General features: G+C 36.1%; 7 protein-coding genes across 7 annotated transcripts in view; 1 reads left to right on the forward strand and 6 right to left on the reverse strand.

Annotated features, from left to right (window-relative positions):
- Positions 1 to 8,658: 8,658 nt before the first annotated feature.
- Positions 8,659 to 9,594, reverse strand: LOC100761668 (olfactory receptor 5M8). Its single transcript, XM_027421213.2, has one exon. The coding sequence runs from the start codon at positions 9,592 to 9,594 to the stop codon at positions 8,659 to 8,661; it is 936 nt and encodes a 311-aa protein (XP_027277014.1).
- A 6,000-nt stretch (positions 9,595 to 15,594) lies between these two features.
- Positions 15,595 to 16,551, reverse strand: LOC100761375 (olfactory receptor 1030). Its single transcript, XM_027421214.1, has one exon. It carries the CDS (start codon positions 16,549 to 16,551, stop codon positions 15,595 to 15,597), a length of 957 nt encoding a protein of 318 aa, XP_027277015.1.
- A 7,486-nt stretch (positions 16,552 to 24,037) lies between these two features.
- LOC113836344 (olfactory receptor 5M11-like) lies at positions 24,038 to 25,529 on the reverse strand. The gene is made up of 2 exons (XM_027420940.1): positions 24,642 to 25,529; positions 24,038 to 24,337 (listed from the first exon to the last, which is right to left on the reverse strand). The coding sequence occupies exons 1-2, from the start codon at positions 25,527 to 25,529 to the stop codon at positions 24,038 to 24,040; spliced, it is 1,188 nt and encodes a 395-aa protein (XP_027276741.1).
- Positions 25,530 to 31,216: 5,687 nt separating this feature from the next.
- Positions 31,217 to 32,191, reverse strand: LOC100750785 (olfactory receptor 5M11). Its single transcript, XM_027420941.1, has one exon. It carries the CDS (start codon positions 32,189 to 32,191, stop codon positions 31,217 to 31,219), a length of 975 nt encoding a protein of 324 aa, XP_027276742.1.
- A 13,350-nt stretch (positions 32,192 to 45,541) lies between these two features.
- LOC100761084 (olfactory receptor 1030-like) lies at positions 45,542 to 46,466 on the reverse strand. The gene is given in 2 exon segments (XM_027421215.1): positions 45,542 to 45,637; positions 45,639 to 46,466. Coding segments are annotated over 2 exon segments (924 nt in total).
- Positions 46,467 to 51,778: 5,312 nt separating this feature from the next.
- Positions 51,779 to 52,717, reverse strand: LOC100760796 (olfactory receptor 1030). Its single transcript, XM_027421216.1, has one exon. The coding sequence runs from the start codon at positions 52,715 to 52,717 to the stop codon at positions 51,779 to 51,781; it is 939 nt and encodes a 312-aa protein (XP_027277017.1).
- Positions 52,718 to 71,287: 18,570 nt separating this feature from the next.
- The window catches only part of LOC100760501 (olfactory receptor 5M11-like), a 984-nt gene continuing 182 nt past the window's right edge, over positions 71,288 to 72,089 (forward strand). Inside the window, exon 1 of the mRNA XM_027420942.1 lies at positions 71,288 to 72,089. This exon is cut by the window's right edge and continues 182 nt beyond it. Within this exon, the coding sequence (XP_027276743.1) occupies positions 71,288 to 72,089 (802 nt within the window).

Raw genomic sequence — 72,089 nt, forward strand, 5'->3', positions numbered from 1 at the left:
GAAAGGATATGTGATAGATAGGGTTTTAGTTGGGGGTGGTGGTAGGGGGACCGGTGGGAGAAGGGAACTGGGATTGTCATGTAAAACAAAACAATCTTGTTTCTAATTCAAATAAAAAAAATAAAAAAGTTGTAAAAAACAGTAAAACTCTCTCTCTCTCTCTCTCTCTCTCTCTCTCTCTCTCTCTCTCTCTCTCTCTCTCTCCCTCCCCGTGTGTGTGTGTGTGTGTGTGTGTGTGTGTGTGTGTGTGGTGTGCTTTGTCTTTGTTATTTTCTTTGCTGTTTAATAATTCTGATTCACTTTATTTTTTTATTTTTATAATTGTAATTAGACCAATTTTAAATTAGAAACATGCTTGTTTTACTTGTCAATCACAGTTCCCTCTCCCTCCCCTCCTCCCCTTACACCCACCCCTGTATCCCAACCCCTTTCTGCTTTCCAGGGAGGGTTAGGTCTTCCATAGGGGAACTTCAAAGTCTGTCATCATTGGGAGCAGGCCCTAGACCCTCCTCTATGTGTCTAGATTAAGAGAGTATCCCTCCATATGGAATGGGCTCCAAAAATCCATTCATGTACTAGGGATAAATAGGGATCAAGACCAGGCTGGAGAAACCCACAGAAACAGCTGACCTGAATAAGGGGTTGTTCATGGATCCCAGACTGATAGCTGGGAAACCAGCATAGGACTATTCCAGACCCCTGAACAAGTATTTCAGTTTGGAGCTCTTGTCAAACTATGGAGCTTCTGGTAGTGGAAAAATTCTGATTTTCAAAAAAATAAATTTATTTATTTATTTTGGCTATTTGCTTAAGAGAGACAAATACAAGGTATAGAGTTAGATGCCTGGTGAAGTAGGGAGGATCTTGGAGGGGTTGGTTTAGAGAAAACTGTGACCAAAGTATGCTATGTAAAAGGAATTATTTTCAAAAACAAATTCAGTTCAAAGTAGGAGATGCCAGTATTCTACTACTAATACCTAATGGGTGTATCAGTATGGCAAGACAAATGAAGCGTCTTTGGCTCCAAATAGCCCTCAAATTTTAGTTTTGTTTAATGACCAATTTGAACAGGAAACAAGAGATCAAGTTACACCTTGGTGCAATCCACCTAAGTCTTCACCAGCTCTTGTCCTGTACCATGATATATGAAGAGGTTCCTAGCAGTTTGAGAATCTACTTGTTTGAGAATAAATGCATTGTATTCTGCCATACACCCTCACAAACCAGGCTGTCATTGTACAAGGTATTAGAGCTAATGATTTCCAGCTCTTAGAAGCTCCTAGAGAATTCTAGCTCTGACAGAGCAGAGATTTATACAAAATGGCCACACTACTGACCAGTGTCTCAGACTGTCTCCTGGCTAAATTTCAAATAAGTAAGATGAAGAGAAAACAATATTTTGTTGTTGACTTTTTAAGGATACATGGGTTTCTTGGCAAATTGATTATTTCTTAATGTAATATTAACAAAAAGTTCATTGAATTTTGAACATATCTGATACCCTTCAGATGTTACCATTGTATACAAGCCCAGTTCTGACTGTGTGCACATGTGAAAGAAAGACAGATGAATTAATATTGTCACAAGTTTTAAAAAATCACAATATAAATGAAACTTTCTTCTTTTAATGGTGATTTTTATTTAAATTAAAAACAAGCTTGTTTTACATGTCAATCTCAGTTCTCTCTCCCTTCCAGCCTGTCCTGCCCCACACTGACCCCCTATCACATCCCCTTTCTGCTCCTCAAGGATGGTGAGGCCTTCCACAGGAGATCTTCAACCTGTGTCACATCATTTGGAGCGGTGCCTACCCTCTGCCCCATGTGTCTAGGCTGAGAGAGTATCCTCTATATGGAATGGGCTCCCAAAGTCCATTTATATACTAGGGATGAATACTGATCCACTACCAGAGGCCCCATAAATTGCCCAGACCTCCTAACTACACCCACATTCAGGGGGTCTGGATCAGTCCTATGCTGTTTTCCCAGATATCAGTCTGGGGTCCATGAGGTTCCCCCTTGTTCAGGGCAACAATTTCTGTTGTTTTCTCCAGCGTGGTCTTGACCCTTTTGCTTATCACTCCCCCATCTCTGCAACTGAATTCCAGGAGTTCTACTCAGTGTTTAGCTGTGGATGTGTGCTCCTGCTTCCATTAGCTACTGGATGAAGGCTCTAGGATGGCATATAAAATAGTCATCAATATCATTATATTGGGGAAGGGCATTTAATGTAGCCTCTACACTATTGCTTAGATTGTAAGTTGGGGTCATCCTTGTAGATCTCTGGAAAATTCCCTAGTGTCAAATTTCTCTTTAAACTTACAATGGCTCCTTCTACTATGGTATCTCTTTTCTTGCTCTCTTCTATTCTTCACCCAGACTCAATCTTTCTGTTCCCTCATGTATGCCTCTCCCTTCTTCTTCTCCCTTCTCTTTCTCCTACCTCTCCTCTCCTGCCATGCTCCCAATTAGCTCAGGATGTCTTGTGGCTTTCCCCTTCTCTGTGGGACAATGTATGTCTCTCTTAGGGTCCTCCTTTTTTCCTAGCTTCTCTAGTGGTGTGGATTGTAGGCTGATAATCCTTTGCTCTATGTCTAAAATCCATATATGAGTGAGTAAATACCATATTTATCTTTTTGTGACTGGGTTACATCACTCGGGATGATTTCTTCTAGTTCCATCCATTTGCCTGGGAATTTAAAGATTCCATTTTTCCCCCGTGGAGTAGTACTCCATTGTGTAAATGTACTACATTTTCTTTATCCATTCATCAGTTGAGGGGCATCTGCGTCCAGGTTCTGGCTATTACAAATAATGCTGCTAAGAACATTGTTGAACAGATGTCCTTTTTGTATGAATGTGCATCTTTTGGTTGTATACCTAAGAGAGGAATTGCTGGATATTGAGGTAGACTGATTCCCATTTTCCTGAGAAACTGCCATACTGATTTCCAAAGTGGCTGTACAAGTTTGCACTCCCACCAGCAGTGGAGATGTGTTCCCCTTTCTCCATATCCTTTCCAGCATAAACTGTCATTGGTGTTTTTGGTTTTAGACATTCTGACAGGACCAAGATGGTATCTCAGAGTTGTTTTGATTTGAATTTACATGATGGCTAAGGATGTTGAACACTTTCTTATGTGTCCATCAGCCATTTTAGATTCCTCTATTGAGAATTCTCTATTTAGTTCCTTTAGTTCCACTTTTTAATTGGATCATTTGGTATTTTGTTGACTAGCTTTTTGAGTTCTTTGTGTATTTTGGAAATCAGCCTTCTGTTAGATGTGGGATTGGTGAATATCTTTTCCCATTTAGTGGGCAACCATTTTGTTTTGTTGATTGTGTCATTTGCCTTACAGAAACTTCTCAGTTTCAGCCGGCCAAATTTAATAATTGCTGGTCTCATTGTCCGAGTTACTTGTGTTATTATGTTCAGGAAGCTGTCTCCTGTACCAATTCATTCAAGGGAACCTCCTACTTTCTCTTCTAAGAGGTTCAGTGTGGTTGGATTTATGTTGAGGTCTTTGGTCCATTTGGACTTAAGTTTTGTGTATTGCAATAAATATGCATCTATCTGCAGTCTTCTACATGCTAGCATCCAGTTATGCTGGCACCATTTGTTGAAGATTCTTTTTTCCATTGTATAATTTTAGGTTCTTTGTCAAAAATCAGTTTTTCATAGGTGTGTGAGTCCATATCAGTGTTTTCAAATTGATTCCATTAGTCTACCTGTCTATTTTTGTGTCATTACCAAGCATTTTTCAGGACTATAGCTCTATAATAGAGCTTGAAGTCAGAGATGGTGAAGCCTCCAGAAGTTCTTTTACTGTACAGGGTTGTTTTGACTATGTTGGGTTTTTGTTTTTCCATATAAAGTTGAGTATTATTCTTTCAAGGTCTGTGAAGAATTGTCCTGGGATTTTGATGGGGATTGCATTGAATCTGTAGGTTGCTCTTGGCAACATTGCCATATTTACTATGTTGATCCTACCTATCCAAGAGCATGGGAGATCATTCCATTTTCTGGTATCTTCTTTAATTTCTTTCTTTAAAGATGCAAAGTTCTTGCTCTAGAAGCTTTTTACTTGTTTGGTTAGTTACCCCAGATATTTTATGTTCTTTTTGGCAATTGTAAAGTGTGATATTTTTCTGATTTTTTTCTTAGCCCATTTATCATCTGTGAATAGTAGGGTTACTGTTTTGTTTTTTGTTTTGAGTTAATATAGTATCCTCTCATTTTGGTGCAGGTGAAACATACTTCTTAATTGCTGCTTGATAACAATTTGACTGGTTTCATGGTTTTCTTAGTATATTTTTGTCACAAATTATCATCCTTAGATTGGTGCACTAGTCATAAGAACCATCCACAGCAGACACTCATTATGACTGTGCAGTTTATCCAACCATCTCTTTTAAAAATTTTGTTTGTCTTTTGGAAATTTGATACATGAATGCCATGCATTTAAATCATATCCATTCTCTGTCCCCCTCCAACTTCTCTCTGGACACATTCTCTAGAGAAGTTTCTTAGTAAAATATTCCCTTGGTCCTCAGAATTTTAATGGCAGTCCAGAGGGCTGACATGTTAGGATTTGCTGAAATGTAAGCAAGCACAGATGAGCATGCTGCCTCTGTGATGAACCTACCTATTAGTTAAGTAGGAGTTTTGTCAAGAATACTGCATTGGTCAGCATAAATGAGTAACTCAGGCACTTTTATAAGAAGCTAGCTTCCAGCCATGTATACCTTACTGGGAAGCATAGGAGGACCCTGAAGATTCAATTAAAATGTTATATATTACGTCATCTATCTGCATATCAGAAAAGTAACCTCAAGAGATATACAACTCTCAGTAGAATTAGAACTTTAAAGCAGATACAATGCTAATGATTCTGTTTACTTCCTATTTTAAAATGTTTTCAGTGAGTCTTGATGGATGTGTTGCATAACTGATTAAGATTGTAGTTTCCCTTGTGGTCATACCACAACTGAATGATTTGGCAGCATGCATATTTCAATAAACAATATTTCATAATAAGCAAATCAAGGACATTTATTATTGATGAATTCCATTTCCCTTTTTTTACAATAAGAAATAGATTATTTAAATGAGATAATGGGACTGAGGCAGAACCTCACTTATTAGGGGTTTCCTTGCATTTATGAGGACCTGAGATTGGTTCTTGAAAGTCACATTATTTAGCAATCAGTATTGCAAGAGATTTTATGCCCAGATCTGTAAAAGACAGAAGCAGGAGGATGTGTTAGGCCCACTGGGTAGCAAATCTAGCCCAGTGGGTCATATTCAGTCCAGTGGGAGATCCTAGTCCAGTGGAAAAATGATAGAACCTGAAAAATAATACCCAAGGCTGACTTCTATATTCCATGTGCAAATGCACACTTGCTGTGCACACCAGCATGCACAAATATATGTACATAGACATACTCACACGCATACATGGGATGAAAGACTAAAGTAGGATGCATTTTATACACCCATACAATTTTCGAATGTTAAATGAGTTTCTTTAGTTTTGAAAGATTTAGTTTACTTCTCTAAAATCCAGCTTAAATAGACATTGACAGTTAATAGAATAAAATATGATTTTTTATCAAGCAGCAATTTATGCCACCCTTACCTGGTGGAAAAAATAAAGCCCTTGCAAACTCTTTGAAAGCATTGCTTCAAGAATTCATTTGGCATTTTAACAGAGAAACATTTTCTAGGTTGTACATACTTTCTTTATTTTTAGTATGTTTTCAGTTAGAGTAGAATTGCATTGCTTCCCCTCCCTTTCCTCTGTCTTCCCCTACTCTCAAGTTTTTAACCTTTTTTATTATCATATTATTGTTGTACACACACACACACACACACACACACACACACACACACACACACACACATACATATATATATATATATATATATATATATATATATATATATATATCCAATATATTATATATATAAATTATTATGCTGTCTGTTTTTGTTGTTTGTTTATATAAGATTTTAGGCCTGACTACTCTGCATTGAACAATCAGTAAGGAGCTCATTCCAAGGAAAGGCTAATTAATTTTCCCTCCAGCAGTCAATAGTTGTCCTTAGTACTTTATATAGAGGTGGGACCCAAGTTTACCCTCTTTACTACTAACATGTCTACCAATACTGCCATTGGCCTGATGTTTTTAATGGTTCATTCCCCAGACCATGGCATCAAGGAATTTAAAAGAAAGAGCATAAAGCTAGCTCAATAAAGTTCCAGAAACTTGATCTTGAAAGAATGTTAAGATAAAGCTCTCACCTTTCAATTTCCTCTGAGACATGAGCAACATTGTCTCCTGATGTGTTGTCTTAGAGTCTTAAAAACAGCTGGGTCAATCACAGATTGCAACAACTAAATCTATAACCTAAATAAACTTTCTGACAGCATGAATTGATAACCTCAGATATATTATACAGACACAGAAACAAAACAACCACAGCCATACACCTCAGACATTTAGGTATTGGCTCACTGTCATCCTGGCCCAGAGCCCTTTTCTACCATGAGACTTTCAGGTCATTCTCTCTCATGCTGCCCTACCAACCTCTTTATTTTCTCTGTTGCCAATTAGTATCTGAGCTTCCTTTGTGTTGTTTTTTTGTCTTTTTAACCAGGTTTGTTTATGTGTCTACCTGTCAGATTTACACACTCAGCAAATGACTCTGTTCTGTTCATTGATTAATTTAAATTTGTTATATTTTACATTAATATCAATGTAAATTGAAGGATAAAATTCTTTTAAATTTCATTTTCATTTAGTTAAGATATAATTACATTATTTCCTCCCCTCCTCCCTCTAAATGCTCCCAGCCCTCTACCAGCTCATTCCCAAATTCATGGCCTCATTTTATTTAATTATTACTGTTACATATATATGTGTGTTATACATATGCATAAATATGAATAAATATATAAATACCACCTGCTGAGTTCATTTAGTGTTGTGTGTTCAGGCCTGATCACTTGTATTGGAAAATGATCCAGGAGAATGACTCCTCCTTTCTCATCATTCACTGAAGGAGATTTTTTAGACCAATGGTAGAAATAGTTTGTTCAGATTAACAGCTTGGCAAGAAGCATATCATTTTAGGTATTGGCTCACTGTCATCCTGGCCCAGAGCCCTTTTCTACCATGAGACTTTCAGGTCATTCTCTCTCATTCTCTCTCTGCCTTATCAACCTCTTTACTTTCTCTGTTGCCAATTAGTATCTGAGGTTCCTTTGTGTTGTTTTTTTTTTGTCTTTTTAACCAGGTTTGTTTATGTGAACCTGTAATAGACACTTTATAGTTCAGTGGGCACTTGGTGTAAAATAGTTACAAAGATAAACAATAAACCAACTAGAAACAATTATTATATTTGCAAGGATTTAATTATGCAAGAATTGCAATCATAGTATAAATTTAGTCCACAGTATTAAATGCTTACAATACATATAGGTGCTTCTTGTTTTCATAGTATTATTTCAAAGACATAACAATATATACCCAAATGAAATTAATTTTAACACAAAGAAATATTCAAATATTTATATTGCAAAATATAGGGAATAGATGTAGGGTAGGAATGAAGGAAATAGAAAAACAATGCTTACACTTATTTTAATAAAAAGATACTACAAGATCAAGTTCATATTAAAAATAAGTAGAAATAAATCATGATTAAAATGGGTTAATTCATAAAAAAATGAAGATAAGTTATTCTGTGTAAAGAACTATGGTGGAGTAGAAATAAAGCAGGCATATGTACTTACCTTACAAGAATATCTGACAATATAGTGGTTAGTCTTAGTACAACTTGATATGCTATGTTTTGTTGAAACTCATGTGAAACCTGTCCTTTACTAGACAGAAACAGGGAAGGAGTGGATTGGGGAGTGGGAACAGAGTGCTTGAGGAACTGGGAGGAGAGGTGTGAGTGGAAACTGAGGTCAGCATATAAAATAAATAAATAAAATGTAAAAACTGTATATATTCTTATTCAACAATAATTTTAAACTTAATGCATAGAAAAATTCTTCCATGACACAGTATGTTGGAATCTGTGGTGTGTGACATTCAGTCCATCAATAAAGATCATTGCATGCTGTAGAAACAAGCAGATTTAACAGACAATAGCTTTCCTAAGATCACAAGGTACCCACAGTAATTTTATACTACAAGTGATTGTTGTCTTACAATTATATACCATAATCTCATGACCAAACACCCAATAACTTTAATATTGATTTTCATCATGGCAAAGGAAAATATAATATACTAGTGAGAAACCAAATGAATAGTGCTAAAAGAAAAGTAACATTGGTGAGTTCTAACATAATTTATCTTCCAGAAGTAGCCACAAATCCAAAGGATTGAAAAATAAAGCTTCCAAAGGCAGAATATGCAAGGAACATCAACTAAGAGCAAAAAGAGAGATAAATGCAGTTATATAAAATATTTCGATCAAAATTTTATATGTTTGAATTTTAGAAAAAAATTAATCATATGCAATCTCTTGCTCCCTATTGTCTTGCCATGCTTTACTTTCCTGTAAGTATTGTTTGCTATGACTTAAAAAATAATAATACCTAGGCAAACTGCCAATAATGCCAAAGAAAACAAATGTTTCTTTTTTAGAAAAATGCTTTTTTCCGTGACAGCTCTTTGCTTATTGCTTCTTTCACATCTTTGTTTCTAAGGCTATAAATCATGGGGTTCAACATGGGAATGACTGTGGTATAGAACACAGCAACTGTCTTGCCTTGTTCCACAGATTCTTTGGATGTGGGTCTAAGATACATGAAAAAAAGAGTCGCATAGAATATGATAACAGCTGTCAGATGGGAGCCACAGGTAGAGAAAGCTTTGTGCTTGCCTTCATTGGAGCTGATCCTCAGGATAGCAGGAAAAATATAAAGATAAGAAGTGAGAATGATAAGCAGGGAGAGGGAGAGGTTGAAGCCAGCCACAACAAACATGGAGGTTTCTTTGTGGTAAGTGTCAGAACAAGCCAACTTAATCAATGGTGGGTCAGCACAATAGAAGTGATTGATTTCATTATGGCCACAAAAAGCAAGGTTGTAAGTCCACATGGTTTCCATGAGACCAGTGAGTGCCCCATACATGTAAGGTACTATGACAAGGGATATGCATACACTCCTGGACATCTTGCTACCATAAAGTAGGGGGTTGCAGATGGCCATGTACCGATCAAAGGCCATCAGAGCTAGGATGTAGATCTCAACATGGACCAGGGCAATGAAGAGGTAACACTGAACCAAACATGCAGGGTAGGAAATAGTTGTCTTTTCTGAAAGGAAAATCTGGAGCATTTTTGGAGTCACATTGGAGGAGAAGCACATATCCACAAAGGATAAGTGACTCAGGAAAAAGTACATGGGAGTGTGAAGTCTGGCATTGGAGTGGATGAGCAATATCATGCCCAGGTTGCCTGCCACTGTGATCACATATATGGCCAGAAACACCACAAAAAAGAGGATCTGAAGCTCTACACGACTGGTAAGTCCCAAGAGGATGAACTCTGTCACAGAGGTCAAGTTTCTCTTCATGATGGCTTGCAAGGAGAAATGGAAACTTTATGTCAGAATAGACATGCCATAAAGGGCCAAAATTGAATTAGTTTCTCCCTCTGTGCAGACCCACCACTGATTAAGTTGACTTACTCTGACACTTACCACAAAGAAGCCTCCATGTTTTGGCTGACTTCAGCCTCTCCCTGCTCATTATTCTCACTTCCCACCTGTATGTTTTCCTGATCTACTGAGAATCAGCTCCACAGAAATGTTTTCATTTTCATTTTGCATTTTCTTTTCTTTTTCTATCATCCTTTGCCCCTATCTCAGTGGACTCCAAAATATTTTTAAATACCCATTGGCTACCGAGTCCCAATCTGTTTGATAGCTTAGTGTTTTAATTTCTTTGGAAATTTTCTCTTGAACTATAAACATTCTTAATCTAAATTAGAACACTTACCTAACTCCATTTCTTATATTTTAGTTTTAAACTTATTTCAATTTCTAGTTCTAAGCTTTTCCCAATCTGTGTAAATAGAGACATGAATCTTGCCACTTAATTTTCCATTTTATTTAATTTTCCAGGTAATTTTACTCAAAGTATGAATGATGGTAAGACATTGCCTGATAGCACTGACTCTAGACCAAAACATGTAAAAATGTTATATTGTGTGTATAAATGTTCCAAGTATAAAAGGTCAGTATGTTATACTTTTGAATTAGAAAAAATACTTTAGTCAATGAATAAAACATAAAACAAGCAAAAAAAGATGGTAATTCTTTGTTTTTATTTATTCTCAATCTGGATTTACTACTGAGATTTGACTAAAATGATGAAATTTGGTGTGCAATTTTAATCCACTCTTCTGTAACATAGGCTAAGGTATTTTCCTGCCATTCTCTGGCTGTGATGGAGATATGGTCCTGATTAATTCTCTGCTACAAGGCCTAGGGAGACTCTTCAGAGAGCAGAGAGGACATGCACAAGTGAGTCAGACCATCTACATTCATGACAGAATGGAAATAGCTTAGAATTTTATATAAAGAAGAAAAAAATCTTCAAATTTTTCCTGGTGGTTGTTGTTTTGTTTTTGCTTTAACAGGAATTGATCTTATTATGTAACTAGTATAAGCAGTGTAGGACCAGAGCTCATGATGTCAGTAGAACTGACTGTGAATAAGATAAAGCAATAGAAAATTATTTTTTGTTATTATTTATTTAATCCCTCAGAGGTTGTACCTAAAAATTATGCTATAAAATAATGTAATGATAGTCCTTTTATTCCCGATGTCTACCTCCAGAGGCCTTTTTAAAGTGTCTGAAACCTACTTTGAATTATCACATTCAAAAATACAAAATGTTCCTAAATACAGATATGTATAATACTACAAAATAATGGAAATCAGGTGAAATGTGTGTGTGTGTGTGTGTGTGTGTGTGTGTGTGTGTGTGTGTGTGTGTTTGATGCAAGAAGAATTAATATTGAAACTGAAATTCTGGAGACATTATTATTGAAATCACCACCTAGAAATAAACTGTAGAGACTCTTCACTTGCTATTCTTCAACAATTAATACCCAGTTTCATCAATCTTCTTTGGTTTCTCTTACATCTCTTTCTTTCCTATTTCTTATCCTCACCTTATATTTTCATTGAATTGAACTTTAAAACCAGCTAGGTCCTAATGTTACCACAAGCCACATTTTTGTTTGTGTACACATTGAGGGCTTACTTAAAATTAAGAAATGTCTTCATAGTAAGAACCATTATCTTTATGATACTGAGTTTCTCCCCTCTTGCCAATTATTCTGAAAACTTACCTTGACAATAGAATAGATGTAGGGTAGGAATGAAGGAAATAGCAAAACAATGCTTACACTTAATTTTAATAAAAAGATACTACAAGATCAAGTTCATATTAAAAATAATATATCATAACATGTGTAAATATACGTTTCCACATGTGTGTATGTATGTTTATGAGATTTAGAAAGTCGAGTGATTTTACAAAGGATAGTCAGTGGGTTTTGAGACTGTCCAAAACTTTAAACATCATTCTGCTCTAAACATGTGCACCAGCCATTGTACTAAATCCATCTCACAAACTCAAATCATTTTAGCAACTACAAACATTTTACCAAATCACAAGTGTGCTAGGTAATATTGCTATAGTTACTGACAAATTTCTAAAAATCTAATTTCTTTGTCTTATAATGCTGTTGGGGGTTTTCAATAGTTTACAATGTATTTGAAGATATGACAGTATGTAAAGTACAAAACATCCTTGTAGGGATTTATAGCTATAGATATAAATTTCATTTCAGCTCTCATTTATTTAGAAATGGTCTCTATTTGATGCAGACAGGCCTTGAATTCAGAAACTTCTCCTTGGCTTGAGACTGTCTAATATTTAAAACACAAAATGTCAAATCTTGAGCCTCAGTACTGTACATACACACATAGATAAGTGGAAGTAAATGTAAGTATATAGAAGTTATCTAGCCATACATTACTTCTATGAATAAATGCTTGCATTCCAGGAAAAATAAAATAATAGCAACAACTCATAAAGGAGCACATTGGCTATTTCTAACAGGTTACCTGTAAATAATGGAAATAGGAAAAACAAATGGGCCTTCAAGACTAACATTAGGGGAAGATGTTTGTTTATATTTATAAGGTAAACCACTTTCTCTACAACATTAAAAATAGATAAAAAAAAAAAAACTGGAGTCATCAATTCCTCGAATTACAAGTCCCAGAAGACAGCTCAGGGAGTTTCAACCTGTGGGGAATAGGAAGACCTAAATCATCTCTTCAGTGATTTCATCTGCCTTGGTAAGGACATTATGATCATTGTGCTGCATGAGTTGGCATTGTATAATCAACCAGCACTGATACAGGGGACACATGTTTCTTAGGTTTCTTTTAAAATTACCGCTGTAACTCAATTTTAGCTTTTTGGTTTTGTTTGCTTATTTTATAGAAAAATGAAAGAACAAGTGAATGAAAATGGGAAATATGAAGCAAGTAGAATTAATTGAGGAGACTTATCTAATTCATTGTTTTTCTGCTACAAGCCACAAGATCACACAGTAATTATACAGCCTTCATATCGCAAAGTAACTCAGAAGAATTAAGGATACTTCTGATTGATAAAACCAGTACAAAGCTGTACCTGGTATTATAATCTAATGAATGAATTGGCTGTGTCTTGCTGTAGATTCTTCCTGTAGCTTATTCTTTTCTGTAACAAACTTGGGATTTACTTCCCACAGTTTAGCACTATCTAATCATTTACTGGGAACAAAATTTCTCCCATGCATTTAGAATTTTACTGATCACACTCCTTAACTATGCGTAAAATACGTGTTCTCCATTAACAGGTCCTAGTTTTCTGATTATATTCCTTAGCTATGTTTGAGACCTGTTTCCCTTGTTTCCCTCTCCATTGCAATTGCAAAGATCTGCCTTCCTGAAATTACATTTATTCACAGGCATTTGGTCAGTGTTTGGGCCCAGGCAAAAGCATCCCATCTAAGACATTCCCAAATATCCAAGGACTTAGAATACCTACACATCCAATGTCATTGATTCATAGCTGCCTAGATGGATAGAAAAAATAAGCATGCCCTTGTCTTTACCTCACTGGCATATAGAGAAATGATAACCTAAACTAACTCTGTACTAAAAGATTCTCAAAATTCTTGTTGTATTAACTCAAGATTTTACATCAGAGATTTACTGCTCCCTGCGGTTTCCCCTGAGAAGATAAAGACAAAGATAAGCATAGTTGCTCATTCTCAGGGAAAAGTAAACGTTGAAAGCTTGTGCTACCACTGAGTCTAGAGCACTGGAAAGCAAGGTGTGATTGTAGGGGAAGCTGTAGCCATGTTTGTTTCTTGTGCAAATTAAACTTAGATCCTCTCTTTGACCTACAGCCCTAAGAAATTGATGCTTAAATTTTCTTCTAATAATTTTAACTTACTGCTTTGTGTATAAATCTTATCTGCCTTGCTGATCCTGAGAGACTCAAGGCTCACATTGTATTGTAAAAAGAATTACTGTTGCAAATGTGTATATACCTGTACTTCCAAGAACTAGGTGAAGACATGGATTTGAGAGATAAAGAAATGGAGAGATAGACAAAAACATAGAAACAGAAAAGCAATAGAGAAAGAGAGCATAAGAAGAATAAAGAGCATGCAGAGGAGCAATTGTGTGAGTCAATTCCTTCTTCCTTCAGACTTTAGTCCCTTCACTTATTTGTAGCTCCTTTTTTTTTAAACCCTGAGCAAAAACCCTAGAAGCAGGACTTTAAAGTTTTTGATAATTTTCTAAGCTATGCTATACATTTTATAGTCATTGTATTTCTCGGAAGTTATGTGTTTTTAATATATATGTCTAAAAAGCAGCTTAATTTCATAACCAGCATACTTAACACATTTTCAAGACTAATATTAATGGAAACACATTAAAGATCTTATATCTATCCTCAAACAATTTACATCAATAAGCTAAGTTATAAAAATAATCTTTTTTTCTATTGCAAAAGCTGTTAGGTGCAGTGGCTGAAAATGGAAAGCATATAGGACTGTGTTAGTTCATTATATTTCATAAGGAAATATCCATTAAACTGAATCAAAAAATATTACACATTTACCTCTCGATAAAAGTAAACTAAAGAAGTATCTTTCGTCCACTGAGTATTTCTGCTTTTTTAAGCCAGTGGTTCTCAAGCTGTTGGGAGTCAAGAGACCCTTTCAAAGGATTACCTTCATGTGCACATGTATGGATATGTGCAAATAGTTTTGCAAGCATATTAGTTCCATAAAAATATCTGACATGAAAAGTATGTTAAGCTTTTAATTCCCTATATGCGATTATTAATGAACCTTAATTTGTGTCTTTACAATGTGAGTAGAGAACCATACATAGACCCTGAGATCCAGGTAATCCTTTGAAAGGGAGAAGAAACAGAGAAGAGAAAAGCAATTAAATTATACTTCCATAAATAATAAATCATTGGAACTAGAGAGATGGCTCAGTATTTAAGAACATTGGCTGGGTTCAATTCCCAGCACACACATGACAGTTCACATGTGTGAACTATCTGTAGTTCCTAGGAATTTAACACCCTCTTATGATCTCCAACAGCACCAGGCACACAAGTGGTACACACACACACACACACACACACTCATAGGAAAAACACCCACACATATAAAATAAACAGACAAATCTCTAGAGAATTAAGTTAATGTCTAAAGAGAGAACCACATAGAAGTTCTGGGATTCCACTTTGGCAGAGAAGTGTTCTTATGAAAGTGATTCCTTTGTTGGGGGTGTTTTATTTATTGATTTTTGCTTTGTTTTTTTGTTTTCTTTTTCATTTGTGTTGTGTTGGGGAGTTGTTTTCTTTTATTGGCTTTAAAAGTGATTCTTACAAGTAGAAAGAAATAAATGAACATCAGTTGAAACTGAAGATGACAAGTAAGAGTCAGGAACACATCTCCTGACAGTCCCGTATTATACTAGAATGGAATTCCTGCATGAAATAGTTCCACTTTTCAACATGTGTTTGGCCAATTTTGTGCCTATGTGTACAAATATAATTATACATTTCTAAGTATGTAAATACTTTTTCTAAAAGCTTTTAAAACTACCAGTAGTCATTCTGGAAGTTAAGAATAGAAGATGAAGATGGAGGACAGAAAGGATTCACACATTTACATTGTACATTTATATTAAGATTGAATGTTTCACTGTAACAAATGTATAATTTTTGTAACGTAAAAGCTATGTATAAAGACATACATGTAAACATGCGAAACATGAGAATAAAACTTCCCACATTATAAAAGCATTTCATTTCCACATATTGTGTAAACTGTTGATCTTTTGACACTTTGAATTACATATTTTGCTGTAAGAATATAGCTTCTCATCTTGTATATAACATTGAATGTCTGCAATAAAGTTGGATGTCATTCTCATAAACAGAATTTTTATTTCATTTGTAAAGGTAAAGTGATTTTACTTCGAAAGCACATTTCTTCTGATCAGCTTCCGGAAAGCATGTTTCACATCCTTATTCCTCAGACTATAAATGATGGGGTTCAACATGGGGCTTACAAAAGTGTAGAACACAGCAATGATTTTGGATTGTTCAACTGACTTGTCTGTGGGAGGTCTAACATACATGCAGAACAGAGTCCCATAAAATACAGTCACTGCCACCAGATGAGACCCACAGGTGGAAAAGGCTTTGCGCCTACCTTCAGCAGAACGCATCCTCAGGATGGCAATGAGAATGAACAGGTAGGAAATGAGGATTATGAGCAGGGAATTGGAGAGGTTAAATCCTGCTACCACAAACATAGATGTTTCCTTAATGAAAGTGTTGGAGCAAGAGAGTCTTATGAGAGGAGGGTCAGCACAGTAGAAGTGATTGATGACATTGGAGCCACAGAAGGTCAAGCGATATGTCCACATGGTTTCCATCAGGCCACTAAGGAAGCCATAGATATAAGGGCCAGCAATCAGACGCACACATACCCCCTTGGACATCTTGCTGCTGTAAAGCAAAGGGTTACAGATGGCCATGTACCTGTCATAGGCCATTACAGCTAGCATATAATATTCAGTAATCACCATAGCAATGAAAAAATAACACTGAACTAAACAAGCAGCATAAGAAATGGTTTTCTTCTCTGATAAAAAGTTCACCAGCATCTTGGGAGTCACGTTGGTAGAATAGCACAAATCCAGGCAGGATAAGCTGGCAAGAAAGTAGTACATAGGAGTATGCAGGCGTGAATCTACCCTGATCAACACCATCATTCCAAGATTCCCTCCAACGGTGATCAGATAGATCACCAGGAAGAGCACAAAAAGGATAGGCTGTAGCTCTGGACGATCTGTTAATCCCAAGAGAACAAATTCGGTCACCATGGAGTAATTCCCTCTGACCATTTTCTTAGGTGCCAGCATGTTCACTTAGATGGATTTTAAAAAAGGGTGAATAAGATGCTTGTTAGATATTTTCTCTCTTTTCTCCCCATTTCCCTGTCTCACTCTTATTATTCACCCTCACACAGCTATTACAAAGTACAAAGGTCTGAGAACATCAGAGCTACTACACTGGATTTTTGAATCCTTATAAAAAGAAAGAGAGAAAGAAAGAAAGAAAGAAAGAAAGAAAGAAAGGAGGGAGGGGAGGGAGGGAGGGAGGAGGGAGGGAGGGAGGGAGGGAGGGAGGAGGGAGGGAAGGGGGAGGGAAGGAAGAAGAAAGCTCTTTGTGGGTGTGTGTGTGTGTGTGTGTGTGTGTGTGTGTGTGTGTGTGTGTACATGCACTTCCAAGTGTATGAGTGGCATGTGCATGCTACAGTGTGTACATGGAGGTCAGGACAAGCTTGGATATTGTTTCTTGCCTCTCACCTGACGGGGGCAGGGTTTTAGCACCTCTTGTTATTAAATGACTGTATGAATACAGGGACATTGTGATTACAGACACATGTTACCACAACCACCTTGAATGAATTCTAGGAAATGCCTGTCCTCATGTGTATGGTAAAAGGGTAAAGCAAGTGCTTTGCACACTGAATTATCTCCCCACCCAGGACTCACATTCTGAAAAAGATCACACACAGCCCCAGTTAGTTAATAGCACAGGTGCAGTTCATTCCTACCCAGACAGGATCCTGCCTTACCAAATTGCTTTAGGATGAAGGAGGCAATCATAATGAAATATTAGTCCAAATTGTGATGAACTTCCAAATTAACATTATAGTTTGTTAGGAAACAATATTTTCCTTTTTAAAAAATTAGGAAAGATTTTTTCAGTGACGGATACTGTGTCCATCTCTAGAAGCCTCACTTCAGAGAATTTAATTCCGTTTATATTTAATAAAAGGACAGCACTGAAGATACCATAAGTAATTTCCTCCTCAGGGTCAATTTTAGTACTACAACCTTAATGTTGTAGAATATAGCATTTCTGTGGAAATAAAAAAGTATAAAATTACATACTTGGAATAACAAAGATCTATATGATCTTTGACTAAGTAAAGAGTTTTTTTTCACAAAACAGTCTGTATGACACAGATGAAGTTATAAAGAGGACAGCATAAGAGAGTAAACTTCAGTTGACTATTAAAGCTATTCATGTAATCAATCAGGGTGAGTAAGGTGGGGGATTATGAGTCAACTGAAATTTATTGTGCAAACAGTTCACTCTGATGGGCTGGAATTTTTACTTTATTGTAATGTGAGTCCCTGTTCTAATAGTCTTTGCGATTCCTATTTTAAATATAAGAATTCATTGTTTTTAAGCAAAATCTACCAAAATATTGGTAGAAATTAATTTTATGTTTTAATCTGTCCATAAATAAGCACAAAATAGAAATCTACAGGCTTGATTCACTGTGACATAAACAATAATTCCATATGGTGTAGAATTCACCAGCTATATATTTCCAATATGTAAGCTGTCCATGGTAGCTGAGTCCAAAAAAGTACAAAGTATGTGCCTTGAATTGATGGTGCTCTCAGAATGCTGCACACTTAATTAAGATAAACTAGTGCACAAGCAATACTGAACACCACATGCAGAGAAATTACCTACTGGAGAAATAAATACTATAAATAATAATGATCTTTGCTTTGAAAAGGCTGGCTAAGCCATATGTTAAGTGTGATAAAATTATAGTCAAATGTCATCATTCAATAATAAATATTTGAACTAAATATGTAGCTATGTTTAAAATAAGGATAGACACCAAGGAACCAACAGGATAGATAGCAAAGAACAATGAGGCTTATCTGGGGTTTGAGGAATTTATAACAATTGTAAATATTTTTCTAAATAGCCATTTCCTTATGACACTGTTGACCAATCTAAAAAAATATGAGCTATTATGAGTCAACATGCATAATGATAACTTTTCAAACATACATATGATTTATGAAAACAATTACAACATAAACATAAACTAATACAAAATTTCACTGATTCTATAATTACTTATTTCTAGATAGGAAAAATCAAAACTAAATTAGATAATTTAATAAATTAAAATATATTTATTTTAAATATGGAAATCTAAAAAGTAATCATTTTATTTGGCAAGTTATATGGTTTCCTCTTTTAAAAATATAGCTGCATTTTTGGTAAGTTAGTATGTCTTGTGAATATATAAGTGAAATTTGGAGTGACTATAATTTCCATCCTACAAATTAAAAGTCAAAAGTCACAACAATAATCAAGAACATAAATACATCATGAAGCCTAGTCTATAGATGTCATTGGTATCTGAAATACTACTAGATGAAATGTAATTATCTCCTTCTCAAGAACTGATCCATATGCAAATTTCATGATAACAGAATAGCCTAGAACTGCTAAGGTCAGTATTGAATGTACATGAAGTCCTATACACAAAAGCTATTTTTTACTCACTGGATTGAATGTATGGAGTCAGAGAATAGAGAAAATTTTAGTCAAGAAAAGGGACAGAGAAAGCAAAAATAGGAGTTACTGAATTTAAAATTTAAAGTTCAGTAATTGGGCACCTAATTGCCTAAATGAGCATAAAGATGTAGAGAAGCCAGTAAGAATAGTCGAGAAAATAAAATTGTAGTGTAGAAAATGAGAAGAGAGACAGAAAAGCTAGATATTTATGGAGCCATGCAGTTCCTATGAACAACTTCCTGAGAGTGTACATTGCTCTCCTGTGCTTTACCATCATTGACTCCAGGACCCCTTCCTTTCTCCTGGTTTCCATAGCCAAGCTTCTCAGGTAAGGGGACAAGGTATGTTACCTCCTGGCTATGAATGGCCCTGACTTCTAGGCCATGTTAGATACTTGAGACTGGTATATTTTTTATATTTTTAGTAAAAAAATCTTTTAAGACTTATTTTAGATTGTAACATCTCCATTGACAAAGTCCCATTATTTCCATATTTGGAGTTCTTTCCTGTTCAGTGTCAAATATTGAGCAGTTTCCAAAGTGCCTACCATTTCCATTATCCCTCTCTTTCAATTAAGAGTCCATCAACCTTAAACACATAATTCCTAATGTACCCTTTAGATTAATTAAATTTTATTCCAATTTTCTACCACTAATAATGTAAAGATAAATATTTAAAAGTTTCTATAATATTTTTATTTCTGCTACAAATAAATGCCAAATTAACCTACTTTTCTTTTGATTTCTTATTAGTTTTATCTTTTGAGATTGTAATATAATTACTTCATTTCTCCCTTCCCTTTTCTTCATCTGAACCATCAGTTCTCAACCTGTGGGGCAGTGGCCTCCTTATGGGTTGGATAACCTTTTCATAGGAATTACCTCAGGCCATCAGAAAACTCAGATATTTACATTACAAAATTACAGTTATGAAGTAACAACAAAAATAATTTTATAGTTGGGATCACAACAACATGGGGGACATTGTTAAATGGCTGCAGCATTTGGAAATCTGAGAACCACTGTTCTAAATCCTCCCATATACTCCTCCTTCCTCTCTTTGAAATTCATGATCATTTTCTCTCATGTATTTGTGCTGAAGGTATATTATGGCTATTAGAGAATTTCCCTTAAAACAGATTCTGAAAATGTCAGTGAGATGATTAAGTAATCTTCCCATGTGACTATTTTGTGTATTTTTAATTAATCATGGAAATGCTATTTGTCCACTAGAATGAATTCCACAAATACATAATTTCAATAAAATTTTAATATTTTTCAATGACCAGTCTAAGTAAGAAATACTTATTTCAGTGAGATTAAAACTATAGACATGTATTCAAAAGGGTTTTGTTGACACTTGACTTCTCATGATGAATATCCAAATTGAAAAAAATGGAAATACAAGTCATGATTTTCATTCCTACCTGAACTCAGTAAAAGTTCTCCAAGAAACAATGAAGGTCCAAGCAAGGAACAGTTGAAAATGATTTATGCCCTATTTAAATTGGCAGTGTTCATCCACAAAGTATTTTCATAATCCCCAAAGCAACAATTAAAGAAAATATAGTAATTGGTTTAAACATGGTACTCACTAAAACCTTGGGATTTGAGCAATACGATTGCATCAGCTTTGAAGCATCTGAGCTAAATATTCTAGATGTTTATGAATTGATCCTCAGAGAATTTTTTCATTGGGAATTATTCATTCCAAGAAAATGGCTAGAACAATTAGGAATAGTATAATGTCTTGATATAATTGATGGAATTTGATGTTTCTATGATTCTTTCAAAGCTGAAATTGTGTAATATACAACCCTTCACAATGATGAAAAACTAAGTAGTCACATGGCAAATTAAATATACAATAAATATTTTCTAATAATTTTATTGATTTAATGAGAGGACTCTGAGAGAGATATACATGATCCCCTGGAGAAGGGGAAAGGGACAAGATCTCCTGGGCAAATTGGGATCATGGGGGGGGAGAGGGAGCTAGGAGAATGAGAATGGGAGAAGAGGAGGGGTGAGGAGGACATGAGGAAGCAGAAAGTTTGAGTTGGGGGAAGAATAGAAGAAAACAAGATAAGAGATACTATAATGGAGGGAGATATTTTAGGTTTAAAGAGAAATCAGGAACTAGGGAAATGTCTGGAGATCTACAAAGATGACACCAGCTAACAATCTAAGCAAAAGAGGAGAAGCTACATTAAATGCCCTTCCCTGATAATGAGATTTATGACTGACTTATATGCCATTGTATAGCTCTCATCCAGCAGCTGGTGGAAGTAGAAACAGACACCCACAGCTAATCACTGAACTGAACTGGAATCCAGTTGCAGAGAAGGATGAGTGATGAGCAAAGGGGTCCAGACAAGGCTGGTGAAACACACAGAAACAGCTGACCTGAAAAACCGGGAGCTCTTGGTCCCCAGACTGATAACTGGGAAACCAGCACAGGACTGATCCAGACCCCAGGAACATGGGTGTCAGTGAGGAGACCTTGGAAATCCATGGGCCTCCTGTAGTAGATCAGTACTTATCCCTAGCATAGATATAGACTTTGGGAGCCCATTCCACATAGAGGGATACTCCCTGAGCCAAGACACACACGGGGGTGGACCCAGGCCCTATCCCAAAGGATATGACAGACCTGAAGTCCCCTATGGAAGGCCTCACCATCCCTTGGGAGCAGATAGGGTATGTGATAGGTAGGGATTTGGTTGGGGTGTTGTATGGGAGGAGGGGAGGGAGAGGAAACTGGGATTGACATGTAAAACAATCTTGTTTCTAATTCAAATAAAAAATGGAAAAAATCAATTAGCAATTTGATACAAAGGTTTCATTAGATTGGGTTAGCTTTTGTATTTCCCGATTTATAAATGCCTTAGTGAATTCTTAGGATATGATAGATATTTGGTTTTGTTGCTCTAAGTTAATAATTCATAGCACAAGGAATTATGGGAATATAGTTACAGATGACTAGTGAAGTTTATCAGTGATGTCTTAGTCCAAATAAAACACAGGCATTTCCAAAAAAAAACCAGAAAAATCATACAATAAAACATAATACAATTATTAGAAAGAAAATCTGTATAGTATAGACATCTCTTAAATATACTAAAATTTTTCATCAAGATTTCAGAACATCATGTTCATCAATAAATAAGATAAAACAGCATTCAGATTTCATTTTCTGCCAAGTAATCAAACTATATCAAGAAATTCCCCATCAACTAAAAAGAAATTAAAAATAATCATAGATGTAGAAATTTAGTTTTTGCAAACATAACCTCATAAAGGATGAGGTGTGTCAGCAAGGAAGCAATAGGAAAAACCATGTGTGTGTGTGTGTGTGTGTGTGTGTGTGTGTGTATTTGTATTAAATACTCAAACCTATAATACACTGATGAATACTGTTTTGGAGTCTCAAGATAATTAATGGTCAGAAAAAGATGACAAAGTGGGAAAGTACAGGGAAGATGTAGGTTATACCCAATATACAATAATTACTTATATGATAATGTCTTTATTAATGTGATATACTGTGAACAATAAAAATAAATAATGAAAGTTATAAAGGTAAAGGCAACTCTATACATGAGATATATATGAAATAAGTATCCCCAATAATAGGGATCAAAGATGGGCACCTATTCACCTCTTCATAAAATTATTGTTTCAGGATAAGAAAGTTCAGGAAGGAAGGATTATGAAATGAATATGAAATTTAAGAAAATAAGGACAATTTTACTTACAGATAAAAAATGAAAATATTAAGGAACCTATAAATTAAATAAACACACTGAAGTCACTAAGAGAGACTAACTAATCTTCAAGACAAAATCAGAGGCTTGCATTTACATGTCCCTACTACATAGCCTTGCAGCAAAAAATATTAAATAAGCAATATGAAATAAGACATCACATGACTTTATATGTTTGAAGAATGATTTGCATTTATATTCTTATCTTGAGAGCTGGAGATTTAATGAAGTATTTATAACAGATTCTGTTTCCTTAGATATTTTCATGTGGCTATGTGAATTATAAAGTTAAGTAGCTAAGGTGGTTCTAAACAATAAATAACAACAAAACTGTAAAGATGTTATGATACAATTGTTTAGTATTCAACTGGAGACAAATATATTAATGTATGGTTTATCTTATACTGGTGAAAAGGAGCTTGCAATATAATCAGCACATTAGATCAATTGAATTGCTCCCAAAGTTCAGCCTTCTAGCACTGGATCCTCAAGTTCTGAGATTTGTGCTACCAAAGAAATTCCTTTGTTTATTTACAGAAAAATTATCAATGTCACATGTTACAAAGAAAAAGGCCACAATTTCTATCCACAACATAACTGGGAGTAGAAGGATCAATCAATGCAAGGGAATCACTATATTCTGTGGCTTACTGATTTCATAGTTTCTGTGCCTCCCATTTGATTTTAGTCTTTACTCTCAGGTAAAACTTCTCTAAATTGCCATTTGGAGGTGAAACCAAAAGTAATATGCAGGCCTGAATCTTAAGGGAAAGTAGGCTTTCAAAAGACAGAGACCTGGATGTACATCCATAATGGCATCAGTGTATTCTTTCAGTTTCACGCTTCCTGCGTAACTCCTCTATGAAAGCACATCAGTTAAGAAAGAGAAAAACATCACTATGATTCTTTTCCTCATTTTAACTAATAAATAGTGGACGAGTACAAATGTACCATTGTTTATTAAGTGTTCTTTGCCAGAAAGGCTGGTGGGTCTATCAATGAAAGGAACTGAAAGCATATATATCCTGTTAACTCTTGATAAAACAATTCCTGGTAGAGATGCAGCCAGATCCCTTGGCATAGCACTTGGAAATTTTCACGTAGAATAGTGTTTCTTCAAATCAGATGTGCACATCAATCTGGAGATTTGTCTCCAACATAGATTTGAACAGGCAGCTTTGAGATGGACTATTATACACCATTTTGATCTGCTGCACTGATACCTCTGTTAATAGTTTGCATCAATTGTTGTCCTTATTGATGTGAAAACAAAAATAGAAATCTGACAAGAGCAACTTAGATAAGAACTTATTTGGGCTCGTTTTTAAGAACGTTACATAGGTACCATGGAAAGAAGGCTGAGAGGCAGAAAAGAGGTGCCTTGGACACAGTGTGTTCACATTCAAAAGCATGAGTTGAATGACTTTGCCGATGCCTTCCTCTGTGTTCATTTTCATCAGCCCATGACTCCAGTAAAGAGGAGATTCTGTCTCTTCTAAACAATGTGTACTTTTTCCTCGGGATAGCCTCTGTAAAAGTACCTCCACAGGCAGAGGAAGAGATGAGACTGGTAGGTGATTTTCAACCTAATAAAGCTGACTATGAACATTGAGTATCAATGATCTAAGAAGTACAGGCTGCAAAAGGGGACAGAAAATAAGGCCACATGACTTATATCAAAACATATAGCTTTCAACTAGAACACCAAAAATATGGCCACAGAGAATGTTAAAAACTACAAATGTATTTGTCACAAAACTATAGTTGCAGTTTATTGAAAAGTTGAGGCATCATTGCTGTTCTGATAACTTTTTTACTGAGCATTGTATTCAAGGCCTGCTTTACATCTTTATTCCTCAGGCTGTATATTAGTGGATTAAGCATTGGACTTACAAAGGTATAGAAGACAGCTATTATTTTGGACTCCTCAACAGTCTTGTCAGTGGGTGGTCTTACATACATGCAGAAGAGAGTCCCATAAAACAATGTGACAGCCATCATGTGGGAACCACAGGTAGAGAATGCCTTGTGCCTTCCTTCAGCTGATTTGATCCTTAGAATGGCAGCAATAATGAAGGCATAAGACACCAGGATAATTGTGAGGGAACTGGAGAGGTTAAAACCAGCTGATATTAACATGGCATGTTCTTTTATATAAGTATCAGAGCAAGACAGCTTAATGAGTGGTGGGTCAGCACAGTAGAAGTGGTTGATGACATTAGATTTACAGAAGGTCATACTGAAGGTCAGGATGGCTTGGAATAAACCATCTGAGAAGCCATAAACGTAAGGACATAGGGCCAAACAGATGCAGACTCTCCTGGACATTTTCACACTGTAACGCAGAGGATTACATATGGCCACATAGCGGTCATAGGCCATGGCTGCCAGAATGTAAAACTCTGTGAGGAGAAGGGCAATGAAAAGGTAGCACTGGATGAAACATCCAGTGAAAGAAATGGTCTTCTTGTCTGATAAGAAATTAGTTAACATCTGTGGGGTCGCTGTTGATGTATAACACAGATCCACAAATGCCAAGTTACTGAGGAAGAAGTACATGGGTGTGTGAAGGGGGGAGTTCAGGCTTATCAGAGCCACCATGCCCATGTTGCCTAAGACAGTGACAAGGTAAACAAACAGAAACAGCACAAAGAGGAATGGCTGAAGTTCTGAGCGATCTGTAAGCCCCAGTAAAATGAATTCTGTAAATTCAGTGTTGTTTGTGAAGGGCATCTCCTGAGATCTGAGTCTGTGATTCAGTCAGTGAAAACAAGGCAGACATGGAGTTAGATAAAATTTGACAATTAAAATCTAATGCAAATAATACAATAATCCTCTTTGTATTTCTATGAAACTCCTTCTACTCTGATTTTGTTTCTCTTAATTGTGTTTCTAACTATATACCTATACTAATCTATACATGAGTAAATTTTTGTTATATATGTCTTATCTCTCTGATTTTCTTTTTGCTTCCCAAGCTATTTATCCTGCAAAGCTAAACAGACTAAAATTCCTTTGTGAGGCATTTCTCAAATACTTCCCTCAAATGTGACTCTAACACAGTCTTTTATTTTCATGTTTCCAGGAGACCCCATACACCTACTATTTTCATATTAACAACATAAGGCTAACAGCAATGTCTTGTTATATACAGTACCATGAATATTCAAAATAAGTTTAAACTCTTGTAATAAGACAAAAAAGGAAAAGATTTCTAAGAAGTAGCAAATACTGCCAATGCAAAAAATCCTACTGGTTTTTGTTATGTGTGCAATGGAGAAACAGTTAAATATTCTGTGTACAATGCAATTTCTTAGAAAGTTTACTCTTCAATTAAATTTATAGCCATTTCAAAATGGTTAGCTGAAATATTGTGCTCTTTGATGGGATTTTATTCCATTATATGTAAGAAAGAAGTCATGTAGATTTTCATGTTAAGAAAAATGTGCCAACAGTGGTTAATAACACTGGCTACTCTTCCAAAGGTCCTGAGTTCAATTCCCTGCACCCACAGAGTGGCTCACAACCATCTGCAATGGGGTATTGTTCTCTTTTCTGGCCTGCACACATATATGCAGACAGAACACTGTATACATAATAGATAAATTAATTTAAAGAAAAATGAACCTAATGAAGAGAAAGCAAAGTAGCATGTAGAAAATACTCTCTTCCAATCACTTAGATATATGTCTTTTCCATTACTACAGTAGTTGTAAACAGAATGAAGGAAATTATAAGTTAATTTTTAGTGATATTTTGATAGAGATATTCTGTGGGAATAAGGAAAAAGTGTGTATGTGTGTACTCTTTCAATAGAGATTATTATGACAATACTAGTGATATGAGTAGTTATAGTGTCTCCTCCAGCAGGCTTATAGAGTGTATATTTTTAGTTATTGATTGGAAAATAAAAGTTATGAGTGTAGTTATATGATTATTACAAATACACTAATGACTAATCTAAATTCTAAGCACATACTTATTTCAGCTAGAAAATATCCAAGGCTAGCATTAACACTGCTTTGTTGATAAATATCCAAAATGACATAAAAGCAAAGGTGTGAACAAAGATATCATAATTTTATGCCTACCTTCCCTAGGAAAAATTCTTTCAGAGACACTAGAAGTCTAATGAAGAAGCTGCTGGAAATGATTTATATTCAATTCATAACATGGACCTTTTATCTCAAAAATTATCTCTTGGCATACCCCAAAGAATTAATTACGGAAAAATAGTAATTGGTGTAGATATTCACTCACTGGAAACTTGGGATTTAAACAATGGAATTGTGTAACCCTGTAATCACTTTCGGCTGGATGGTTCAGTTGCTCAAGAATTAATACTTGATGGATTTTTGTATAAGTCAGTATTTCTTGCAAGAAGAAAAGTTGAAAAATTATTCATGGTATAACATTATGACATAATCCATGGACTTTGATGTTTCAAAGATTTTTTCCCAAGTTGAAATATGTGCTTTACAAACCATCTCTAAATAGCTGCAGCTAAGCTGTTAAATTACAAAATGCAGAGTAAAATTATTGCTATTTGGAAAACACTATGCATACAGTTATAGTAAAATTAGTTTAATGCAGTGATTCTCAACATTCCTAATGCTGTGACCGATTAGTACAGTTCCTCATGCTGTGGTGACCACCCAACCTTAACATTATTTTTGTTGCTACTTCATAATTGTAATTTTGCTACTTTCAGGAATCTTAATGTAAATATATAATATGAGGGATATCTTTTATGAACAACTATGAAAGGTCATTCTGCCCCAAAGGGGTAATGATTCACAGGTTGAGAACCACAGGTTTAATGTGTTAGATTTTAGATGTAGAGAATTCCTATTTTATGGACAACAAAGGAGGAATGAATTTAAAAAACATATAATAAATAGAATAATAGCTATAGAATGAATACATAACAACTTATTTATGGAGACTAGTATAATTCTAACAGTAAAACTAAATAAATGTTTCAATCTAATGGAAATAATAACACATATACCACCTACTGTACATAAAAGTCTACTTTTAAGTAAGTTTTCAAGACATATAGTTAACTTCATTCTCCTACTGGAAATTCTGGGAAGTTCCATAAGAGTTACCATGTGACACTGGGGAATGAACGTCTTCTCTTATGGTTCTTATTATCATTAATTCAAGCATATAAGATAAACTTAAATGGAAGCTTGAGGGCAATTTTATGAAAGTTAAGCATAAAAAATAACTCAAAGGCAGGTCAGCTGTAAATCCCAGCAGCTCCTTGGGGAAGGAGAATAAAAAGGAAAGGAGAAAAGGTCATGTCTTTTTTGTCATTCTATCATGTAAGTCAGCCACAAGGTGAACCAGCCACCACAGAATAGGGAATGAAGCTCTACAGAAAGAGTAAGAAACTCCAGAGCAGCAGAAAAAGCATGCATGGACTCTATCTAGTCTCTACAACAAGAACACATGAAAAAAGAATAAAGACAACATACACTTTTCTGAGTCAGCCCTCAGAAAGGGGATCAGACACAAAAGGATCTCATAGAAGATTTTAGGGAATTCACTAGGGTCAGAAATTCTAGGAAGGAAAAGTACTTTGTCTCATTAAGATGTTAATTATTTTTACCATTTATTTAGTATTACTAAGGTCACCAGTCCTTACTAATCAGTGACGATTCAATGCTACTATAACAATTTTCATTTGACTTTCATCTCATGAGGGCGAAATATATTAAATTTTCATCAACTAGAAAGATTTACCAAAGGACCTATAGTACATGCAGAAATTCTATTTCACTATCATAAACTCATTTAAGATGAAGTGTATCAGCAAGGAAGAAAAGCTAGGAAGGGAAACATATAGTGTACTGATGAAAGTTTTATTGTGGAACAAAGGGCCTAATAATAAAAGAAAGAGTAAGAACAGGTAAATGTCAAGGAGGTAAGCAGTACTGTCAATGTACATCAACAATTTTACAAAAATGCCTTCTATAACAAAATATATCATGTACAATGAAAATATACAATAAAATAATTTTAAGTGTATATAGCATAGATAAGTCCTGGCTATATAATAAATATGAACCCACAATGATGAGTAATGAGAAATGTCTATCTTTTCTCTTCTCCATATTGTGTAATCACTCTAAAGATGTTCAGTGGGGTAGGATAAAGATATGAAACCAATAAATGTGAGAAATGAATAAAAGCATTTTACTCACAAGTGACAGTGATAAAAGTTAAGGCCTCTAGGAAAATAAAAGTGCTTAGTAGAATTAATAAGGAAGACTACCTCATTTGAATGACAAAAGAAATTTGTATTTAAATGTACCTCTTATGAGTCTAGTGTGCAGCCATAGTTACTTAAGGTTTCAAATGAGCTTAGACTCTTTTTTATATAAATCTCTATTTAAATTAGAAACTATTCCATTTTACATACCAATCCCAGTTCACTTTCCTGCACATCCACCCAAGTGTCCCACCAACCCTCCATCCCAAGCCCCATCCACTTCCCAGGGTGGATGAGACCTTCCATGGGGGATCATCAAAGTCTTGGCTGAGGGACCAAATCCTTCCCCATGCATCCAGACAGAGAGAGCATCCCTCCATATGGAGTGGGCTCTCAAAGTCCATTCCTGTACTAGGGATAAATACTGTTTCCACTGCCAGAGGTCCCACAGGCCACGCAGGCCCCCAAACTGACACCCAGGTTTAGGGGGCCTGGCATGGTCCCATGCTGGTTCCCCAGCTGTCAGACTAGATTCTTGATTTTTATTTTAATACTGAAATACAACAACATGATTAACAATGATTCTGAAAAGTATTTCCATATATTTGTGATGAATTCCCTGTTTCCTTAGGTCCAAATTGTAAATAAACAGTACGAATACAATCAAAGAGCTCTTAGCATTACAACAATTAATAAGTAATGGAGAAATTTTTAAATGAATGTATTATTTATCTTATATTAAATACAGTGTCCTTTTCAATATATTTAGCACATTTGAATAGTAAGATGTTTTGGTGAGACTGATCTGTGTCATTGTCTTGATTCATTTATGCTAAAACATCAAAACAAAGGAGTACAAATTTGTACAGTTTTGTTTTGATATTTTGTTTAGGCAAAGAAATGTATTCCCTTGATTGTTTGTGCTCAAATACCATACTACACATGTGTACTTATGAAGGATAAAACAAACATTCCTACCCTAAACATAGTTTGGAGTGGAAGGAATAGTAAATTCAAATCAATCACTGTTATATAATTTGATTATTCAGTTTCTGTATTTACTCCTTTCTGATTTTAGTCTTTATTCCAAGGTCAACCTTCTCTAAATTGTCAGATGAAATGCAAAGTGATTATGTCTGCCTTGGGTCTTAGGAGAAAGTAGACTTACAAAAGACAGAGACCAGGATCAATAGCCTTACATCTACAAAACCAGAATCCATCAGTTCCATGTTTCTTGCATGACTCCTTTTCTACAGAAGCACATCAATAAGGAACAGAAAGGCATTGTCATGATTCATTTCTTCATTTTAACTAGTAAGTAGGGGGTTGAATACAGATGTGCTATCTTTTTTTAAGTGTCATTTTAAGTGTCAGAAAGGCTGATGGATCTGTCAGTGGAAGGAACTGAACTGAGAGCCTAAGTATCCTGTCAACTCTTGTAAACCATTGTCCAGGAGGGCTGTAGGCAGACCCTTTGGCATAGCACTTGGAAGTGTTCACTTAAACTAGTTCTTCTCTAAATCCGATGTACCTACCAGTCTCCTTGGGATCTGTCTACAAAACAAATTTGAAAATGTAATTGAAAGTTTCACTAGCAGCTTTGGTAATATCTATGTAACTAGTTTGTATCAACCTCTGTGTTCTTTTATGTGAGAAAAAGGCTGACAGGACCAACATAAGGGAAGAAGGCCTTATTTGGGTTCATGATTTAAAATGGTATATATACTCCATGGTGGAAAGTCACAGAGGCAAGGGAGAGATGGCTTGGTCACTTTGTGTTCACATTCACTTGAGTTGAATGACCGTGTACATGCTTTCATCTGTTTCTTTGCATGAAATTCAGAATCTCAAGCCACTGGAAAGGGATGCCACTCTCCCAGACATGTCTTCTTGCCTCAGTTCAGTTTCTCTGGAAACACCTAAAACTGGTAGACCAATAGGTATTACTCCAAGGTGATTCTCAGTCTAGAGAAACCAAGTATGTCACTGATCAGACTGTCACTGATCCATGAATGATATGGTTAAGATCAGCACAAAATTAAGAAATATAAATATTTTCCAAATGGCTACCACTCAAGTTGTGTGTGGGGGGTGAAAGGTGAAAACTAGGCATTAGAGTAAAAGTATTAAAATGTATACATGCAGAAATTATTTAAACAACAACAAAAGATCTAAACATAAAAATACATTTGACATAAAATTATAGTTGTACTTTATTGGAAAATGGAGGCTTAACTCCTATGCTGACAACATTTTGCCTAAGGACTGCCTTCAAGGCCTGTTTTACATCTTTATTCCTCAGGCTGTATATTAGTGGATTAAGCATTGGACTTACAAAGGTATAGAAGACAGCTATTATTTTGGATTCCTCAACAGTCTTGTCAGTGGGTGGTCTTACATACATGCAGAAGAGAGTCCCATAAAACAATGTGACAGCCATCATGTGGGAACCACAGGTAGAGAATGCCTTGTGCCTTCCTTCAGCTGATTTGATCCTTAGAATGGCAGCAATAATGAAGGCATAAGACACCAGGATAATTGTGAGGGAACTGGAGAGGTTAAAGCTTGCTGATATTAACATGGCATGTTCTTTTATATAAGTATCAGAGCAAGACAGCTTAATGAGTGGTGGGTCAGCACAGTAGAAGTGGTTGATGACATTAGATTTACAGAAGGTCATACTGAAGGTCAGGATGGCTTGGAATAAACCATCTGAGAAGCCATAAATGTAAGGACATAGGGCCAAACAGATGCAGACTCTCCTGGACATTTTCACACTGTAACGCAGAGGATTACATATGGCCACATAGCGGTCATAGGCCATGGCTGCCAGAATGTAAAACTCTGTGAGGAGAAGGGCAATGAAAAGGTAGCACTGGATAAAGCATCCAGTGAAAGAAATGGTCTTCTTGTCTGATAAGAAATTAGTTAACATCTGTGGGGTCGCTGTTGATGTATAACACAGATCCACAAATGCCAAGTTACTGAGGAAGAAGTACATGGGTGTGTGAAGGCGGGAGTTCAGGCTTATCAGAGCCACCATGCCCATGTTGCCTAAGACAGTGACAAGGTAAACAAACAGAAACAGCACAAAGAGGAATGGCTGAAGTTCTGAGCGATCTGTGAGCCCCAGTAAAATGAATTCTGTAAATTCAGTGCTGTTTGTGAAGGGCATCTCCTGAGACCTGAGTCTGTGATTCAATCTGTGAAAACAAAACAGACATGAAGATATGAATTTTTTTTCATTTTACATACCAGCCCCAGTTCCCCCTTCCTTCCCTTCTCCTGCCAGAATTCTCCCTTATCCCACTCTCCCATCCACTCCTTAGAGGTGTAAGTCTCCTTTGGGGAGTCAATAAAGTCTGAGCTACCAACTTGAGGCAGGACCAAGCCCCTCTCCCCTGTATGGAGGCTGAGCAAGTTATCCCACCATAGAGAATGGGCTTCAGAAAGCCAGTTCATTCTCCTGGGATACGTCTTGGGCTCACTGCTAGGTGCTCCCCCAACAGATCAAGCCACATAACTGTCACTCATATTCAGAGGGCCTAGTGGGTCCCATGCAGGTTCCCTAGCAGTCAATCTGGAGTTCCTGATCTCAGGTCAGTTGTCTCTCTGGTTTACCCAACCATAATCTTGTCTCCCCCCACACACTGCTCAATCCTGTTCTAAGAACTACTGGCAACCAGAGAATGCTAAGAATGGGAGAAATCATCTTTAATTTTGGTCAAGCACATCAACTGGTTATCTAGGACCAAATGGTGAACTCTGAAACCATATATGCAGTGCAATATTACAGACTGAAGAAGTTATACTCATGAATACAGACAAAGACATATATGCAGTGTAGACACATACACACGTATCCATATATGCATGTGTATGCACTTAGGTTTTTAACAGCAACTATGAAGAGTCCATGAATTTTAAAAGAGAAAGGAGGGATACATGAGAGGGTTACTGAGGAAGAAAAGAAAGAAGGAAATGGTATAATTATAATCTCAAAAACTTAAAGAAATGATTTTCTAAAATAAAATTTTAATGACAGATGAGTCATTATTTTCTACAAATTATGCCATCTAAAATAGATTAGATTTTAGTCTTTTCACTATTACTAAGCTCATATTTCACTTGATGTTTTATTTATTTTCATATATATACACTAATTCATGCATCCATAAATAATCATTCCTACAAATGCACTGTCTTTCTGCATTTCTTTTTCCTTAATTTTATTCCTATTGTGCAAGACTAAGTAAGTTATTTTGTGAATATAACCCAATCTCTTAATGTTCTGTATTTCCTTTACAAATCCCATATTTAAAATTCACACCTAGAATACTTATAACGCACTTTAGCTCTTTAACACTAGGAATTAAGTCTTGCTAATTATTAAACCATGAGTATCCTGAATATATTTGATATATATTTTTAATTATGAAAAAGAAAAGAATAATAGAATGTATATTGGTAATACAAAAAACAGAGAATTTGTGGTTTTGTTTCATGTAAAAAATTGCATTTATGTAAAATATTTGTACAAAGGGATTTCTTGGAACCTTAATATTCAGTTAAATTTGCCTACCACTTCAAAATACAGCATTAGAATACTGGATTGACAAATAAATTTTATTTTGTCATATTTAGGAAAGAAATCACACCTTTGGAAGAAAAATAGTTTAAACTAAAGATCATATGTTATATGAATTGAGCCAAATGCTACATAATAACAGTTCTCACCCACAAGATTCTACTGGGTAACTGCAAATGTGATCCTCCTCTTAGTCTTAAGAAAATTGAGATAATTGGGAGAACATCCATCAGAGAGTAGGATGCAATGTATGAACACAAAATTATCTGGTTTTTACTATCCATTATTAGATGTTGTTCTGTAACGTAGACCACATTATGAAGCTTGAGAAATATGTTGTGATATCCAGAAATCCAAGTGCAAATCTTTGTAGAGGACAGGAACAACTAGGGCGTTCTTATGTAGTACAACAAGGGAAAGAATTGTGTGAAACTTCCATTAAACACAAACATGCTTGATCATGGAACCATTTTATTCCCTTCACTAATCTATCCCTAATGTATCTCATGTAATTTTATAAGCCACAAGAAACTTGGACTTTTGCAACAGTTCCTGCAGCAGTCCTTACTCCCTTACAGACACAGACACAACCAGCTGAGACGTTGTGAGGACCTAGTTAACAGATTTCCTTGTGCCATACTTTTCACTTGGAGAAGTGAGTTTATAATAAAGGGAATATTGATGGTCACATTTTATCTTCCTCAACCACTACCCTGGTTCAGATTGTGATATTCATTAATCCATTTCATCAGGGAACTATAAAAAGAAACCATGACTTTAGCCCAATACGGGTAACTCTGTCTTACAAGTTTACAAGTTTTTGTTTTGTTTTGGTGTTTGGGCCTAAACTCTCTTCAGAGCTTCCCACCATATCCTTCTATATGCCCATGTGATTAAAAGTCATCTAATAAACTTCTTCCCCACAAGTAATCATTCTTAGTGTCTCTGTAAAATCTGTATACAAAACTTTAATATTGTATCAAATGTAGAGAATATAACTGTGATTGACTTTGAAGTCTGTGGGAATCTGCCTAAAATGTTGCTTCTTAAATCTAAAAGATTTATAGCCGGAAGAGTCACAACTATTTCCTAAATATGAGGGTGTAAATGGTGCACAAAAAAAGAGGCTCACAGGAAGGAAACTGGGGAAAGCACCCTTCAGAAGAGCATCATTAAGAAAGTTTTAGGCTCAAGGTCGTAAATACCCTTAAGATGGTGAAGTGGGAGAACACTAAAGGAGACAGATATTATGCTTAACACTCTGGGATCCTGGAAAGCAAAAGCCCTCAATTTAGTAAATAGAGGCTCCCAGGTTTGAAGGGTTGCAGGAGCTACATTTTAGCTAGCAAGTCTGATGACTGGCATAAGCAGTGATATCTATCTCCTCTCTAATAAGACAGATTATAGACAGAAGAACTGAAATGAACATCTCTTTAAAAATTCATGCCTTTCACAGGCTATCCAGTGAGTAGAAATTTACAGGATTCTGAATAAATGAATGCTCCTTCAAGCAGTCAAAAACAAGCTTAAGAAAATAGATCCTGTTTAAAGCCAGATGAAAGAAGGATATAGCAGAGTACTTTAGGAAGAGCTTTCTAGGAAGGAAGAAGAAATGGCAGAAATGCTGTTTAATCTCTTGGACAGCATCAGTGTTGTCACTGTACTTCAGCTTACAGCCTTTGCAACACACCATGTTCAACCATTTATCCTGAGTAAGCCAATTTAAGAAGTCAAATTTATAGTAGAAACCAGAAAATGGAAATTTATTCACTATGGCCACTTTGAGAAGGGGAGCAAAGAGATACAATGAACACCCTGAGTTTTCGTGGGGGTCCTGCAATATGATTAAAGTTTAAACAGAGGGCTAAGGACATGCACATCTGAACAGTCCTTGTCAAGATGTAGTCCTGCTCACCAATGAGCCATCCTTGTCAGGGCTTCAGTCTCATCTGATAACGTAGTCTGATAAGCTGTAACAACCGTGTGAATCCCTTTACTAAAGACAAGTGTCTCACTGGTTGAGACATTTTTTTTTCTCCCAGAATGAGATTCTTGGGGGAAAAATCCCATTTCTTTGGAGTCCATTGTTTCAATATTGTGAGAGCCAGATTGAGAGAAATGTGTCTCTTTATAATATCTTAATTTCTCCCAGTTAGAGTAAGAGCTTTGATTGCATGAAATCAGATGCAGAAGATGCTAGCTGGGTGTTTCCAGTAAACAGAAGTGCTTAGTTCCTAAAAGGGTGATAATTGTTGTCAGTGAATATAATGAACTTCAAATCTGCCCTTGAAGCCAAAGAGTGGCCCTAATATGTTTTTAGAGGACAATTCATCAAAGTTCAATTAGTCCTATAGCTCTTCAGGGGGAAAGAAAATTGTGCCATTTTATGCTTATGAAAGAAGAGTTAAAGATAGGTTTCAGGTGAATAGAAGAAAAATAACTGACTCCTCTTGAACAATCATTGTTAAGGTGACCTAAAATATGAATGAATAGTCAGTATATAATAACTTCTGTTAGAAACACAGTTTATGCTGCTCAGAGCTGGTCTTCTTTCTAGACTTCTTTAAGTGTGCCTAATCTCAGTAAATGCCAAGATTCCTGGTTTCCACTGATGTGCCAACTAAAGAAAATCATGACTGTCAAGAAATTAAAGTTAATAGACATAATTTCTTGACCTGAATTAGAGACCAGGTATTTTCACTTGAATAAACAGAGGTAGTAAAAACACAGGACTTACTTCAGGCTCTGACATTCACCTCTGTTCTCTGTCTCTGTAGAAGTTTCTTGATGCTGCTATAAACTAAAACATGTACCCCTATTTATATTTGCTTGAGAGAATTGGGCCACCCTGAGCCAAGCTGCAGAGGGAGTGAGGTATAGGAAGATGAGCTTCACACTGGGGACCACTTTCTTGACTTTAATAAGAGCATTTTAGGATCCAGAAACTAATTAGCCACCTCAGCCATCACATTTTCTACATTTTCATATTTCAAAGTACCTTTACTCTACGCTCTGCAGAGGACATGGTTTGTTTTGATTGATTTTTTTATTGTGCTAAAAATAAATGAGGTGATCTCAGTCATTGCTATCATTCTCTAAGAAATTATGAAATCCTTTGATTTGATGATTCCAAATAAGCAGCAAAAAAGAGCATTTGATGTAAATTAAAATTCTAACAAACACAAAAATAATTACAATAATAGATATCAATCGTATACTATGTGTTCGATACTCAGCGTGTGAAAGCACTTGCCTTCAATCCTGATGATCTGATTCTGATCCCTGGAACTCACAGTGGGAGGAGAGAACAGGCTTCTCAATGTTGACCTCTGATTGCAACGAACACCCCATGTACATAAGTAAATCTAATTAGAGATTAAAAATAAAATGACCAATTCAAAAACTGCAACCATTCTTTAATACTCTTCACTCTTCTCTTTGTAGCTATATACTTATTCAGAGATTCATTATTATTTCATTTGAATAAACAAGGGGAGTTTGTTTATTCAAATATATATATATATATATATATATATATATATATAATGAAAACATTCCCAGATATATTATGTAATAAATATATACAAACATGTACACACATTTAAATATGTGCATATATGTTTAAAGCATACAAAATTATCTAAAATATTACTGACATAAATAAAATCAACTTTACATGATATGTTTCTCTATATGTCTACAATATGCATGTATGTAAAAAGGAGTAAATATTGTATTGTTTTGGAGCTTCTTTTATATTTGTTTTGTGTTACATTTTGTCTAAGCATGTCATTCCAAGTTTAACTGGGCTGATGAATTCCATAGCCATGTCTTCAAAAGTTAAGTAATACCATTGCTAAATACTAAGTGTGTTGAAAGTGAATGCCCCTAAATTCTCAAGATTTTGTAACTGCATGCATGAGGCCATGAACAGCTTAAATAGAATGTAAGCATGAGTATAGCATAATACTCTCCCTATGTTTGCCCTCAGCCTTTCTGCAAGCTCTGAAATCTGCAAGGTAATTGTTTTTCAACTTCCGTACCTAATTGGTGCTTAATGGTCTTGTAGATAATATCATAAAGCTTATTATACAGTTTAATTTGAAATTTTTCTTTCTGGCTAAATTGGCCATCTAAGAACTTAAGCACAAATCTCTAACTTATTTACATCCCTATAAACCATAAAGCCTGAATGTGTCAAAAATGAACAACATTAGTTGTTTTAGTCTGAAAAAGGACACAAGTCTTACATTTGTCCTTCCAGGGAGGCATGCCCTTCCTTCTCCCCCCTGCCTCCTGACACAGAGGTCCAAATGAAACTCTGATGTGGTCTTTATGTTTGCATGCAGAAATGGAAGCAAAGTATGCTCACTATATCAGTACATTCCTGAAACTTCCCCTATTTTTTCCATTTATTGCATAAAATCAAGAATCACATATATCACTGATAATTTCTTTCCTTTTAACCACTTTATTTCTCTTCTGTATTCTATTTTCTCCCTCCCCAAATCCTCTTTCTATTTGCTGTTTTCACTTTTATCCTGGAATTCCACAATCTGCCAGACAGTAGATACAATAACATTTATATTAATATAACATTAAGACTTTTCCATTTTCTTTTTGTTTTCCTAATAAGTCAATTGGTAATTCCTTCAAAATTAAGTGGCTAGAAGTACCATTTTTCAAATTTTTATTTTTATTACTTGTAATTATATGTAGGCATTTGTGTCTGCATATGATCATGTGCACCTGAAAACAGATGTTTGGGGATGTCCAGATGTATAAGACATCCTGGAACATACATTACAGACAGTGGGAGTCATCTGATGTGGACAAACATTGGTGCTCTTGAAGAGCAGAAAGTACTCCTAACTGCTGGACCATCTGTCAAGCTCTATCATTATCAAACCATACAAATTCCAAAACTCACTCCAACAAGCTTCTGTTTTTCCTTTTTTATTTAAATTAGAAACAAATTTCTTTTATATGTCAATCACTGTTCATTCTCCATCACCTCCTCCCATGCCCCCCACTAACCCCCTATCTCACCCTCTTTCTGCTCCCCAGGGAGGGTGAGGCTTTCCATGTGGGATCTTCAAAGTCTGTCATATCCATATCATCTGGAGCAGGGCCTATACCCTCCCCCGTGTGTCTAAGCTGAGAGAGTATCCCTCTATGTGGAGTGGGCTCCCAAAGTCCATTTTTGTACTAGGGATAAATACTGGTCCACAACCAGAGGCCCCATAGGTTAACCAGACCTCCAAACTGACATCCATTTTCAGGGGGTCTGTAACAGTCCTCTAGAGGTTTCCCAGCTATCAGTCTGGGGTTCATAAGCTCCCACTTGTTCAGTTGAGCTGTTTCTGTGGGTTTTCCCAGCATGATCTTGACTCCATTGCACCTCTCTCCTCCCTCTCTGCAACTGGATTCTAGAGTTCAGCTCAGTGTTTATCTGTGTGTGTTTACTTCTGCTTCCGTCCTGTATGAACAAATGCCTTAGATTTTTACATGATAGTTAAAATAATGCAGATGCTATTTGTTTGATAACCATCAGTTAATCACCAAAATATGGAGAAGTTAAATGTCAGGTGTGAGTAATATCTCCTGAAGTAGTTGGTCAAGGGAGAACTTATAGACCTTCAAAACAATGCTTGCCATTACTCTTAGTTATACACTAGAAGGTGATTGTAAGATTCTGTTGCTGAAGATATCACACACTGGGATCACAGGACATGGAGAAGTCAAGTTGGTACTTACCTGGAAGTTTCTTCATATTGTCTAGTTTTCATAGTGCAAGGAGGTGTTATATATGCTGTAGAGGGAGAACCTCACAAATTGTCTGACTCTGAGGTGAACATTACAAACAAGGTTAATTTAGCAATTACCCTGGCTAGCTACATATATTGTTGCAATGAATGTTATTAGGATAAGCAGACAACTTCTGACTTAGTATAAGTCTTACCCCAAAGGACAGAATTCATGCCCTATACTGTAAACAGAGCCTGTGACAAGATAAAACTCATAGGCCCAAGGGAAGATCTATTACTATTATTTGATAAATGTACATAATATCAAAATATCTTCTAAATACACATCTTGACACACATTAATTAGTACATCCCTAAATCCTATTCAGAGAACCTTCCTTTTTGCAGTGGACAGCATTTTATACAGTCTCATAACTACATAAAGACATCACCCATTAATGTATGTGCTTTTCCCACAAATGCTTGATCAGTGTAAACTAAGAAATAATACTATGCCTTGCACTTGTTGAAAAGCCAACAGAATCAATATTGTCTCTTCATTTGCCATGCTTGAAATCTGGAATTTGGAGGAAGACATAATTATAGTGTGAAATAAAAAACTAAAAGCCTATATTATATTCCACTTACTTCCAAACACCTTTCCAGTTGAAAATATTTTCTTCCCATTATTTATAACTCTGGCCCACACATATTTGTATCCTAGACATTCATTTAGCAAACATGTGTCTCCTCTCTATCCAGAAGCAGTCCTTTGTCCCTCTCTGACAAAACACCCTTCTCCCTTTCCCTGGTCCCCTTTCCTTTCTCCTTTGTTCCTCCTTCCTTTACCACATCATCCTAGCCCATTCTAATACAGACCTTCCCTTTTTCTTCTCTTAAAATTATATCTGCAAGGTCATTTGCATCTGTTTTCTGCCTGAATCAGAAAGCAGCCACTTAAAATTTTCTTCCCTGCTTAATGAAGGGTCTCTGTGAAAACAGGTGTTTGGGTGTAGTGTATGATCAATCCAGGGTCTTGGCAATTAACCCCTGTTGTGGGGAAGTTCCTTTCACTATGTATTTGCCTTAATGTTTTTTTTTTTTTTTCACAAATACACATGCGGCTATGACTCTTCTCTGGCCTTGCTCAAGTGTTATTTCCACTGAGAGCAGTAATCCAATTACATCTTACTGTATCCATCACCTTCTTAGTTATTTTTTTGCAATAAATCCTAACACTGTGAGAAACCACATTTCTTGTGGTTTAGGAACTGGCTTTGGTTGACTAGGAAAGAGCGTGACTGAGGCACTCAGCAAGTATGAAGACTACCTACTCAATAAATTATTATGTGTGGACATGGGCTAAATTTAGGCTTGTATTCAATTATTTTTCTAATTTTCTCATCTTCCCTGCTATATAAATGAAGTTTGATGTATCTATTGAAGAAACAATGGCAATCAGCCCTAAAGACAACCCAGATGCTTCAATGCATTTTAAAGATGCTTTCTCCCATAGACAGTTTTTGTTTATTTTTTTTAATCTCATGAAATTCTAGACTTCAGTTGTAAAAATCTCTTTTTGTAACATGACTTTTAGTAGTCAAGAGATTGACACAATAGTGATATTACACAATAATGATACTAAAATACCGATCTTATGAGCAGACTGGCACAGGCATGAACACTTGCTGCAATAAAGGCTTTTCAAATTCAGCTGTTTAGACAGCCATGTTGGTGAGAATATATGGGTGTAACTTCTGGCGATACGAGGAGAAAATCTCACAGCAAACCACCTCATCCCCTTTCTTTTACAGTGTTCTACCTACTCTTCCACAAAGATAAAATCAATAGACATGTCAAAGGAAAAGCCCGAAAAGCCTCAACCTTACAGAAAAAGAACTATAGGCAACCAAGGAATGCTGAGAGTAGGAGAAATAGTCCTTCCTAGGGAAGAGCACACCAACTATGTATCTAATATCAAATGGTCAGCCCCAAAGATGTAAACACAAGTAACATTATACAAACTGAACAGGCTAAATTTAGAGCTGTATATGTATATACATATGCATATGTGCAAACAATAACAATGAAAAAAGAAGCCATTCAGAAGAGAGTAAGAAGGGAGAGGAAAAGGAAAGAAAAAATGTAATTATACTATAATATCAAAAAATTTTAAGACATTTAAAATTTCATTTAAATGTAATATAGAACTAGAAAATTATAATATTTCAAAAAATTATAATTTTTGTTAAATATTAGAATCATATTCTGTTGTATAAGTACTGCAATAGTGTGAAGTACAAAGTCCTAAATACATGCATATATATCTTCACATGAGGACATTTTTTTTTGCATGGGATTGATAGAGGCAATTTGGAAATAAAAGTAAACAGGCAGGCATCTCCAGAAGCAGAATCGTTCTTTAATCAGAACAACGGAAGGTCCAAGTGTCTCCGTGGAGTGGAGACTATGCATGTACACATATCATGAGGGTCTTGGGGTCTTATAGGATGGAAAAGGAAGAGGTTTGGGGATGGAAGAGTCCACCTGGTCCGGTCCCCCTGAAAGTGGTAGACAACATGAGGTTAGGTATGTGGACCTCCTTATCAGATGCTTCCACAGATGTCATCAGTCAGGAGCTTCTCAGGCCACCAGTGGCTTTAGGTCATTAACCCTTCAGACACAACTGGCAACCAGCATATAAAAGTACCACTAAACAGAACAATGAGATTGACCTGGGTTCAAATGAATATATTTCAACAATAAAGTACATCATGTAAAAATGTAAAATATAAGTGAAAACCACAGAAACAGCTGACCTAAACAAGGGGGAGCTCTTGGTCACCATACTGATAGCTGGGAAACCAGCATGGAACTGATCTAGACCACCATGAATATGGGTGTCAGTGAGGAGACCTTGGAATATATGGGGTCCCTTATAGTAGATCAGTATGTATCCATATCCCTAGTATAGGAATGGACTTTGGAAACCCATTCCACATAGAGAGATACTCCCTCATCCTAGACACACATCCTAGGCCCTAACCTAAAGGATATGATAGACTCTGAAGGCCCCCCATGGAATTCTCAACCTCCTTGGGGAGCAGCAATGGTATGGGATAAGTAGGGTGTTAGTCTGGGGCAGGGGAGGAGGGAAAGGAGGGGGAACTGGGATTGACATGTAAAGCAATCTTATTTCTAATTTGAATTAAAAATTGAGAAAAAAGTCTGTAGACATTACATCAAAATACCAAGTACACTATATTAAGAAAGTATTACAAATGAAATAAAAATGATAATATAACTGTCTGAAAAGAAGGCAAAGAGCATGAATATCTAGTTAAAACAAGACACAACTTGAATTAACACAAAAATATTAAAAAGTATGTAACTTCATTTGTAATAATAATCCATAGAAATGAGGATGTAGATTTAATCCTCCCAAATGGAGGATGTTTATGACATTTGAAAACACCTGTGCTTTCTGGAATGTTATAGAAGAACATTTGCATATTCCTGGTAGAATTCTGATGGTGAAGCATTTGAAGAACCATGAATTATACATGAATTTGTCCTATGATACCAAGTTAGCGCTCACTTAAAAGAAACTCTGTCCCTAGGGCATATTTTGACTTACATCGCTCAATTTGTCATTTGTTTTACATATTATCAATAATGTGGAGAATGGATACATATATCATGTCTTGTATTGGCATAGACTATACCAATGAAACTGATGTTATATGAATCCATATGCATATGCTTAACAGTTTTAGTTAAAAATGAAAAAGTTTTTAGAGACACAGAATTATTTTATATTCATCAAGTTTTATCTAGCCAAATAATAATGTGTAATTCTACAGATACGTAAACACCTAACAATGATAAGATACATTAAGTTATAAGAAGTGTTTTTATAGAAAGCTCAATTTTTAGTATCAAAATATATTAAAACAATGTGACATCACATAAAGTTTAAGGAGTGAAAACAAAGGGCTCATTACCTCATTTAACATTTTTGAAGATCATTTCAAAGCATATGCTATGAATCTTTATATTTTAATGAAGATTGGTAGACTCAACAGAAGAGATATAATATTTTAAAAATGATTACTTGAGCAAAAATTATGATCTTCACTTATAAATACTCTCCCTGTCATCATTCTTTTTTATTTCAATTAATTACTACTCATATTAACATATCCATCCCCCATTCCCTCGCCCTCCCATCCTGCCATGTTCCCCACCAACCACCCACCCAACCCATCCTCCAACTCCTCCCCAGGGATAGTGAGGACCCCCACCAGGGACCTTCAAAGTCTGGCATATTGTTTGGAGGTGGGCCTAGGCCCTCCTTGCTGTATCTAGGCTACAATAGTATCCCTCCATAGGGAATAGGCTCTCAAAGTCCATTGTGCTCTAGGGATAAAGACTGGCTCCACTGTTAGAGGTCCCACAGACTGTCTTGGCCTCCTAGCTGGCACCCACATTCAGAGGGCTTGGTTTGGTCCAATGCTGTTTCCCCAGCTTTATGACAAGGGTCTCAATGCTATCAGTAGGTCAGTTAATATTTTGGTTAATGTTAAAAATTGTTCTTCTAAACAATTAATAAATTCCTAAAATTAACCTAATAAAACACTCAATACCAAATTCATTGCATTTAGGAAGTAATTGAACTCCTGAAGACCAAACAATGAACCAATAAAATAAATATAACTTATTTGAAAATATGCAAAAATAAAAAGCATTTCAAAATATGACATTAAAAGAGTTTAAATGGATACCATGCACATGCATAGCTAAGTAATAAGAAAATGATAACACTTAGGATAAAAATCTAAAATAAATTTAATAATTTAAAAATATAATAATTTATAAATACACGAAACAATGCCTTAGACTTTTTCACAAAAGAAACTGGAACAAGCAATGAGTAGGTTAAAGTGTGATCATGAGGTCAGAATTACACAGATACACAGGACTACCATGCACTGTTAAGGTTAATTCATAATGAACAGGCTAAGGCTGAGTAACTGTCGTGGCACAAATGAAGATGTTCTAAAGAGACAGTTCTGCTCTCTCTGATACCACACTACTGAAAAAAATGGATCACCACCACCACCACCACCCCCATCAGATACTCTCTAGGAATCTTATGCTGTGTAAGGGTAAAACATAAGAAATTGGTGTCAAGCAAAGGAGGATCTTGTACCCTTAGAATTGATTGGCAACTATCAATTAATTTTGAAGGAGAGACTAGAACTGAGTCATTGATGTTTGACAGGATAACACAGCACCTTGACCAAGATTTCATACGTATGCAAAACTCCTGCATTGTATTTAAATCTAATACTCATTTTATGATCACAAAGAACTTGGGATGTCACTGAGCCCTTTTATTCTTCTTCTAAATATGGCTTTATTGTATTAATGGTTTTGCTTTTTTTTTTTTGTTCATTGATAGTTATGCTTTTAATTCTGCTACTGAGGTTGAGTATCCAAGCCTGGCTTATTAGAGTTGTCAAGATGCACAAACACATTCTATAACTCTAATGAAGGAATGGACAAGTTACAAATTGAGGGTCATAGATAAATATAAAAAACACATAGTACATCCAACAAAAAAATTGTGTTTCAAACATCCATATGCAATGATGTCATTGGTTCAGTTGAAAGACACATTTTCATGAAATGATATGAAATATATATATGTGTGTGTGTGTGTGTGTGTGTGTGTGTGTGTGTGTGTGTGTGTGTGCGTGCTTGCGTGCTTGCGTGTGTGTGTCCAAAAACTTATATTACCTTATAGTTTGGATTAAAAATAAGCAAACAATTTCTTCTTTCTATGGATGAAAAGAATCTGCAAAAACTGAAGAAGTCACCGCATTGGATAATTACTTACTTTGCAACTCTAAGTCAATGTGAATCCTATGGATACAATCATGCTTTTTGTTGATTAAAATAAGCACTATTCTGCTCCAGTCCCTGAATTATTATGCTACAAAAAATCACTGAGATTACTCTTTAATCCTCAGCTAACAAATTAATGCAAATTAGTAAATTCTACTTGTGAGTTAAGAGATAAAAATATAATCAGTGGCAGAAAAAGGTTCGTTCATTTAAAACACAAAGCATTTTTTCATATAATAACATTTTACAGAATTGTGAACATGTCAACTTTACCCGACAATCATTTCTGCATAATTTTCCTCATTGCATTTTTCACATCTTTGTTCCTCAGACTATAGATGAATGGATTTAACATAGGACTTACAAAGATATAAAAAAACAGCTACAATTTTCCCTTGTTCTACAGATGTCTCTGAAGGGGGCCTCAGGTGCATGCAAAACAATGTTCCATAAAAGATGGTTACAGCTGTCAGATGGGATCCACAAGTGGAGAAAGCCTTGTGCCTCCCTTCTGCAGAATGGATTCGCAGGATGGCTGAAAAGATGAAAATGTAGGAGATAAGGATGATCGTGAGAGAACAGGTGAGGTTGGATCCAGCCACCACAAACATGGCAGTTTCTTTGACATAGGTGTCTGAGCAAGCAAGGACCATGAGAGGGGGGTCTGCACAGTAGAAGTGATTGATCTCATTGGGTCCACAAAAAGTCAAACGAAGCATCAGGACAGTCTGTATCAGACCATTTACAAAGCCATAAATGTACTGTGCAGCCACAAGGGAGAAGCAGACACTTCTGGACATTTTGCTAGTATATAACAAGGGTTTACATATGGCCATGTAGCGGTCGTAAGCCATCACTGCAAGCATATAATAATCTGTGATCACAAAGGCAATAAAAAAGTGGAATTGAATAATGCAGCCAATAAAAGAAATGTTTTTTCTCTTGGATAAAAAGTTAAAGAGCATCTGAGGAGCAACTGTGGTGGCATAACAGAGATCTACAAAGGAGAGATGGCTGAGGAAGAAGTACATGGGAGTGTGAAGCTTGGCGTCACTTCTGTTTAAGAAAATCATGGTCACGTTGCCAATCACTGTGATGAGGTAGATGAGTAGGAAGACCACAAAGAGCACAGGCTGCAGCTCTGCTCGATCTGTTAGTCCTAGAAAAATAAACTCAGTCACTGCTGTGTAGTTTTTCTTTAGCATTTTGTTTTCTTGGTTCCAGACAAGGTCTAAAGAGGAACAAATTTAAAGTATATGATTATTGTTGTACTACATGCAGCATGCCATCATTCTGTGTGCTACTGAGGTCTCTTTCTTTAAACTTATAAATGCACATGATAGAAAAATGATTCAGAGGTTACCAGTCCTTATTGCTCGTGAAGAATACTGGGTTCAGATCCCAGCATCCATATGGGGTCTCACACCCATCTCTAACTTCAGTTCCAAAGACTACAGTGCACTCTTCTGGTCTCTTCAGGTATAAGGTACACACATGAGGCACATAAATGCATGCAGGCAAAATACTAAGATACATAAAATAAAATAAATATATCCAAAACAAATTAAAATAAAGTGGCTTAGGGATGTGTAGTTAATGTTTTAAAATCCCATCAAATTAATATGGAGCTGTGTGTGTGTGTGTGTGTGTGTGTGTGTGTGTGTGTGTGTGTGTGTATGAGAGAGAGACAGACAGAGAGAGAGAGAGGGAGAGAGAGAGAGAGAGTCCAGTCATCTCCATCCATGTATACTCTGTTATCCCTGAGCATGATGTCTTTTTCCCTAAAATGATTTTTGCCTAAAATGATCATTTTCCACAAATATACCTTTGGGTGTGCTTCACAAAGTGTTAGACATTGAAATTTACTTCATTTTCCCTAACTAATCAAGTTGGGGAACTAAACTGAATCATGACACATAGCCACGTAAGTGTAAGATCTCTCTACACACCTTTCAGAACTCAAGATATCTTCCAAGCCATATCTTCATTCATCAACTGAAGTTCCTCATCCTAAATAGCCTACCTCATGAGGCTCTCATACCAACAAAACTCTTAAAAACAACAAACAAACAAAAAACATTAGCTCAGTGTCTGCATTTTTTTTGCCTAGGTACAAAAATAATTTTTGGGGGGGAGAGAGCACAAGTCAATATTAGATATTTAAGCATACAAAATATCTATAACTAAACACATATGGCATACATGAGGGAATTAAATGCTATACAAATGCATGTGTACATAGTTGTACATGTGCATACATTGGTGGTGGCACATGTTTGTGAGAGGCATTGAAAATTTCCTGCTCGTATAGCAGGAGTTAATGAAAGAAAATGAGAAACAAATCCTCTGACCATAATGATTTTCTATATCTTTATTTCCATCTAACACTTGTAGAAAGTTTCAATCATACGGAAGCCAGATTTTATACAGGTTTTTAAAGCATAAATTATATATTCTTTTATAGTTTGTTGAAGCAACAATCATGTTATGAATATACCTGTGATAAAACTGCTACCATTACTGCTTCACAAATAAGGAGCTCACAGACACCATATCATGGAACACCTTCATTCTCCTTTGATGACAGAAGTCCACATATATCAGGATTGTAACCTGGCTCATTCATGATAAGCACAGTACCACTGGCTGAAAGCAGTTAGTTAGGCAATCCATAAAGGCATCTTGCGCATTGCCTTTTGTTGCTCTACAAATTAGGACTTAGGTTTTATTGTATATGATATTAAAATACAAAAGAAAAGTCAAATTGGTAAATGAAGTCTTACTTTGAGAAATATAGAAGACCTTCAGAAGTGATATTACCTAGTAATTAAAGTAGAATTCAGGTCTACTTATTTTATCTATTAAAATGTGTATGTCTAGATTCTAAAACTAAGAAAGAATGATTACTAATCCTACCTGTGAAAGGAGAAATAATTTTGCAATGGCAGCATCTATGTGAAGAAGCTGCATTATTTATAAGAGCAAGCTGTCATAGATCTAATTCCCTATGGTTCAATTATCACTTGCAGTAAATTGTTTGGATTATAAATAATCTCTAGTTTCCTGTTCTAAAACTCTAAATCCATTGAGAACAGTTTTGCTCATTCTCCACAGTCATCAGAGATTCAAATCTTCCAAGAGTGGTAAGCCAAAGGACACTTTACTTATTTCATCTTGTGTTAAACAACTTTATTTTAAATTGTTAATATACTAATGACTGATGATAGGGAGCCCAGGGTTTACCCCCATTTGTTTATCTAATTCTAAGTGATCAGTCCTTAACTCATAAACATACAAGTAACACTAAATTAACTCAGCAGGTTGCATTTGTATATTTATTTTTATACATTCACATATAACACTGGTAATTAAGGAAAAGAATGCCATTAATTTGAAAAGGAGTAATAGGGCAGAGAGGGAGTTAAAAAGAGGAAATGGAAGAGTGGAAATTTATTTATTTTTATTATTTCTTTTTGATATAGAGACCTGGCTACATAGCTCTAGCTAGCCTGAGGCTCCCTATGAAGACCAGACTTGCCTAGAGATTCACATCTGCCTGCCTCTGCTTAGAATGCTGGCATGAAAGCATGTACCACCACACCTGACCTGTAATTATAATTAAAATAAAGATGAAGAGATAAATAAACCTTTTTAAAAGTATATTTTAATATATAAAATACTTTAAAATATTGGATGGACATTTTGGAGTGTAGAGAATGGTAAAACTTTAGTTAACTTACCTTGAACTGACTGTTGCTGTTTTTTAGTGTCTCATCTATTTTAGTAAAAATAAGCATTTAATAGAATACCTGTGTGCTCTCAAATATAGCCAGTGTGATTAAGAGACTCCTTTTTGTTCCAAGTGTACTCTCTTTTATTCTCATATTTCTAATTATTTACTCAGCCTGGAGTTATGGATTTCATGAATAACTAAATTGGTTTTCAATTAAAGTTGACTTTGACTAATGAGAGGAACCAGGGAATTGTCCAAGGCAGGATAAGCAAAGGCACTCTTTGTCCTTCTCCTCCCCTCTTGTCTTAATGTGAGCATGATATGGTTTCCTTGTCCATACAAGGAGAACTCCTTCTTGAGAGTTTCTTGCAGAAGGAAATAGCATAAGATGTTCTTTCTCTTTCTGGCTGTAGCTCTCAATGGCTCTGCAGCCAGTAGCACTGTCCTTGGTCCCCAGGGCCTCAAAGTGGGGAATATTTTCTGCCATAAATCTCTGTTGCTTCAATTTCATTAAATTCATTCTTTAAGGTTGCCTTTGTTCTCATTCATCAATAGATCTTACTAAGCTCAGAGAGTAGAGTAGGACTCTGCATTAGTGCTATGTCTCCAATCTTGACCAAAGTGACACCTGTTATGTATTTAATACATATTACAGTGGGGTAAAACCAGTCACAATAACTATTTTGTATTTTGTTAAATGTTTGAGGTGTTTTTGGTTTGCCATTGTTAGAAGTAAGAGGGTAAAATGATTCACCTTCCATCTGGGTCCTGATTCAGTTGCTGAATGGAGAGTCATAGGACAGTCAAATGCTATAATTACTAGCAATATGCAGACAAATACAACTTTCACCATACTGCTTAGGAATGATTTCTTTTCTATCCCTCTGTATGGATATAACCTAGGTACAACAGAACAAAGATTGAACACCCAATACCAAGTCCTACAATCGTTTGCATAAGCAGGAATACAAAACATAAGCTATTGGCAAGAGTACAATTTGGCAAAGCACTGACAATACACAAAAGAGTAGAGATGTTCATATATCTTAAACTCAAAATCATCAGCACTTTATCAGTGATACATATTTATAATTGCATGAAGTATGTCAGGATTTCATATCAACAGGAAAGCACAAATAATTAAATATTATTCCTTCAGAAGAGAACAGAACAGATATACATGCTGTGAAAAAATGGTATATGGACAGGGACTACACAGTGAAAAATGCACCAAGATGAATTAGTATATATAAGTCTAGCCATATTAGTGAAAATACAATTGCAAAAGAGAAATGACCAGTTTCCTTGTGTGATGTTTGAACTCTAGCAAAACCATGTTATAGTGACCCATGAATATATATACACCAAGCTACTGAGGTGATTCAACAGAGGATCTAGAAACTTTCAAGTTTTTCCTGCAGGAAATTAGGACAGAAACAGATACTATCAGGGAGAACTTCTATTTCAAATATCAGAAAGAACTGGGACATCATGTGACAATCTGATATAAATGACTTGAATGTACAAGAGGAGAAATTATAACATAGTTTTGGCTGTTAATGAGCTGTAAATAGTTTGCTTCAAACTAAAAAAATAATGCAATCTCAAAATAATGGAACACTATAGGTGAATATTTAGTTGTATGTGGACTGGAATTTCTGAGGGCTAAAAATGTAATAAGAAGAAATATGAGCCTGCTGGATATGTAATGTAGCAACATCTTTGACTGGAAAGATTCCTCATTAGTGAATGCACTGATACTCATCCTGAAAACCTAATTTGATTCCTATCACTCACATGGCAGTATCTTAACCACCTGTTAACTCCAGTTCCAGGGGATTCTTCATTCATTTCTGGCTTGCATGGGACATACATACACCTGGTACACAAACACCTATTCAGGTATAGCACTCATTTACATAAAATAATAAATAAATCTCAAAAAATAAAACCTTAAAATAACATGCTAGCACTTCAACACTGACAGAAAACATACAATGGGAACCTATGCAATCATGTAGATAACATTTAGATATAAAAGTAGGAGAGGAAATTGTTCAATAATTAATAATTTTAAATTAATAGAAAAATATGAACATTATAATATTAAAATCAGCAAAGGATGGAGCATGTCACTAGAGCAATCTAAAATTGACACACAAATGAGACTGTTAAAATTTGATGCATTTTATGCACAAAATGGCTATGCATCAATATGGGTAAAGAATCAAACCACGGTATATTTGTAGTCACTAGACAATGGAGTGGAAGAAGAGCATAGGCACACTGACAGGAATGCATGCTCAATACCAGAAGAATGTCAAGGGAAATTTGGCATTTCCATAAAGATCATAGGTAAAGATTCCATTAGATCAATAAAATCATTTGAAACATCCACTTGCAGTAATAATCTGAGATATATCACTGAAAATTTTATGAGCTAACATATAAAAAATCTTTAAAAGAAAGAACTGATCTACTATGGTTAGAAAATTTCAGGAAAGAACTTTGAAGAAAATATACACATAAATAAAAGATCTTACTGCCACAGCGTTGGGCAATTCTACCTTTGATAACTTATCTGTCCTTTTCCGTATTGACTTTATCGAGCAATCACCAACTTGGTTTTTCAATTCTTCTTTATCATTCATTATAAAACATCACACACTACTGTACTTGATGTCACTTGTGAGAGCCAGAAATTAAAATTAATCCATGGCAGAAAGTGATTTGGTTTTTGAAATGCCTCTTGGTTTAGAGCAAAGGGGCTGGATACCCCTCAACTTACTTCATGAACATTTCCTTCTCCACCACTTTCCTTATTGCTCTTTTCACATCTTTGTTTCTCAAGCTATAGATCAAAGGGTTTAACATTGGACTTACAAAGATATAAAAGACAGCCACAATTTTCCCCTGCTCTACAGACTTCTCAGAAGGAGGCCTGAGGTACATACAAAACAAAGTCCCATAAAAAACAGTGACAGCCACCAAATGGGATCCACAAGTGGAGAAGGCCTTACGCCTCCCTTCTGCAGAACGGATTCGCAGGATGGCTGAAAAGATGAAAATGTAGGAGATAAGGATGATCATGAGAGAACAGGTGAGGTTGGATCCAGCCACCACAAACATGGCAGTTTCTTTGACATAGGTGTCTGAGCAAGCAAGGACCATGAGAGGGGGGTCTGCACAGTAGAAGTGATTGATCTCATTGGGTCCACAAAAAGTCAAACGAAGCATCAAGATCGTCTGTGCCAGGCCATTTGCAAAGCCATAAATATATGGGGCAGCTACAAGAGATATACAGACACTTCTGGACATTTTGCTGGTGTATAACAAAGGTTTGCAGATTGCCATGTAGCGGTCATAAGCCATCACTGTGAGCATATAGTAATCTGTGATCACAAGGGCAATAAAAAAGTGGAATTGTATGAAGCAGCCAATAAAGGAAATGGTTTTTCTCTTTGATAAAAAGTTAACCAACATCTGAGGAGTGACATTGGTAGCATAACAGAGATCTACAAAGGAGAGATGGCTGAGGAAGAAGTACATGGGAGTGTGGAGCTTGGTGTCACTTCTAATTAAGAAAATCATGGTCACGTTGCCAATCACTGTGATGAGGTAGATGAGTAGGAAGACCACAAAGAGCACAGGCTGCAGCTCTGCTCGATCTGTCAGTCCTAGCAAAATAAACTCAGTCACTGCTGTGTAGTTTTTCTCTAGCATTTTATCTTACTGACATCAAACAAGGCCTAAAAAATGAAATAACAATGGGTTTGTTTTTTCACTTCTGCATTGTTCCAGTTATGTTATATGATGCATTTTCCATCTTTCTCAAACTGTTAACATATATAACATAAAGAAATAGCCTAGTAATCATTTGACCAATGTTCTAAGCATCTAAATTAATAGAGAAATAGTGACAGCAGAAAGGTAGATGATATATCAGTAGATGGGTAGATAGATGTTAGATTGGTCAATAGATAGAAAATAGTTAGATCATTGGTTGTCAGCCTTCCTAATGCTGCAAAACATTAAAAAGTTCCTCATGTTGTGGTGACCCCCAACCATAAAATTATTTTCGTTGCTACTTCATAAACATAATTTTTGCTGTTGTTAAGAATTTAGTGTAAATATCTGTGTTTTCTGATGTTATTAGACAACCTCTGTGAAATGGTTGTTTGCCTTCCAAAAGTGTTGTGACGCACAGGTTGAAAACCACTGAGATACATGAACACATAGATAGACACATTATAGTTAGAAAAATGATAGGTAGATTATATAAAATGAAAGTATATTTTAATGATGCTCCAAGTTTTTTTTTTCTGCAAATCTACTCATATCTCAAGTGTCTTTTGGTTGACAAGTATTTATCACATTTCTTTATTATTTCCCTGAACATAGGGATGTACATGTTTTTGTTTTGATATGTAATTCTACTTTTGTTATGTATTTGAGGCTTATCTGTGTTTCTCAAATTTAAATGAGTTTCAGAAGGTAAATCTATAGAAACAGCTCATTCATGAAATCAAAGTCCCTTCACCTGCCCCTCTTCATTTCCATAGGGTTTTTTAAGCTAAAATTTTCTCCACTCCCATCCACCTCAAGTAACCTTTTACCAACAAATATTTCTTGACTTTTCATACACTCTTCAAATTCTCACTAGCTCAGTACAATCTGTTCATGTGGGAATAATTGGTGTGGAACAACAAAAAGTGCCTTACCCACTTTGTGTTTATAAAATACATGCATGACTACAATCCATGAGCAATGAACATATATAGCTATAGACATACCTTGGTGGTATTCAATGTTCATGACAGGCTGGCATCAAAGGCAAACACAGTGTATCTGCAGCCTCTGGGGAAACAGCAGGAGACAATGTGACAACTTATAAATTAATTGGGAATCATTAAACTATAATGACTGTGGCATGCTACTACTGATTCTAACTCTTAAATATTTTAATAAAATTACAAGCTAAATACAGATTCCCTTCTATAACTCATTAGAAATAATAGCCATATTAACCACTAAATTAGGTAGCAGGCATGCTATTCTGGATTATATCTCAACATTTAGGCAGAGGGAAATCGACCCTGGACACCATCACAAAAATTGGCATCCTCCTTCAGTGACAAGCACACACTTATGATACTGTAAGATACTGCTCCTTATTTATAAGTACAGTAGCAACAAAAGCAAGTTATTTTGCAGTGTATTTTGTGAATTAACCTTAAAGTTTATGATTTGTTACACCATTCCATTCTGTGCTTGAGGACTTTAGAACTGTTGATTAGGACTGTAAGATACATACAAAACGAATAACCTTACTAAAAATTTCTAATTATTTTATACTTTTCTTACTTGAAGTTTGTGGATACAACATAGACAAGTATTTTTGGGTGCTAGGATGGTATTTTAATGTGTTTATATATTAAATATTAAGATTCAAAGTATTCAATATCTTACCTCAATTTTCTATTTATTATAGGGGAGAAGAAGCAATAAAAGCTATGGGAATGCTGCATTATATACTCAATACTTTAGGGATAGGACCTTGCACAAATTAATCCAAAACATCTGAATATTTTTCAATACCATAAGTGCACCTGGGCATACCAGGCTTGGCACTCTTGAAACTCACTGTACACTAAAAATCTCTCCTAAGTGTGTTTCCCTCATTACTCAATCCTCCAAAGTGTCTGAACCATAAGTCTTTGACTTTCATAAGTGCTGTAATTACTTGACTTATGTTAAGTTTTATTTTCAAGTGAGAAAGTAATTAGGCAATGTACTTTCATGGAATGTGCCTCTGATTATTTTCTAATCACCAATAAAGACTAGAAATGCTAATGTGTCCAGTTTTTCCACCAACTGATCATAGAAATCATGACGCTATGATTTCATTATAGAGTAATATTGTGAACTTAAAATGAATCACAAAATTGTTGGCTATCATTTCTGACAAAGCAAATGAGAATAAACTTATAATTAAAGAGAGTCAGCAGCATGAAACCACACCCAGATATCTGTTCTCCACTGTTCCTCTTGTTTCTACTTGTATGGCTTGAGTGAACCATTAACATCGTTGTGCCTTATTTTGTAACCCATAAAATCTTTTCATACATAAATCAATTCTAGGTGAGATATTTAATTCTGGAAAAATTTCTAAGTACATCTGACATGTAACAAATGGGAGAGGGAACCAGGATTGTTATGTGAAATAAGATTATTTATAAATTAAATTAATTAAAAATAAATTTTAGTGACTAGAATTATAATGGAGAGTCAAGTTATGAGCAAGATTCAGAATTCAAGCAAGGACTCCTTAAGGATTAAGACTCTGACTTTTGTATGGTTATAGATACATCAACATCTAGATTATGTGTTTTCCTATTGGAAGTAGTCAATTATATTAATAGGTATAGGTCTGTTGTCTCAGTCATTTATCTATGAATACTCTGGCCTAAGAACAGTAGTAGCATTTCAATATAATTGATTCTTAAATCAAAATATATTTATTTTATTAATTAAAATGTTTGTTTCAATTCAAACATTAAATGAACCATGGATAGCCTACCTGAAGAAGCAGAGTAAGTTCACAATGGTAGCAATGATATTCAGGGATTTTATAACAGAATTGTTCAGTGTGACCAAATCCCTGTGGTTTTATTATTTCTTGCCAGGAGTGATCTGTATTTTAAACAACTCTGACAACCATTTAACTCATTGATGAATTGAGTTTGACTGCTCAAATCATAGAGGGATCAAATCTCCAGAGAACGGTAAAGCAGTGGGACTCATAATTTATTTTTTGTTTACAATAAATATACTTTTTATAATTTTGTCTTGGGAAAGCCTTATTTCTCTTGCTTGCAGTCTCTAAAATATGATAGCACACAGGAGAAGGAGAGTATGAGAGTCTGAAAAACCTGAACATCAGTTAAATTTTCTTAAGTTTGGGCTACCTTTTCATTCCAAAACTTTCATTTACCTTTCCAATGAAAATAGAGAATGTGGTGTCTTTGTAGATAGTATAGTTGCTGTGACAATTTAGACTACGTCTCTTTGACCCTGACCCCACCTTTCCCCCTTTTCCCTATCATCTGTTAGTTAGTAACTGTTCTGGAGGTGTTGCTTTGCTATTTAGCTTTCCTCTGGCTTTTGCTAATGGAAGGAACCTGTAAGATGTCACTAATGGGAAGGAGAGAAAAGTAGCTCTATGTTTCCTCTCATTCCATTCCTAGTCCAACATTAGCATGCTAATACACTCACAAGCTTCTAAGACCTCAGTACTGGTGATTATCACAAAAAAAAGTGGCATGGGATTATTTTTATATTACAGCTTTCAAACAGTTTTGGAAATAATACTCACTGGCCTTTCTCCAGACCTCTGTTAATTCAATTTGTTTGGATTATATCTTAATCCTATCAGAAGTAACTTTTGTTGGATTTATATAAGTTAGATGATTTCAGAAGAATTTTTTGTCATTCTGTGTTCTTGACCCAGGTCAGAGTGACACTGGTAGTAGAAACAATGACAGAAATAAATAAATAAATAATAATAATAATAATAATAATAATAATAATAATAATAATTTTTATGTTAAAGGTTTAGGATTTTTCTTTGTACATAATGGTTGGGTTTAAAAGAGATTTTTTAATATATATTTTAATGTGCATGGGCATATTGCCTGAATGTATGTCTGTTTACCATAGGTCTTCTTGGCATTCCCATAGGCGAAAAGAGGGCTTTGGGTCTCTTGGAACTGGAGCCACAGAGGGATTTAAACCACCATGTGGGGGCTGGTAACCAAACCAGGGCTCTCTGTAAGGAATGTATGTGACCCTAACCACTGAGACATCTCTCCATTCCCTAAGAATGCCTTGAATTACCTTTATTATGAATCCAGAATCATTTGAAAGCTAAACATGGAAGACAGATGCTCTATTTGCTGACAACATTGAAGGCACTTTTGAGTTTCACTTTGTTTAGCATTGCTTTCTGCACCACTTCTCTGAAATGATCTTATTATGATAAAGAGCAATATTAGTGTGGATATGAATCCTCCTTTCTCTTTTCAGGATTACAGCCAAGGAATGTGTTCTCATCAATGACATAGGGAAATCGGAGAACTTTAACACACAAGCAGTTCCAAATCCCATTCGTGTTAAGGTAGACACCTGGTAAGTTCTGGGGGAAGATTCAGGAATAGTTTAAACTGTTGTTCTCAAAGTCACTTGATCCTCTATATTCACCTTTTTATTATGCTATTAACTTGCTTGTGATTGTGTATTTTCCCAAGAAACATCTACATTATAATGATTTCTTTGTCTTTTTCCTCCATGGCCATATATCACTTCCATGATGTTTTAAATACTTCACAAGTCAAATTTTGTACAAATAAAAAAGGATGTAATTGTCCATATGTCATGAAATACAAAGTAGATATCAATGATGCCTTGGAAAATATCAAGAGATACATTTTTATTATATTTGTGAAAATTTTTATCATTTCTTCTAGAATTTATTTTAAATTTATTTTAAATAACCTTGATACCCAAACCACACAAAGACACAACTAAGAAAGAGAACTACAGACAGCATCCCTCATGAACATTGATGGAAGGTGTTTATCAGCTGTAGGAGTTCCCTCGTAGACTTTTTTGGGTCACTAATGTAGACTATCATGTCGTCTGCAAATAGTGAGAGTTTGACTTCTTACTTTCTGATTTGTATTCCCTTGATCTCATCTTTTTTTCTCATTGCTCTAGCTAGAACTTCAAGTACAATATTGAAGAGGTATGGAGAGAGTGGACAGCCTTGTCTTTTCCCTGATTTTAGAGGAATTGGATCGAGTTTCTCTCCATTTAATTTGATGTTGGCTGTTGGTTTGCTTTATATTGCTTTTATTGTGTTGAGGTATGTTTCTGTTATCCCTGACTTCTCCAAGACCTTTATCATGAAGGGGTGTTGGATTTTGTCAAAGGCTTTTTTGGCATCTAGTGAGATGATCATATTTTTTTTTTCTCAGACTATTTATATGTTGTATTTTGAGCACTTTGTTAAGTGTCTTTCAGCCATTTCAGATTCCTCTGTTGAGAATTCCCTATTTAGTTCTGCACCCCACTTTTTAATTTCATTGTTTGGTGTTTTGGTGGCTAGCTTCTTGAGCTCCTTATATATTTTGGAAATCAGTCCTCTGTCAAAATCATTGGCCATCAGAGAAATGCAACTCAAAACAACTCTGAGATACCATCTCACGCCTGTCAGAATGGCTAAAATAAAAAAATACCAATGACAATCTATGCTGGAGAGGATGTGGAGAAAAAGGAACACTCCTCCATTGCTGGTGGGAGTGCAAACTTGTAAGACCACTCTGGAAATCAGTATGGCGGTTGCTCAGAAAAATGGGAATCAGTCTACCTCAAGATCCAGCCACTCCTCTCTTGGGTATATATACAAATAGGGCATGTACTTACAACAAGGACATTTGTTCAACCATGTTCATAGCAGCATTGTTTGTAATAGCCAGAACCTGGAAACAACCTAGATACCCCTCTACTGAAGAATGGATTGAGAAAATGTGGCACATCTATACAATAGAATACTACTCAGCAGAAAAAAGCAATGGAATCTTGAAATTCGCAGGCAAATGGATGGAACTAGAGGAAACCATCCTGAGTGAGGTAACCCAGTCACAAAAAGACAAACAAGGTATGTACTCACTGATATATGAATTTTAGACATAGAGCAAAAGATTACCAGTATATAATGCTCTTCACCAAAGAAACTAGGAAACATGAAGGACTCTAAGGGATAAATGGTCCCCAGGAATGGAAGTGGCATGAACTCCCGAACTAATTGGGGGCATGAGGGGGGGAAAGGAGCTGCTACAATAAGAGCAAGAGAAGAGGAGAAGAGGAGAGGAAACAGAGGGGCAGAAACATTGAGTTGGGGGAAGAATAGAGGAAAGAGAGCAAGATGAGAGATATGATATCAGAGGGAGCCACTGTAGGCCCGAGAAGGGACCAGGAAACAGGGAGATCTCCAGAGACCTACAAGGATGACACGATCTGACAATCCAGGCAACGGTGGAGAGGATAACCTAAAAACCCTCCCCCTAAAATGAGATTGATGACTTCTCTTTATGCCATCCTAGAGCCCTCACCCAGTGGCTGATGGAAACAGAGACAGACATCCACAGATATACAATGAGCCGAAATCGGGAATTTAGTTGAAGAGAGGGAGGAATGAAGAACGAAGGGGTCTGTACTAGGATGGAGAAACCCACAGGAACAGGTGACCTGAACAAGGGAGAGCACATCGACCCCAGATGCTGTCCAGGAGGCCTGTACAAGACTGATCCAGACCCCTGAACATGGATGTCAATAAGGAGGCCTCTGCACTCCAGGGAGCCTCTGGTAGTGGATTAGTATTTTTCCCTGGTGCAAGAAGGGACTTTGAGAGCCCATCCCATATGAAGGGTTACACTCTGGCCCTGGACACATGGGGAAGGGCCCAGGATCAGCATAGGAAGACTTGGTGGACTTTGCAGAGCCCCCGTTGAGGGCCCTACCCTGCCTGGGGAGTGGTGGGTGGATGGGGTGGGGGGTAGGCTGGGGGTGGGGGAGGAAGTTTGGGGGTGAGGGGATGGAGAGGGAGAAGGGACTTGAAATAAGCTTGTTCCCTAACTAGAACTGATAAAATAAAAAAATAAAAAATAAAAAAATAAAATAAATAAAATAAAAAAGAATAAAATAAAAAGAAAAAAAGAAAAAGTAGCTAGAATGGAGCAGAAGACAGTGGATATATATTTAGTCAATCTTCTACATGCCAGAGAAGCTCCATGAGTCTTAGAAAGAAGAACAAGAAAGAATATTAATGATTGGAAAATGCATCTAAAAAGAAAAGCCAAGAAGATTTTTGCAATCATTGTCTATTTTAAAGTAAAAGCTTCCTTTGAAAAGATGACTTTTAAATATTTTATTATTTATTTATATTTTTAAGTTTTGAAACAGCTTCTTTTACATGTCAATCCCAGTTCCCTTTCCCTTCCTTCCTCCCCTGACTCCAACCGACCCCTATCCCATTCCCTTTCTGCTACCCAGGGAGTGTGAGGCCCTCCATGGGGGATCTTCAAAGTCGGTCATGTCATTTGGAGCAGGGCCTAGACACTCCCCCATGTGTCTAGTCTGGGGAAGTATCCCTCTATGTGGATTGGGCTCCCAAAGTCCTTTCTTGTACTAGGGCTAAAGACTAATCTACTACCAGAGGCCACATAGATGAACCAGACCTCCAAATTAACATCCTCATTCAGGGTGTCTGGAACAGTCCTATGCCCATTTCCCAGCTATTAGTCTGGGGTCATGAGCAACCCCTTGCTCAGGTCAGCTGTTTCTGTGGGTTTCTCCAGCCTGGTCTTGATCCATTTGCTCATCACTTCTCCCTCTCTACAACTTGTTTCCATAGTTCAGCTCAGTGTTTAGCTGTGGGTGTCTGCTTCTGTTTCTATCAGCTACTGGATGAAGTCTCTAGGATGGCATATAAGTTAGTCATCAATCTCATTATAGGAGAAGGGGTTTTAAGGAAGTCTGTCCACTATTGCTTAGATTGTTAGTTGTAGTCAACCTTGTAGATCTCTGAACATTTCCCTAGTGCCAGATTTCTCTTTAAACCTATAATGGCTCCCTCTATTATGGTATCTCTTTTCTTGCTCTCCTCTATTCTTCCCCTGACTCAATTTTCCTGTTCTCTCCTGTCCTCTGACCTTTGTATTGACATATTCTCTCAGTCTGTTTAGATATTAGCATAGATGCAAGACCAAATGGACTATTACAGTGTCCCTCAAATTTTGTAATTATATAATGTCTAAATGCAGAAAAATCTTTACTAAACATGTTATTTGGGAAAAATGCATCTAAGTATTTTATTTGTTTATTTATTTAATTTGGTATGTTTATATGTGTGTGCAAATGAATAGGTCTTAACATATCAGGTGTTACTTCATTGAGACAGGGTCTATGCTCTAACCTGAAGTTCTTTAATTAGGCTAGGCCAACTTAACTCCCAGGAGTCCTCTTGCCTTAGTCACTCATTGAACTATTGCTGGGGGATAGACAAACAGTACCATGCTTGACCGTCTATGTGGGTCCTAGCAATCCAATCTTAAATCCTTGTGCTTGTAAGACAGGTGACCTACTGACTGATACTTAGTAAGCTCAGAAATTACATTTTAAAATTTAATTAATTAATTATACTTATTCCTCTAAGTTAATTCTTTCTGTTTATTATGACACATTTTATTTTTGTATTTTGAGATTATAATTTAATTATATTTCTTCCTTCCACTTCATGCCTGTCCCTTCTCAATTTCAACTTCTAAGTCCATTTTTTGAAAAAAAGGGCACTTTTTACTTTTGAGTTTATAATATCAAAAGCAACATGTCTCCCTTCAGTTCCTTCCCCTCAAATTCTCCCATATATTCTGCTCTCTTTCAAATTTATAGCCTCCATTTTACTAATTATTAGTGCAAGCATATAGGCAAAATCCATGAAGCCTCCACCTTACATAAACAACTATAGATAACTGAGGAATTCTTGGAACACGGGAGTCAGTATTCCCCAGGGAAGATCACATCATTTGGTTGTCTAATTCCAAAATGTCAGCCCTTATGCATGCAGATGGCATTATACATACTTAACAGGTATGTGCATATTAATGCATACACACATTCTATTTTTTAAAGATGTATTTTATGTGTAGCTATGATATATATATGTATATATATGTATATCTATACATATATATACATATATATATATATGTATGTATATATATATTCTGTGCACCAAGTGAATGTATGGTGCCTGTGATGGCCAAAATTGGACTTCAGATCCCTAGAATCTGGAGTTTATGGGTAGTTGTGTGATGCTGTGTGGGTTCTGGGAATCAAACCTGGGTTCTCTTTGCAAGAAAAAGTTCTCTTAACCAGCACTTGCATCTTTAACTGCTAAACTCTTGCATTGAATTTTCTCATGAGCTTTATACTAAATGGACTATTATGGATGATTTTGAAAAAAATAGGACAATTCCAACTTTGTAACTACTAAACATGCTTTTCATAAGGTGATAATATCTACACAGGCACACACTCACACACACACACACACACACACACACACACACACACACACACACACACCTATGACATCAAATTAGAAAGTGATTATTTTGGAGGAGTGGGGAAATTAATTACAAAGGAAAGGTGGAACAGAAGAGAGCAATGGGAAATGAATGGGCTCACTACATGATATACTTGATTTCTCTGATATGATCTTGTATTCGATTTGCTAGGATTTTATTAAGAATTTTTGCATCAATGTTCATGAGGGATATTGGTCTGTAGTTCTCTTTCTTAGTTGTGTCTTTGTGTGTATTGTAGCCTCATAAAAAGAGTTTGGCAATGTCCCTTCTGCTTCTATTTTGTGGAACAATTTGAGGAGTATTGGTATTAGCACTTCTTTGAATTTTTCTGGTAGAATTCTGCAGTGAATCCATCTGGCCCTGGGCTTTATTTGGTTGGGAGACTTTTGATGACGGCTTCTATTTCCTTAGAGGTTATAGGTCTGTTTAAGTTGCTTATCTGTTCTTGATTAAATTTTGGTAAGTGATAACTCTCTAGAAAATTGTCCATTTCCTTTAAATTTTCCAATTTTGTGGAGTACAGGTTTTCAAAGTACGACCTGAAGATTCTCTGGATTTCTTCAGTGTCCGTTGTTATGTCCCCCTTTTCATTTCTGATTTTGTTAATTTGCATGATCTCTCTCTGCCTTTTGGTTAATTTGTAGAGTTGGATTATCTATTGCCTATGTTTATGCAAGTGTAGTTAATTTCCTTAGCTTGGAGTTTTCCTTCCAGTAATTTCTGTAGGGCTGGATTAGTGGTTACATATTGTTTAAATCTGGTTTTGTTGTGGAATATCTTGTTTTCTCCATTTATAGTGATTGAAAACTTTGCTGGGTATAGTAGTCTGGGCTGGCACCCATGTTCTCTTAGAGTTGGTAGAATATCTATCCAGGTCCTTCTAGCTTTCAGAGTTTCCATGGAGAAGTCTGGTGTAATTCTGATAGGTTTGCCTTTATATGTTACTGGCCCTTTTTTCCTTGCTGATCTTAATATTTTTCTTTATTCTGTACGTTTGGTGTTTATGTGATGTGGGGACTTTCTTTTGTGGTCCACTCTATTTGGCATTCTGTAAGCTTCTTGTACATTCATTGGCATGTCTTTCTTTAGATTGGGAAAGTTTTCTTCTATAATTTTGTTGAATATGTTTTCTGCACCTCTGAGAAACCTTTGGGTTTCTTCTCCTTCTTCTATACCTACTATCCTTAGGTTTGGTCTTTTCACCGTGTCCCAAATTTCCTGAATATTTTGTGTTATGGATTTGTTAGACTTCAGATTTTCTTTGCTTGACGAGTTTATTTCCTCTAGTTTGTCTTCAGCGTCTGAGATTCTGTCTTCCAACTCTTGTATTCTATTGGTTATGCTTGCATCTGTGGTTTCTGATTGTTTACTAAGCTTTTCCACTTCCAGCATTCCCCCAGTTTGTGTTTTCTTTATTGTTTCTAATTCAGTTTTCAGGTCCTGAACTGTTTCCTTGAGCTGTTTAATTGTATTTTCTTGGCTTTTTTGGCTTTCCTTGATTTCTTGCATTTTTTGGTTTGTCTTTTCTTCCATTTCTCTGAAGGATTTTTTGATTTCCTCTTTTAGGCTCTCTATCATCTCCACGAAGTTGTTTTTAAGGTTGCTCTCTTCTGCTTCTTCTGTGTTGGGATGTTCATGTCTTGCTGGTGTAGAGTCCCTAGACTCTGGTGGTGTCATATTGGTTTTCCTGTTATTGGATGTGTTCTTATATTGTCGTCTTCCCATCTCTTGTTCCAGTGGGTGCAGCTGGTGTCACTTCCTTTCCTGGTGTGTATGGGTGTGGTGTTCTCTTCAGGTGTGTGCAATTGACTTTGATACTCTGATGGGTTTCAAGTTGGGTGCAGGCAGGTCTGAGTCACTTGCTCTCCAGGTGGATGAGAGCAGCACTGGCGCATAGATGTCAGCAGACTCTGGGTTGTTTGGTTTTCAGGGGTCGAGTTGTCCTGTGGAAGATCCCTGGGCAGGATTTGCCAGGGTGGGCAGGCAGAAGTTGGGCCCAAGTTAGGAACCAAATCAGCTCACCTCTGGACTCTCCGCACTCTTTGGGGGCCGGAATGGCCCAGCGAACTAAGCAGAGACAGGATCCCAGGATCCTCAGGGAATGATTCAGTCAGCCTGCAGATCCTGGGGCGGGATTTGCTAAGCCTTTTTCTTTTTTTTAAATCCACCTCTGTTATATTACACACTGACTGAAGTTTCCTATCACTCTACTTCTCCCAGTCCTTCTCCACACTCTCCTCTTCCCCCACATGCACTCCTGCTCCTCCATTTCCCGTAAAAAAAGAGAAGGACTCACAAGAATATCAATCAAAGATGGCATAACAAATTTGAAAAAGACGTGACACATATCAAGCCTGGATGAGAAAGTCAGTTAGAGGAAAAGTGCACCATGAGAAGGCAAACATTTCAAAGACATCCCCAACTCTCACTGTTACAAGTCTCACAAGAACACCAAGCTCACAGCCATAATATATACACAAAGGACCTTTGATGGATCTATGAAGGCTCTGTGCTTGCTGTTTCATTCTCTGTGTGCCCCTATGAACCCTGATTAGTTGAATCTGTGGGCTTTGTTCTCCTGGTGTCCTCAAATCCTCTGGCTCCAAAAATCCTCCCCCCCCCCTGCAGGGTTCCCCAAGATCTGCCTATCATTTGACTGTGGGTCCCTGCATCTGCTCCCATCATTTGCTGCATGAAGCCTCTCTGATGATGACTGAGCTAAGCTCTCATCTATCACTATGCCAGAATATCATTAGGAATCATTTCATTGGCTTTTTTGTGGTTGTTGTTGCTGTTTGTCTGTTTCTTTTGTTTGGTTTTTGGCCAGTCATGTTTGATTCTTTCCTAGGTCTCTGATCTATCCAGCCTCTGGGTGCTGGATATCCAGGCAGTGTCAGGCATGTGCTCATCTTGAGGTATGGGATCCAAGTTGGACCAGTCATTAGTTGGCCACTCCTACAAGTTTGACTTCACCATTACCCCAGCACATCTTGCAGGCAGAACAAATTGGAGGTCAAAGATTTTAGGGCTTGGTTAATGTCCCAGTCAAATCACTAGAAGCCATGATAGTCAGAGAAGATGACAGGTTCAGGCTGTGTATCCCCGAAGTATTCACCAGGCTCACCCTAGTTCATTCCAGGGAGTTTCCACTGTACTAGGTTTAGATATTATCTTTCAAATTTCCCTCAATTTCAGCCATCTCTTCTTTCCAAATCTCTCTTTGCATTCAGTCCCATACAACTGATGCTTCTGATTCCCATCCCTACCTGACTCCAGTCCTCAGATAAAAGTATATTCTATTTCTCCTTCCCAGGGAGATTCACTCCCCCACTGAATCCTCATTACTTTAGCCTCTCTGGATCTGTACGCATGCTTTAATCCCAGCATTCAGGAGAAAGAGGCAGGCAGATCTCTGTGAGTATGAGGCTAGCCAGGTCTCCTGGACAGTCAAAACTACACAGAGAAACCCTGTCTCAAAAGCAAAACAAAATAAATTTAAAAAAAAATTACCATTCTGGCTTCTAATGTACCCAACTTTTGTTTGCCCTAACAAGAACATCTCAAATTCATGTCTCTTTTGTGTAGATATACTTACTAGCATTCCTAAAATCCCAGCTCTCAAAAGTCTTACAGGAGGCATAGTCTTAAGGAATCTACTATGTGGAGTTAACTCTGCAGCATAACATTTCAGGTATAAGGTCATTCTCCTCCTCACATATGAAATTTGGTAATTTGCACATAGAGTAGCATCAACATCACAAGCAGAATTATGAGCTTTTAAAACAATTGAATCACTTTGCTGTGATTAGCCAACAAGTTGTTACATGGCTGATGTATAATCATGGTATTTTGGGATATCTTGTCCTTAGACAAATAGTATTATTGTAGCCTCCTAAAAGCATATACGCACTTTGACATGTCTATCATTGATGGTGGTGAGACTTTATGGGAGTGTCTCGTGACATGACTAGGAGACACAATTTTACAAAAAGCTCCCTGATCCTCTTGGCCTTATAGTCTTTCTGCCGCATCTTCTACAATGTACTCTGAGCCTTAGATGCAGAAGGTTTTTGTAGATGTAGATTTTGGACTGGGATCTACAACTCTGCACATTGATTGGTTGTGATTTTCTGTAATCATCACTGCCTGTTTCAAGGCCTCAACACAATACAAAGAAACACAGGCAGCTAAGTAATGCTGAGAGTAGGAGAAATAGTCTAATACACAATGGCCAGCCCTGAAAACATGCACTCAAGTAACATTCTACAGACTGAGCAGGTTATATTTAGGAATATATATGCATGTGCATATACATATATACATATAATAACAACTAATGAGAAAAGCATCCATGAATTTGATAAAAACAAAAAGCAAGAGAGCATATACAGGAGGATTTGGAGGGAGGAAAGGAAAGGGAGAAATGATGTAATTATATCATAGTCCCAAAACTAAAAGAAAGAATATATGCATTATATTATATGCATACAGATATATATATATATATATATATATATATATATATATATATATATATTACACACACACACCAAGAGTTAAAGTGGAGTTGCCCTGTAACAGGACAAAAACAACCTCTACTAGAAACCAGAAACCAGATGCTAACAAATAAAAACCAAGTCCCAGGAATGGAGTATTTCTTTTGCAGTTGTTGGCCATTGAGGTTCCATAGACCTCCAACCAGTACAGGCTATTGCTATTGCTCTAGTTACCATCTAAAACTTGATGATAAGACCTTATTGAAGGAGTTACCACATCTTTGAATCACAGAAACCAGACAAATCAAGTTGACACCCACCTGGAAGCATCAACCATGCTTTGCTTTTCCTTCTCTACTCATTAGTATCTTTGTGCTAAAGGAACTGTATAAGTATTTTAAATGTTTCCCTTCTATCATAACCTATATTTTCTTTAAATGTCAAGCATCAGATGAACAAAATTCAGGTGAGGAAAACTGTCTGAGTTATAGGTAATGCAAACTATTACTCCTAAAGAAAAATAATAATCATATTATATTAAATCTGGTCCATAAATTCCAGAGCATTAATTAGATTTCATACATATGTGTAGAGGAGACATCCTATTAACCATTAATTTTCTGAAATTATATCTTTGCATAAATGGTTCATCTTTATGCGCTAAACATCTTAATTACTATTTGAGCTAATTTTAAGTAATTACCACATTTATTTGTTATGTATTTATTAAACATTAAGAACATACCTAAATTTTATACATATTTCTACAGAGGATATCAAGATAATATTGACAAAAAAGATAAAGACATTAATTTTTTTCAGAACATTTATTAAAGATTTAAATAAGTAGAATATTACAGAAGGACAAAAACACTACAAAACTGAGAGAAAACCAGCAGAGAAACTCGGAAGACAAAATTACAATTTGTTTTGTTTTTTGTTTTGTTTTTTGTTTTGGGTTTTTTTTTTTTTTTTGGTTTTTTTTTTGAGACAGGGTTTCTCTGTGTAGCTTTGAAGCCTATCCTGGCACTGGCTCTGGAGACCAGGCTGGCCTCGAACTCACAGAGATTCACTTGCCTCTGCCTCCCAAGAGCTGGGATTAAAGGCGTGCACCACCAACGCCCAGCTAAAATTACAATTCTTTGTGAAGGTTTGATGAATAGGGTTATGAAAAAATCTTCTGTTTAAAACAGTGGGGGTTGGTAGGCTTTAAATTAGCCCTTAAAATAGCCTAGCTATCAAAGCCAATCTATATATTTTTGCATTTATCTGTAGATACTCTAAAATGTTATAATTAAATCATAAATTAAGATGTTTAGCCATGGAGATTCTCCCCTCATAAATAACTGGAGAGGGAACCTTATTGATTTCCCCTGCGAATTCCTTGATTAATGTTTTGAGAGAGCTTCATCCCCAAGGTTATTGGCTCAGATATAAATTCTCTTACTTTTGGTGATGATCAGAAATCATTGTCTCTTCATAGGTAAGTCTGTTTGTCCAGAGAATAAAAAACTAGGAGGAGATGGTGTTTGATTTCATTTTAATTTATTTTATTTAAATAACATTTTTAAATTTATTTTACATACTGACCAGAGTTCTCCCTCCCATCCCCTCCTCCACCCCAATTTCTTACTAAACGTAGAATGGCTAGTGACTGTAAGAATTGGTATAATGAAATTAAACCATAGGCAGAGAGATCCAGAGTCTCCCATGCAGAAGCTGAGGTGACAACTGATGAATCAGGAGGGCAAGCAGGTCCTGTAATCATTCCTGCTGCAGCCCAGGTTTAGAGCCCCTTTCTGTGCTGAGGTCTAGTTCTTCAGTGTCATAGTTTTTTTCTACTAATTTTTTAACTTTTCAAAATCCAGAACCATAGAGTTTGGGACAAGAAGTTATATATTCGCACTCTACATGTATTATATTATTTTGTAAGTTTCTACTAATAAACAAAATGTCTAGAGAGTTGAGTATAACAGAATAGTGAAACAAATGGCAGAAAATCTTTCTTTCCTCATTGCAAGAAGTTTTTTTCATGTTGACTTCTTCTGAAACATGATGATATGGTTGGACCCTGGATCTTCTAGACAAGTGAACAATGCTTTGACCAAAGGCATGCTCATAGCCCAGACATGTATAAAAGGAGTGACAATTTTTTTGCCACATTCTGATATTTCAGGTGTAAGCTCAAACAAGGCTCATTTGTCACCCTTCTCAACACTCTTAAAGATTTCAGCCTTTCAGCTCAATCAATCACTTTGTTAAAATTCTCAAAAGATATTCTGCGAAACTTGGAACTGATCTGTGATGCAACCACCCTGACATTATACACATACACAGAGATTTAGTTCTTCTACCTAACCATAACTGGAGTGTGTTAATGAAACTGGAATAATTTATGCATTTAATTATTATATTTTATTGGAATATTATCTATGCATTTTCTCACTCATCTCTACTCGTCTTATAATGAAAAAATCACACTGAATGAAGATTGTCTTAACAGTATAATTTATTCATGTTCTGGTGGCCCATGCCAAAGTATACCCAAATGATTCTCCTTTCATACATTCTAGAGGCAATAGAGGACTACAGGATCTGTTGGAAGTTTTTATTTTGCTATTTCTGAATTCAGGGAGAATTTTTTCATGAGCATTTATGATAGAAAATTTTAAATTTGGGGAGATTTTCTAACATTTAATGATGCGTTAGAATACACTAGAAGGAAAAAAAATGTAAACTTCCAGATTAAAGGCACCTGACGTTAAAACTGTATTCATTTAAAGAGTATCTCAACTATGTAAATCAACTTTTAGCCTTTTCTTATGCAACACTATCACATAGAAACTTGCTAAAAAAATGCATTCTTTGTTGGTGTCCATCGCAGGTGGGGCTAGGACTCAGCTCTAGACCTGTGTCCAGGTAGATAACCAGTGGTCTAAAAGTGGATATATGATTTTACTGAAACAAGAGAGTACTTATGGTTGAAAATGTATATTCAGTCTGTCCTCCTGGACTTCATATATGTGACACAGTGACAGAAGATAGATCACATTTTCAATCCAGACTCAGTTTTAATTTCTTCCTGGTAGTCTAACATGAAAATGATAAGGATTAATCACAAGGATTAGATCAAGCCCTAGCAGAACTAGCTTTATTATTTAAGTAAATTCTTAATTGTTTCTTCTTCCTTTATTTCTTATTCCTCCTACTATGTTCTTTGCTTGATAACAAGTATTTGTAGTTATTCATGTCCTAACAATGTCAGAGAGATAAGAAATCTCCATGCCCAAGAAATAAATAGTTTACCATGCCAGAAAACTACATCATTGATTCAAATAATGATTTATGAAGTATAAGCTATGATCCTGGCATTTGTTCATGCTCAAGGCAATATAAAGCAAATTAAGTTTTTGTCCATATAAAGCTAATAGATGGATAGCAAATCAAAGATATAAAAAGTAAATACATAATTTCAGTAGAAGTGGAACTTAGTTGTATGGATGGTGGGCGCTAAACAGCTGCTTGGTTTTCACAGTTTCCAAAAGGTTTTCCTTTGCTGTCAGGAACCAAATGGTCTCTAGATCATCATCCAATGGCCCCATTCCTTACTAACCTATAGAAGGAACTACATTGGAGGAGTAGGGGTCCTAGTTCCTCATTGGCAATACCAAAGGTGAAGCCAAGTCCCTTGTATTATACCAAAGTTCAGGAAGAAGTTGTGTAGCAGCTGTAACAGCATGGTTCAAAAGCTATAAACTCTCCTATATCATATGTTATAATCAGCACAGTAAGCCAACTGATAAGAACAGGTCAGTTCTTCAATTTTGGAAGTAATTTTACTTTCTCTTTTCTTGTACACACACAACTAAATATACCTATGTATGTATGCATGTGTGTATGCATGTATGTGTATATTTATACAGTTCTAAAATACAATGTCCAACATAGAAGCTGCTTCATGGAGATTTTAGAGTGATAAAGCAAAGAAAGTTATAAATCAAAGCATTTTGAAAATACATTGATGGAGACATGCATGGGCAGTTACATCAGGCATAAGAATATCATTTGTAGACCTCAGATGCTGTCTGATAACATTCCTAGCTCTTCTTTGGTAGAACACAAGGTTGTAAGTTCTACATTCCGAAGGGTTTTATTGTTTATAAGGATGTTTCATCTTTATAAACATCTGACACAGAGTTGGATAAGGAATAAATAGATTTTTAAAGGGCTAAAGGTAAGCAACATGAATTATTTTTTCTGTTTTTCCAAGACAGGCTTTCTCTATGTAACTTTGGAGCCTATCCTGGCACTCGGTCTGGAGACCAGGCTGGCCTAAAACTCACAGAGATCCACCAGCCTCTGCCTCCCGAGTGCTGGGATTAAAGGCATGTACCACCATGCCTGGCAAAAGCCACATGAATTTGTAATCAGACTATATTTCATGGAAGGTGTTATCAATTGTTCAGTTATTCAGACAGTTTCTTTTGATAATTTACATAATAATTCTAAGGAGAATTCTGAGTGAGAACTGATTGTGCTTATATAAATAATTTAATTAATATTTCTTACTAACTTCTCTATTAAGGAATATGAAGGTATACTCAGACACAAAGCACAATGGCACTGAAGCAACTGAGTTTATTCTTCTGGGACTAAGCACACGACCAGAACTGCAGCCGGTTCTTTTCGTGATGTTTCTCATGATTTACCTTATCACACTAACAGGGAACTTTGGCATGATCTTATTAATTAAGTTCACACCCAGGTTGCAAACCCCCATGTATTTTTTTCTCACACACTTGGCATGTGTGGATATTTTTTATTCCACCAATGTCACTCCTCAGATGCTTGTCAATTTTCTATCTGAGAAGAAAACAATTTCTTACACTGGGTGTCTGGCTCAGTGTTTTGTTTTTGTCACTCTGCTCCTAACTGAATATTACATGCTTGGTGCCATGGCCTATGACAGGTACATGGCAATTTGCAACCCCCTGCATTATAGCACAAAAATGTCCAGGCCAGTTTGCGTTTGCCTGGTCACTTTCCCTTACTGCTGGGGCTCTATGGTGGGCACAATGCAGGTGATATTGACCTCACGTCTATCCTTTTGTGGACCCAACACCATCAATCATTTCTACTGCGCTGACCCTCCCCTCTTGATGTTAACATGTTCTGACACTTACATCAAGCAAACTGCCCTGTTTGTGTCAGCTGGGATTAATCTTACAGGTTCCCTCCTCATCATTCTCATTTCCTACATTTTTATCTTCACCACCATCATGAGAATCCGTTCCAGTGAAGGGCAGCGAAAGGCTTTCTCCACCTGTGGCTCACACCTGACAGCTGTTACTATGTTCTATGGGTCTCTCTTCTGCATGTATCTGAGACCAG

The sequence above is a fragment of the Cricetulus griseus genome, chromosome 6 (assembly GCF_003668045.3).
Source record: "Cricetulus griseus strain 17A/GY chromosome 6, alternate assembly CriGri-PICRH-1.0, whole genome shotgun sequence".
Lineage (NCBI taxonomy): Eukaryota > Metazoa > Chordata > Mammalia > Rodentia > Cricetidae > Cricetulus > Cricetulus griseus.

What these genes read in the sequence shown, in the direction of transcription:
- LOC100761668 (XM_027421213.2), bottom strand. Translation starts at nt 9,594, where the DNA reads ATGAAGAGAAACTTGACCTCTGTGACAGAGTTCATCCTCTTGGGACTT.
- LOC100761375 (XM_027421214.1), bottom strand. Translation starts at nt 16,551, where the DNA reads ATGCTGGCACCTAAGAAAATGGTCAGAGGGAATTACTCCATGGTGACC.
- LOC113836344 (XM_027420940.1), bottom strand. Translation starts at nt 25,529, where the DNA reads ATGCCCTTCACAAACAACACTGAATTTACAGAATTCATTTTACTGGGG. An exon ending in ACAGCCTGAGGAATAAAGAT is followed by an intron (nt 24,338 to 24,641) that starts GTAAAGCAGGCC and finishes CTGCCTGTGGAG; the next exon opens with GTACTTTTACAGAGGCTATC.
- LOC100750785 (XM_027420941.1), bottom strand. Translation starts at nt 32,191, where the DNA reads ATGCCCTTCACAAACAGCACTGAATTTACAGAATTCATTTTACTGGGG.
- LOC100760796 (XM_027421216.1), bottom strand. Translation starts at nt 52,717, where the DNA reads ATGCTAGAGAAAAACTACACAGCAGTGACTGAGTTTATTTTGCTAGGA.